At 30.2% G+C, this 72,089-nt stretch overlaps 3 protein-coding genes across 3 annotated transcripts; 1 reads left to right on the top strand and 2 right to left on the bottom strand.

Annotated features, from left to right (window-relative positions):
- The first annotated feature begins 25,750 nt into the window (after positions 1–25,750).
- On the top strand, positions 25,751–42,509 carry LOC112747247 (lupeol synthase-like). The gene is made up of 18 exons (XM_025795209.1): positions 25,751–25,945; positions 26,091–26,276; positions 33,469–33,558; positions 33,701–33,898; positions 35,145–35,229; positions 35,348–35,514; positions 37,218–37,406; positions 37,528–37,641; positions 38,644–38,763; positions 38,878–39,000; positions 39,914–40,012; positions 40,420–40,476; positions 40,569–40,615; positions 41,008–41,151; positions 41,424–41,601; positions 41,717–41,797; positions 42,216–42,299; positions 42,399–42,509. The coding sequence occupies exons 1-18, from the start codon at positions 25,751–25,753 to the stop codon at positions 42,507–42,509; spliced, it is 2,268 nt and encodes a 755-aa protein (XP_025650994.1).
- A 221-nt stretch (positions 42,510–42,730) lies between these two features.
- LOC112751367 (TORTIFOLIA1-like protein 2) lies at positions 42,731–46,904 on the bottom strand. The gene is made up of 6 exons (XM_025800476.3): positions 46,097–46,904; positions 45,526–45,720; positions 45,321–45,423; positions 44,285–44,949; positions 43,292–44,002; positions 42,731–43,175 (listed from the first exon to the last, which is right to left on the bottom strand). The coding sequence occupies exons 1-6, from the start codon at positions 46,766–46,768 to the stop codon at positions 42,987–42,989; spliced, it is 2,535 nt and encodes an 844-aa protein (XP_025656261.1). The 5' UTR covers positions 46,769–46,904; the 3' UTR covers positions 42,731–42,986.
- A 1,747-nt stretch (positions 46,905–48,651) lies between these two features.
- On the bottom strand, positions 48,652–56,363 carry LOC112751366 (cycloartenol synthase). Its single transcript, XM_025800475.3, has 18 exons — positions 56,124–56,363; positions 54,737–54,922; positions 54,309–54,398; positions 54,038–54,232; positions 53,819–53,903; positions 52,956–53,122; positions 52,075–52,263; positions 51,559–51,672; positions 51,184–51,306; positions 50,984–51,106; positions 50,806–50,904; positions 50,426–50,482; positions 50,259–50,305; positions 50,011–50,154; positions 49,679–49,856; positions 49,266–49,346; positions 48,912–48,995; positions 48,652–48,805 (listed from the first exon to the last, which is right to left on the bottom strand). Exons 1-18 carry the CDS (start codon positions 56,319–56,321, stop codon positions 48,692–48,694), a joined length of 2,274 nt encoding a protein of 757 aa, XP_025656260.1. The 5' UTR covers positions 56,322–56,363; the 3' UTR covers positions 48,652–48,691.
- Between the last annotated feature and the right edge of the window lie 15,726 nt (positions 56,364–72,089).

The following is a 72,089-nucleotide window of genomic DNA, read 5'->3' as shown; positions in this document are numbered from 1 at the left end:
TGACTAGTTTTGATGAATAATTTTAATATACAAATAGCTTTTTTGATTTTATATACTGACCAAAATTGTTTAATTCAGGTTAATAACTCAACATTTCGAGATATATATATATATATATATATATATATATATATATATATATATTCTTGATAAAACTTAAGCTTTACTTTTTATGCATACAAAAACCGTGTGTGTGTGTGGATAGTTAAGATAAGATGTGGAAGTTGAAGATAGTAGAAGGAGGAAAGAACTTGGTTTCAGGGAACAATTTCATAGGAAGACAACATTGGGAGTTTGATCCAAATGCAGGAACACCACAAGAACGTGCCGAGGTTGAAAGGCTGCGCCAAGAATTCACTAAAAATAGATTTTCCATCAAACAAAGCTCTGACCTCTTAATGAGAATGCAGGTATATAAAAGTTGATGCTCTTATTTCTAATTTTTTTTTTATTTCGTTCTTCCAATCAAATTCATGGCCCAGTTACGTACTTTTAGTTATTTGATATTCGGTTTCACTATTAAATTATTGAAGTATTAAATTAATTAACGGGCAGCTCACAAAGGAGAACCAATGTGGAGCAATACCAGAAGCAGTGAAAGTGGGAGAAGAAGAGAAGATAACAAAAGAAGCATTGATTACAACCATGAGAAGATCTCTCACTTTTTTTTCTTCTATTCAAGCACATGATGGTCACTGGCCTGCTGACTTTTCTGGCCCTTTGTTTTTCATTCAACCTTTGGTTAGCTACGATCAATTTCATAATAGTATTTTTATATAATTTGTTAAGATTTTAGTCTTTAAGATTTTTAAGACTAAAATTGTCCATTATTTTTTTTTAAATTACTCATAAAGTTACAATTATTTTTAAGAGTAATATCTCAAATGAATCTCTAAGGATAAAGAGTAGTGATAGGACTGAGTCAAAGTCAGTTAACAAGAGTAAAACTAATAATTCTGATAAAACAAAATTAACTAACTCTATATTACTTGAGCTATAAACGGCAAATCGGCAATGACCTTCACCCATTTTCCTAATCAAGACTAATACATCACAACTGATGCATCACAATTAGATCATTGTTTTTCTTTTGTTCTCTCTCAAAATTTCACATTCTTCTCCTTGCACATCACTCCACATCAATTTCTCTTTTATGGTACCAGAGCTTATAAAAAATTGGGCTAAGAAGAGTTTTGGAGTTTGCAAAAAAGATAGTAACTAGGACTATAAATTCAGAATCTCAACAAATTTGTAGTTGGACACTTTAATTTTGGAGTTTTTTAAGAAATTTTTAGTCGAATATTTTAGTTTTCATCAAATTTTAATTACTAAATCAATCTCTAAACTTTTATTTTATTAGACAAATAAATTCGTACATCATATCATTTATTTTTTTAGAAGGAATAATTTAAAATTCTCACCATTTTAAAAATCTGTTATATCTTTATTAAATAACAACGGAAAATTTTTTTATCTGCTAACTTTTTAACAAAATTTAGTGTAAGGATTGATTTATCTGACAAAACACAAGGATAAAAACTGATTTGGTCATTAAAAATTTGTTGAGAATTAAATTGTCTCACTAAAAATTTTGTAGAGACCAGTTTATAGGATATTACTCTATTTTGATAAAGGATAAAACCAAAAATATTTGAAACCGAAAGGATGATTTTATAATTAATTTTATTAGAGACAATTTAGTCTTAAAATTAAAATTGAAGTAGGAAAAATGATTTAGTCCCAAGGAAAAACAGTTTGAAAATGAAAGGTTGATTTTATAAATAATTTTAAAGTTGAAAAAGATTTTTAAAATAAAAATATTAAAAACAATTAAAATTTTCACCAATGACCTTAAGAATCAAAATAACACTTAACCTTTTTACTATTGGAATTGACTTCGTTTTCTACAAGTTGAATATTTTCACTACATTATATCGAATATGTTTTTAAATATAAAACTAGTTGAATTTAAATATAACTGAGGTCAAAATATTTATTATTTATAATTCATAAAAATTGATATATGTTAACATGTGTAAGAATTAAATTCAAAATCTTTTAGTTAAAATATAATTAGCATATTGAATAATTTTATATTTAATTTATTATTATTATATATTTACTTTATAAAAAGATGTATTAATAATTAAACACATTAGTATAAATAAAATAATTATAATTATAATTTTTTTGGTGACTAATTATAATTATAATTTGAAAGTAGTTACAAATTTACAATAACTGACTATATAATAAAATGATAAATACAGAACTTGAAACATTAATTCTAAAATTAAAAAATAAAAAGTCCAAACAACCTAAAAAATTTAAATAATAACACATTTAATTTATTTAGAGAAAATTCCACTCCCCTCTCCTTCGAGATGCTAAAATGACATTCCCCTTTCCTCTATTTATAAAATGTACATTCTCTTCCTTTATAACTTTTAAAAAACCTCCTCTTTAATCCATTTTAGTTTTTTTGTGTTAATTAATTTTAACCTTATCCATTTTTCAAGAAAAAATAATTTTTTTTACAAAAATACCCTTTAACAAAAATTTTATTTTTTGTGATTAATTTTACTTACCAAAATACCCTTTAATAAATTATTTTTTATTGATTAAATTGTATTTTTATCAAAATATTTTTTAAAAAATTTAATAATTAATTTTTTTCTAAGATACCCTTCAATAATTTTTTAATTATTAATTATAATTTTACCAAAATTTTTGTTAACAATTTTTTATATTTTATTATTAATTTTCTGACATCAATATATATTATTTTAATATTAAAAAAATCTTAATAAGATTATTTTTCAATATCAATATATATTAATTGTTATACATATTAACAATGGTAAGACTTTTTTATTTAATGTTAAAATAATATATATTGATATCAAAAAATTAATAGTAAAATATAAAAAATTATTAACAAAAATTTTGGTAAAATCATAATTTAATAATTAAAAAATTATTGAAGGGTATCTTAAAAAAAAATAATTTAATTATTAAATTTTTTAAAAAATATTTTGGTAAAAATACAATTTAATAAATAAAAACTAATTTATTAAATGGTATTTTAGTAAGCAAAATTTAATGATAAAAAAATAAAATTTTTGCTAAAGAGTATTTTTGTAAAAAAAATTTTTTTTTCGAAAAATAGATAAAGGTAACATTAATTAATACAAAAAATTTAAAATAGATTAAAGAAAAAAATTTTAAAAATTATAAAAGAGAAGAATGTACATTTTATAAATAGATGGGAGGGAGTGAAATTTTCTCATTTATTTATTCATTATAAGTGATAATATAATGTCCTCTAATATGTCTGCACTAGTTTATTATTCACTACTCGTTATTTGTTATTTAGATTTATTTTTTATTATAACTCCTAATATTATTTAAAATATTAAATTTTACTCTATTATCAATCTTAGTTCTTAATGTTATTATAATTTGCAAATACGGTAAAAAAATATATTTATATAATATATTTGCTTAAAAACTATTTTGAACAAGATATTAACAAATTAAAAAATGTATTAAAGAAAATTGGAAAATTATAAAAAGAATTTATTATGTCTATTAAAGAAATTCAAATGTTTAAAGATACCAAACAAAATGACTAATGAAAAGGTAGGCCAAGCGAAAAAATGTAGCAAGCCAGAAATGATAATATGCGTTACAAGATTATTAAGTAATATTGTTTTCATCATTTCAATTTTCAAAATGTTTACGAGAAATCTATTAAATTTTATATTCATGTTTTTTAAATTATATATTTCAACATAAAAAAATAGGTGAAGAAAATTTGATTTTCCCCCCAAATATTCTTATTTGTTTTCTTATGCATAAAATCATAAAGTAATATATTTTATAATAAATTATAAAATAAAAAATTTGCATTAACTATAAAATATAATAAATAAGGGATATTTTAGAGAAGTAAATAAAGAGATTCACTGAAAAGGATCGGAGTGTGATTAGTCAAATTAAAAGCGTCATTTAATTGTATTGGAATAATGATCTTGTTTTGCAAATCGGATGTTAATAACTGTCTTTTTTTTTTTTTAATTTACAATCTCACTTCTCTCAAAAACTTAAATTAATTAAAAAAAATACATAAATAATTATATTTTTAATACACTTTTTTATACTTGTTTAAATGAATTTTTTATATAAATTTTTTTATTAGTTTTATGTTAAAATTCTTTTTTTGAAATTAATAAAGTTCAAATTTTAAATTTTTAAGTTATAAAAATTTTAATACCATATTATGATATTATTTTTTTTTAAGTATAAAGTAATATATATGATATTAATTTTTTCAAAAGTATAAAGTGATATATATATATAATTGTATACATTCTTTATTTATTTTATACTAAAATTTTTTATGTAATTTATTTATATATTTATATATTTTTTTAACTTATACTGAAATACTTGTTGCTGTTAAACATTGTTGTTAATTACTGCAGATAATGGCATTATATATTACAGGATCCCTTAAAGAAGTTATAGGACCAGAACACAAGAAAGAAATAATTCGATATTTGTATAATCACCAGGTAGGTACACTTATTAACTTCACAGAGAGTCTATGCATGGGTTAGAGATGCTTTTTTTTTTTTCTAATAAATAAATATATCTGTCCACTTATTAATTTGGTTATAAGTGAAAGGCCAACCAATATATAATTGTTGGCTGCCACATTTTCTCACAATCATGAAATAGAATGAAGATGGAGGATGGGGGTTCCATATAGAAGGCCACAGCACAATGTTTGGGTCAGGATTGAGTTACATTGCATTGAGAATACTTGGAGAAGAACTTGAAGATCATCAAGACATGCCAATGGCCAGAGCCAGAAAGTGGATCCTTGACCATGGTGGATTAGTGACTATTTTGTTTGAAATTTGTCTAAAAATTAATATTTTTATGTTTGAAATTTGTCTGAAATTCGTCTAAAATACATCACAATAGTTAGAAATCTAGCAGATAAATGCCTATTCGAAATCTGTCACAAAATCGTCTGAAAAAAATTTCGGACGAAATTTTAGACAATTTAAATTAGCAACAAGGCTTTTTGGGACAAAAAAAATTCATCCCAATTTTGTTTGAAATAAAAAATTCGTCTCTAATTTGTTCGAAATTTATTTCAATTTCGTCTCAAAATTCGTCCGAAAAAGTCCTATTTCTAGTAGTTTTTAGCATGGCAAATACAGATAGGCACACCCAATTAAAGCACAAGCAAGTAATTCAAGTAATATGCATATGATGCATGCCTGTCCTATGGCTGATGAGGCTCATCTGTCGGTTATCCAGCCAATCCGACAAGTATGAATTGTCCTTAGACTGTCCCCCGACGTGCATCCCCAAGAGTCTATGCATACCTTTATCTCAAATAATCAATATTACTCAATGGAGGTAACATTCCCGGGAGTTTATATAATGCCCGGTCACACTTACGTCGTAGGGTCAACAGAGTATCGAGTTTTCAATCTGGTACACGTGGTGGCAAGCCACGGCACTTAATTAATCCAGGGAATCTTGTATCTCAGATCATTCAAATTCATAAGCCATATAAATAATTCAATTATAATTCATCAACATCCACATCATTCTCAATCACATCTCATTCATCATCATACATCAATCATACTCAATCGTTATCCTTCATTATCACACCTCCCATTCCGTTCATCAATAGTTCCAATTCAAAACACAATTCATTCTTTCCTAAATGAATCAAACTTAAAACATGCTCATTTTCTTAATAACTCAAAATCAAACCATATAACCTTTGAATCTAAATATTTTTAAATAATCATATAAACAAAATCTCTAATTTTTATAAAATTTCGGCAGCATCTCCTCTAAAACTCGGACTTTGCCACCCTTTTCGGGTCCAAACCTGCTTTCTTTTGAATTCAACATACCCTTCCTCATCATCATAACAGTCACCACAATAAATCCACTTCAGATTAATAATTATACTCATACAATAATATTCAAATCCAACAACCAAAATTCAACTAAGGATCATAGTTTACTAATCCTAGGCTTCTAACACAAAATACTTCAAATCAATAATTCAGCAAATCATTAATTAATCAACAAGCACCAAACCAACCATGTTCACCAACAATAACATTCAACCATAATTCTCTCCAAATTAACATAACAACATTCACCATCCAAAATTAATAACTAATTATTCAATAAACTTCAACCAAATATATTCATCGACAAATTACTAAACATTAAACATACACCTGCATTCCAACTTATCCTATGGTCGTCTAGCCTAAGTTTTCACAGAACATTATATATTAAATGCAAGAAACCTAAACCATACCTTAGTCGATTCCCAAGTATTATTCCAAGACAATTTTCCTAAAAGAACGCAGCCCTCAAAACCTCAACTAATCCGCTTCTTCCAAGTTCCAATATTCACAATTTCAAGCTCCAATTATTTATTTTCAACCTAATACACATTCATAACACATATATACCCAATTTAATACTCAAAGTTCAAATTCAATAAAAATAAAATAGAATTATCATATCCTCACCTTACCCAAGCTTCACATAAGCAAGAGTGAACGTTTTCCTCAAGCTAATTGGATCTTAAAACATCAGAAATCAAAGAAATTCAACCTTCCCATTGAAAATTCAAAAATTGGGGAAAAAGAGAGCTGAAAATGATTAAACAAGTTACCAGTGAAATTATTCTAGTAGAAACGTAGAGCTCGACACGGTGAACGCGTGGCCGCAAACGGTGCGGCGATTGGAGCTCGGATCGGAAAGTTACGGTAATTTGAATTTACCGTAAAGGGTCGGAACGTTTTCTCGTTCTCCCATTCCCTTTGCTCGCTGGAACGTGTATATGGAGAAAAAGGGGAAATGTTTGGGTTTCATTTAATGTTCTTTTGGGCTGGTTTGGGCCCACGGGCCCGGTTCGGGTCCGGTTCGACCTGTTCGGTCCAATTTTGGACCGATTTTTTCGAAATTAGTGTCAAAATTATCGTTTCGATGAGTTCTATCCTAATTTGATATAATATTCACGTTTCTAATCTTTCTTATTAAAAATTAATTTATTGACTAATTATCTACTAATTTAACCGGGGTTTACAATATGGCTGAATCATTTAAAAGGATAGCAAGGCTAAATTGGGCCAAGAAATATGTACATAGTCCAAAACCATTTTTTTCTTAGACCAACAATGCCTTGGTCCGAATTGAAGGAAGAGAGAGACTCCACACAAGCCACAGTTACCTACTACATTGTGAAATGGAATTCAAAATTCAAATGAATTAGTTGCTTGCATAGGTAACTGAAACATAAAATTAAATTGAGTTAATTTTATATTGAATGATTTGTCTCTTCTCTCTCTCTTGTTTTTGGTTGTCAATCAATCAGAAGAAGAAAAAGAAAACAAGCTATGAGAGAAAAAAATAAAACAGTGAAGCTAATGGAAGAAGAAAAGGCTAGGATGATGATGGCCTTTGCAAAAGAAAGATCCGAAGCATGGTGTGGCTAGATCTTTGCCATTGAAGGCAAGATTTCATGAAGAGTTTCAAGATCTTCTATGCCAAGAATAGGAAAGAATTTGTCTCGATCAGAGAAGAAGATCTCAGTGGGTAAAGCTCATTTCCATTTTTGTTATTCCAAGATAGAAGGTAGCTACTGGAGCTACAAAGAGGAAGAAGCAAATATGGAAAGGAAGAAGCTGTCAAGGATCAGAGATTCATCAAGGGTCAGAGTTCTTTCTTAGAGCCAAAGTAAAGATCAAGGGCTCAGAGTGAAGGAACTTGATCAGAAGGGTTGAGAGAGGTACATGCATGTTAATTTTCGGTTTTTCTCTCTCTTCTCTCTATCCGAACCGAAACTACATTTAGGTTGGAGAAGATGTTGCTGGCTTGGTTGAACCGGTTTCAACATTGGAAGCTTCCCCTTCTATAATAAGGGTGAATGGCCAAGGGTTGAGACAAGGAGAGAAAGTGAAAGCATAGAGTTATCAAAGCTACCCAAGCTTCCTGAGTTCTTCTCCTTTAAAGATGTTCATTTTGTTTTCTTTTTCTTAGTATTGTCTGTCTGAGTCTCATGGTAAAAGGAAAATATGGTGAAATTTGTAAGAAAAAGCCAATGAGAGGAAAAAGGCTGTGAGCAATATTAGAGAAAAAGCCATAGATGTCTCAGAGTTTTTTTGTACATCTATATGTTGTATTTTATGATCATGTGGGGATTTCCTTGCAAGTTGGGTTAGCACTTTGCGGTTGAAAGCTTGGTAGGAGTCCAAGTCAAGTTCAGATTTGGGGATAGAATCTGGATTTGTCCCAGATAGGATTGGATAGATTCTAGGAAAGAATTGGTATATGTAATCTGATGATTATAATGAAATTCTGTCACAATTGTGATGGAGACTGGATGTAGGCTGCATTGCACTTAGCAGCTGAATCACGATACTTCTGGGTGTAATTCTCTCTTTCTCTTCTACTCCTATTCTGTTTCTGTTGCGTTGGAGACAAAATTGAAAAACATCTCCTAACCGATTACGAGACAAAAAGAAAATGTCTCTTGACTTGTTATGAGACAAAAAGCAGAAATATCTCCTGAAGTTCCTTTAAAAGTCAGAAAGTAATATTAAAAAAAAGGGACTAAGATTCTGTAACACCCTAACTTTTAGCACGTCATGATCGTACCAAAAGCAAAGCGTTACTGACCCGTTTTCCTTATTTACTATTTAATATTGAGCCTTTAGTTCGATTTCGCGTTTCAATTTTTAGAAAAAAGCTGAAATCTTTTGTTTCTGTTAATTAAAATCATATACCAAAGATCTCCAAGAAATACTAGTCACATAGTTATTAATAATAATAAATATCACACAGAAAAATTCAAATAAAATTCAGTTATAACTCCTATCCCTCTGTATAAAATAAAATCTTAAATAACAAGGGCGAGGGAATTCTATAAAAGCAACTCAACACATAAACTTAACTTAAATTAAACTCCTAATCGCCCGCGGCTTCAAACTGAGTCTCCGAACCTGTGTCACTGAAAGGGGTGGAAGATTTTGGGGTGAGAACAAACCACTAGTTCTCAGTAGGGAATGGGAATGTCGTAAAAGTAATGATTAACATGCAAATAATTAACTTTACTTAATAAAAATATTTTCTTCTTTCTAAAACCTTTGGAAATACTTCTTACTCTTACTTCATATACTTAATTACCTTCTTTAACTTTTCGAACTAAAAACAAATCCCAATTCTCAGTCACCTCAATACACCGACTAATAGCACAAGAGACAGATCAACACAAACAAATTGCAATAAGACAAATAAGTCAAGCAGCACAATCACAGAGAAAATATAACAAGCAAAACAAGACCAAATGCAAATGCGCAATCCATATGATGCATGTCTCTCCTAAGCAGGCCATGAGCTCATGCGTCGGTTGTCTACCCGCAACCCGACGTTACTCGGAGCGAACCCCGAATATGGTTTCTTTACTGTGTCAATTAGACACCTTGGCATCACGGTTACCCGTGTCAATTAAGCCTCATCATAATAATGTGTATCACAGTAAGAAACAGTGCTATCAATTAGGCGAACATTCCCGCATTAGCAATCTCAGGCTATCCGTTAGGCGGGCCATTTCGCATTAGCAATTTGGCATAAAGGCCCATTCAACATACAATATGCTATCAGTTAGACGAACATTCCCGCATTAGCAATCTCAAGCTATCAGTTAGGCGGACACTTCCGCATTAGCGCTTTGGCACAAAGGCCCATTCACGTTTCATTTTCATAAATCATAATCTACTTCAGTTGTTTATTCCACTCATGACTTTTCATTATTCCTCCACATCACCAATTCCATACTCATACCTCCGCATCACTGCTTAACTATACATACCCCTGCATCACCTTATTATTATTTACACCTCTGCATCACCACATATTCCTTCACTTATCATACCCCAAAACATTAGTTCCTAGACAGCCAAACTTCTTTAACGTTTAATAAAAATTCCCTTCCTTAATAAATTGGATTCAAGTTATTACTTAAACAAGAAACTTTTCTCAATAGAATAAACTTAAGACATAACTTTTCCTGCTAAATTGAAAACCAAATAGAATGAGTTTTAAATCAAATTATCTTTTGATTAACGTTTTAAGCAAAGCCTCGAAGTTTTATAAAAATTTCTGCAGCATTTGCTCTAAAATTCGGGCTTTGCCACCCTTCAAGGGTCCTAACCAAATCATTTTCGATCCTCAAAGATCATTCCTGATAAATCTGACAATCTAAATCCAATGCCAAATCATTTTATAAATTTGAAAGCTAACCAGGTTCAATTTCAAAATCATTTCCCACAATAAGCGTGTAAATCATATTTTTAATATAAAGTTCGCTTCTTAATGTAAATACATATTTAAATCAGGTTTTCAAAACAAAAACACTTTTTCCCTTAAAATTGGACTTTACTACCCATGTGGGCTCCCTCAGATTCCTAACTTCCCAAACTAATCTCAAATCCAACTCCATTCAACCATTATCAACATAACAATTTCTTTAATAACTAACTCATCATCTTTCAATTTAACAAGAACACTAGTTTAATCACTTTTTCCAGCCACAACTCAACCAGTTCATCAATTAATCATGTAAGACATCTATAAATTATTTGCAATTACTCACTAAATTTCAATGGAATTCATAAATTTAAACGATTAATTTTAAAATAAATCCCCTACCTCCGTACGAAATCAAAGTCAATAAAAATTCTGTAGAAGCTTTTTGACCGAATTGCTGAAGAAGAAAGCGTCAGCAATCGTCTGTGCTTCCTAGAACTCCAGTTAGCCGAACTCAAGGGGAAGAGGAGCTACGTCACCGTCAACTTCTACCGGACAAAAATAACATCAATGTGTAGAGGATGAGAATACAAACACTTTTACCGGATTAGATTTTTAATTGGAGTTACGGATCTCAAGAAATCGAAGTCGAAAATCTTATGGTCATGGAGGTTCTCTCTTCCTCACTCTCGGTTCCTTTCTTTCCTTTCAAGTCCAGTGACAAATGAAGAGAAGTGAATATGGATTCTTGATTAAGTGGCATTAGTTTATTGAAATGAAAGGACATGTGTCATACTTATATATATATATATATATATATATATATATATGCTTATGAACCACACTTCTTATTTCTTTTCTTATGGCTTCGGTGGAAGAAAGAAAAGGGTATTAAAATTATATGATTATTAAGATACATGTGTCATGTTTATATATATAATAGCTAACTTTGGCTTTCCTTATCTTTCCTTTGGTTTCCTTAAGGGTTCGGCCAAAGGAATAATAATAATAATAATAATAATAATAATAATAATAATAATAATAAATTTAATATTTGTCTAATCAAAATATATATTTTTGATAAATAACTTAAATTTAATAAAATAAATAACAATTAAATTAAACTTTAATATTTATAAAATTATATTTAATTATTTTTGTTGAAAATAATTTTTTTTAAATTATATCTTGATATAATATAAAAACTTATAAATAGTTAGTTATTTAATTTTTAAAAATCCGGGGTCTTACAGATTCAACCCCCTTCTCTTAGCCATTGATTACCATCAATCAGTGCTATAATCTTAGTCGAAAAGTTCTAACTAGTTCCATGATCACAATATCACATGTAATTACCTAAAGAGTCTAAGCTACTGAACCATCTGTAAGCTCTTACTTAAGGTACAAAACTCGTGCATGAAATATACTTATTCATCTCATAAATGATGTATATCAAGTTTAAAATAAGAATCAGCACCAATAAAGACAACAATTATTAAGCAATACAGCTTTAAAATTTAGGAGCTATAATAATACAAGTTAGGATAATATCCTCACTAATGTAGCATATCAATATATGATAAAATTCAAATATTCATTTAGAAAGAGAAATATCACCCTGATGCTAATATCAATATATTACAAGAAGTAAAACATAAACCCTATAGTCAACAGTAAATGCATTTCAACTCTAAACCACATTATCACTAACACAAAATTGAAAAATTGAAACAGAAATCAATCAAATAATCCTATGTAACTACTAAAAAAAAAAATAAAATAACAAGATTTACCACAAACAGAACATCTTCTATGGCTAGAGAAATTCCTTTTGCTTATCTCTGTTAGAGAAATCCTTTTTTGAAAACACTCTCACAAACGACAACAAAAAAGCCAATTGTGGAGACCAGTCGAGTTTTGAAGGAAGACGTTGTAGCAATGTCACTCAGAACAGCGCCATTGAAGACAAGTTTTGAAGGAAGACATTCGTGTTTCTATTTTGGAAGGGAGAGAAAACGATGAGTTATGTTTCTGCCCATGAAAACGACGTCGTTTGGCCCAAATTAGGTGCCAAACCAACACAGTGTCGTTTTGGGCTTGCTAACATGTCAAAAGAGAGTCCACCTCATCTTTCCGGTGAAGCCTAGTTGATAGAAAATGCTTGAAGGACGACTCTAAGTTCCGGAGTGTAACGTCAGGGATGCATATGAGTAACTATTAATTTCAGGGACTACTATGAGGCTCGAGTATAACTTGAGGGACCACTTTGAGTCTTAACTCTTAATTTTACAGATAACACGTTTCATTAATTATCAATTATATTTAGACTAAACTAATATTTAAGCAAAAGTCAATATAATTGTTTAAAATAAATATAAGACCAAAATGTCAATTAAAATGTTATTACTTGAAATTGGTAATTTATTTGGTTTTAGAAAAAAAACTTAGAATAGTAAAGTTGTATTTAATTTAAACATAGTTTCTTAATGCAACAATAGACTTCAATTTTTCTTAAAAACTAAAAAGATTTTTGCTTAGTTATTCATTTCTTTAACTTTGTTCTAGCTTTTCTCAAAACCAAAGAAACCAAGAAATTCAAATGATAACATTTAAAGTTTTAATTCATACTTTGATATCAAATTTAGTTTAAATATAAATATTGATGAGTTTATATTAAATAGTTTTGATTCTAAATTATAATTTGTTATATTTTATAAGAATATTAAATAATTAATTATTAATACAATGTACAAACTGTAAAATTAATTAAATTATCTTAAACTAACTTGTGTTAAGTATAATTTGGTAACATAAGAATTAGTTATACTCTAACAAAGTTATGTGATTTAAAAATAAATAAATTATAAAAAAAATACACATTTGGTAATGAAAAAAAAATACTGAAAAGAGAAGGAAAAAACATCGAAGGGTGAAAAGAATAAAATCACAAGTCATCTTGAAATTGTTTATCATATCTACATAAGCATTTGATGAATTTAAGTTTCTTTTTTCATGTGAAAATTTATTAGACATTTTTCTTTTGATAAAGAAACCCAATCTTAGTTTACGTTCATCCTTCCTAGTGCAATAGGAAATTAAAAGTTAAAAAAAGAACCTACATAAAACACAGGCCTACATCTCCAATTATCAAAAAGAACCCAACAATTGTAATCGACTCGACTAACTAATCTTTGGAGTTTTAGCTGCTTCACTTAATTCTCTGCAACGTGCTCCCTTAATAAAGGGGACAAGTTACCCACATGTCATGCCATTGTATGATACCGAAAAATATCTGTATATCGATATGATAATTGATTTATACTGGAGAGGATCTCTTTTTTAAAACCACAGTAAATTAAAACATTTAGCGGCTTTTTTTAAATTTACCACAAAACCGTTGCAAAATTAAAAAATAGTATCTTTGCAAGTTGTAACCACTTCCAATAAAGTGCTGCTATTTACCGTGTCTCTTGTAGTGTAGGTATACACTAAAATTAACCATCAAAATTAACTAATATAAAATATATATTCGAATATAAAATACACATTAAAAATAAATTAAACAACATATGTAACTGATTTTAGTATATACATAACATTTTTATTAGTCTATTTTATTTCGGGGAATGCATTGGTTATTGATATAAAATAGAGAGAATATCTTTAATTATCTCGCAATTATTAATTAATTAATTAATTAATGATGCTTTGGATATATTGTGAGATAGAACGAAGATGGTAGGTGAGGATTTCATATTTTGGATCATAGCACAATGTTTGAATCGGAATTGAATAATTGAGTTACATAACTCTGAGAATACTTGGAGAAGAGCTTGAAGATGATGAAGACATGCCAATGTTCAGAGCCAGAAAGTGGATCCTTGACCATGGTGGATTAATGGCTGTTCCTTCGTGGGAAAGTTTTGGGTTTCGGTAAATAAATACATTAGTTATTAAGTTTTCTGTTACACTCTATTCTTGACATTTGATCATTTTCGTTGTCAAACAAAACCGCTATTTTAAAAAAATAAATCCTATAACATACATTGAAAACAAGGATATTTTCATAGTGGAATTCCTACGTGTCATCTTTCAGGTTCATTCTCATTTTCTGATATGTGTGTTTATCTATTAAAATTTCCATGCTTTCGGTCATCAATATCATGACTTTTATTACATAATAACACTTGCATCAAACTATTTTCATTACACTACATTTTTCATGACTGTATCTGAATTTATTATCCTTCTTTTCCAGTTTGCTTTATATGTACACATAACCTAAAATTTTGAAATTTAAAATCAAAATTAAAAAAATGATTCTCTCCATTCTTTATTTTCAATTTTATCTCTTCCTCCTCTTCTTAGATTCTTCTCCTTCTTTACCTTCTTCACCTTCAGTTCCTCTTCCTTTTTCCTCCTACGTTCATTAATTCTGTTTTTGTATAATCTTCTTCTTCTTCTTCCTAATTTAAGTTGGAGGTGGAGATTATAGAATTCATGTATGCACCAAGGCAAAATTAAGGCGGTGGATAAGGTTGTGACTACTATGGTGGTGGATCATAATATCGCGGTGGTGTTGCAGTGGGTGCGGTTGAGTTTGTGGTGGTCATCGATGATGTGGTGATGGATACGGAGGAGGAATGAAAAGTACTGAGTCGGGCGGCCACCAAGAGCACAACAGCGATATGATATTTTTATATTTTTCTTTATCTTTCTATCCAGGTTATTTCCTATATTCATCTTCATCTTCAATACGTTCCTGATGTATGTTCTTTTACATTTTATTCAAATTTTAATTCCAACTAAATCTGCATGTAATTTGAAATTAAAATTTGAATTTTAAATATGCACAACCTTATCAAGTATTCAATCCATCTCTCGGATAATCAACTTTCGATTTTCTTCTTACCATAACCATCTTTCTTTCTCTATCTTCTCTCATGTCTTTTTCTCCTAGATCTATATATCTCTCTGCATTACTTTTTTTTCTTTTATTTTTGTTCTGTCTGTCTTCTCTTTGTCAAGCGGAGAGTTCTTAATGGTATTATGGCACGATATTTGTTGCAGGAAAGCAGAGAAAAAAAGTGAAAAAAACATTTGTCATCCCTTATATTTATTCTGAGTTTCTATCAAAATATCAATATTTTTATTTTTCACTCATCATAACCCTTATTATCATACCACTCATACATGAAACCATTTTCATTACACTTCACATCATGACCCTTATTACCATACCACTCCTACCTGAAACCATTTTCGTTACACTTCACATTTCATGACCATGTCAAGTTTTTCTTTCCTATTTTTAAACTTGCTTCACATGTATATACTTCCCTAAAATTTTAGTTTTTTTAATTTTGAATTCAAATTCAAAATTAAAAAAGGGGATCTCTCCATTCTCTGTTTTTAATTTTTTCTCTTCCTCCTCAAAATTAAAAAAGGGATTCTCTTCATTATTTTTTTCTCTTCTGTTCACTTATTCTCTTTTTCTTTAGTTCTTATTGGTCTCCTTCGTTCACTTTCTTAAGACACACCCCCACTATGAGGCGGTGGTATAAAGCTATGTAGGGGATCTGCTTCAATCACAGATTCGTAATGCTTTGCGATGACGAGTTATATATATTTCTTATTATTTGATCTAATGTATATCTTCTAATTTTGGTAATATTTGAAATATTATTGTTGTTATGGATATGCGTCTTTGTTTGGCATGTAGTTGTTCATGCAAAAAAGACAGAATCTCATTGTTGTTGTTGGGAATCTATTTTCAATTCGCCAAAAGGTCTTAATCTCTTTTCCTTTTATATTCAATTTGCTTACAATATACAAAATCAAATGAGATTTCTTATGTTAATGTACGTCAAAAGGTTGGACCTTCTTTCACAACGAAACATTGTTGGAGAGGTTCTATATCATTAGAAGTTTTTCTTATTAGGAGAAGGTGCATATTTTATCTTCAACATGGCATAGTCAAAGAGAGCAAGGTCAAATTTGAGTCCTGTTGATGATAAAAATCAATAAATTTAGAAGTTTTAAGTATTTAATATTTATTAGAATTTTCTCTTCCATCAAACACTATAGACCTTTTTTATTATTCATTATGCAGTTAGTTTATTTCTATTTCTCATTATTTTTTTCTATTTATATATGTAATAAATATATTTATTTGACTACAGTAGTCTAATTATCATGCTTATTATTTTCTTCTTTATTAATTTTTTTTTTCAAATGCTTTATACATAGCTTTTATTGTATTCTTACATGGTATCCAAGTTCCTACTACGAAATTGATGTATTCTAATTATCAGATGACTCTGTACAGTGATATAATAATTTTTTAACGGATAAAATTTTAAATTAAATCATACTCATGTAATCAAGTCAGCTTAATCACCACCAGTTTTCAAATTTCTCTTATATCATATGTAACGATAATTTATATACTACTGAAAAATCATATAATCCTCATAATATGTTTCTACCAGATTTCTTCAATAAATATATAACTATTTGTATACATGTATCCTGTATGCCTAAACATAAAGCGAATTATTATAACCCAATGCACCCAAACCATATATCCATTAATATTGAACTGCTATGATAACTCAAATTTTTATTCTTAAACACAATTTAACACTTTCATGTCGTATATAATTTGTGTAGTATTGATCACAATTATATATTTAGTTGTTACTTCAAAGTATTGGAATAGTTTAAGTGACTTCTCATTCATTTTACACATAAAATAGCTCAATCAATATTTTGACACTTATTTTATACTAATATATTTAATGAATTTGTACTCTTCTCGATAGTTTAACCTTTTTTGAATCATACATTTTTGTTCTTTTTTCACTATTCCATAATAGTACATAGTACCCAATTCTTTATCTACTTTACTATTCACATTATTATTTCTTTGTTTTCATATTTGGTTACATGTGTCACTTAATTCATACATTCTACTTGATTTTTTTTGTGTACAATACCATTACTTATAATTCCAATCATCTATTTTGATTTTCTTTCAACCAATCATCTTAATTGTACACCATGATTATCTTTATATTCTTCTTCATTATTATTGATTATTTTGTGAAAGTCACGATGGTTGTTTACATTATAAATATTATCTTTCTTCAATTTGTTTTACCACGCTAAAACAATTTTTCCAGCACCCATCATCAAATTAGCTTGATTATATTTTTTTATTGTCTTTTTTTTTTATTTTAAACAATAACCTCATCTTTTAATTTGCTAAACGATATAAAACTGCCAACAAAAATTAAAATTACAGAATAAAAGTCAGAATCTTAAAATTCTGGTCAATCTTACTAAACAATCCAATTTATTATAGAACCTCATACATATGTTAATATGTTATTATGATAAAAAAAATTTCTTAATGAATAATTTTCATTAAATTTACCATACCCGTTACCATACCCGTGCGATGCACGGGACAATTCACTAGTTCTTAGTATTTGACAGCTAGCCTAGGTTTGTGGAATAATTGGTGCAATATATGAATAAATTAATTTTTTAGGTGACGATAATTAAGAAACTAACACATTAATCAATTAATAAAAGAATGTAATTACTATATATAGTATATGATTAAATAAAACAAGTTCAAGTTCTGTATATATATTATTTTATTACAATAATTTAGTAATTAGTTGTCACCGGTCACCTAGAGAAAAGTCGCACATGAAAATGAGCACATGTATGCATTTTAATATTAATTATATATTTATTATACTTAATTGATTTGGTAAAGGGGAGTGTTAGAAACAATGAAAATTTTGAACAATATGAACAATTACCAATCAAATAAAAATATACTACACCCTAATTTAATAATATTAATTAAATTTACTCTTTTAACCTCATTAATTCACATTATTTACACATTGTTTAAAAATCTTGTTGGTTACCTATACTTTTCCTTTGGTAAAAGGGGCTTGGAGCAGTGGAGCTTATGAGTGGTCAGATTCCAACTTCCAATCCATTTCCACCAGAGTTATGACTTATACCAAAATCTAGCCCTATTCAACCAGGTTCGTTCAAGACAAAAATTTTGAGCTTCTATAATTCCTTTTGCACAACCATAATTATTGCTTGTCTTGTATTCTTGTCCTAATAAGTTCAGTGACTCGTAATATGATAGGACATATAATGTGCTATTGTTGCTTGGTTTACATGCCCTTATCATACGTATATGGCAAGAAATTTGTTGGCTCCCATCACTGACTTAATCAGATCTTTAAGAGAAGAAATGTACATCCAACAGGCTCTGGGAAGTCAAATGTGGGATACTGCATTTGCGGTACAAGCAATAATTGCATGTAATATGAACGAAGAGTATGGACATGTACTTAAGAAAGCACATGACTTTATCAAAGCTTCACAAGTAATAACAAACAATCATTTATGACTTGAATAATATAATATATGTGGCATACAGAAGCAATAACATTATTCATCTTAATCAAAGATTCGTGAGAATCCAAAAGGTGACTTCAAGGCAATGCATAGGCATATATGTAAAGGATCGTGGGCATTTTCAATTCGTGATAATGGTTTACAAGTTTCTGATACTACTGGAGAAGCATTTAGGGTTAGGTCAACCATATTCTATTAAATAAATGTGTCACGACAAGGTTTATCTTTTTTCTGTGTGTTTTTACTTTTGAAAATGTTTTTGTATTAGTTAAAAAAAATTCAGAATTAATATTCAGATAAATCTTTGAAGTTATCTCGTACTTTAATCTGATTTTTAAATTTTAATTTACTTAATTTGATCTCTTTAACTTAATATTCAAAACTCATGTCTAATTTTATTTTTGTTATAGAACTATTAATGACATGTTGAGATAAACTGACGACTATTTTATTAGACTTTCTAATGGCTATATCTGAGTTGGCAACTAAATTTTTTTTATTTGGATTTACTCCCTAAGAATTATGATCTAAAAATCTAATCCTAATTTTACTTAAGAATTTTAAAAACTTCTTAGAAAATAAATTGAGATAAAAAATTCAATTGTCATTATGTCAGATAGTTACTATTAGAGATTCTTGATAGTCATCAATCTATCTCAATACATCATTGATAGTTTTGTGAAGAAATCAGAATTATTAAACACTAACGTAGATCATAAATAATAAGTTGGGGAATCAAATTAAATAAATTAAACTTTAAGAACAATATTAAGGCGTGAATGTAATTTTAGACACTAATTTAAATATTAATTCATTTATTAATTAGTTGAAATTTAGTCGGTTAAAAATACTTATTTTCTAGTATTTCTCAAAAAGATAAATGTAAAATCTTTAGATGCATTATATTTAAAGATACATAATAATAATCTAGTTAGTTTCTTTATCATATGTGATAATAACTAATAAGTCACCAAGAAATCATACGTGATAATAAAGGGAAAATATATAATCTTATCTTATCTCTATAGTATAACATCCTATACAGTCACATACTAAATATATAATATTATAATTTTATCGAGCAACAAAAATATTATCTTATGATCAGTCGAACTTGACAGGTAATAGGTAATTAAGTATATTGATTAAGAAAAAATATATATAAAAAATAAATTTTTCAATAATTAATATTAATCAAATTTTTTTATCATAAGATTATTTTTTAAAAAATATTTAAGATTTAGAATTGAAAATTTAAAATTTAAAATTAATATTTAAAATTTAAAATTTAAGAACTAGAATTTAAAATTTAAAAATATTAATTGAGGTTAGTTGAAAAAAATTAATTTTTTAATTAAATTCATTAATTATATATTGTCACTACGTAGAAGGTGAGGTTTTTTTTTTTTTTTTTATCAAAGATAGGAGATTCGAATCCGTAACCTCTTAATTGATAATGGAGAGACTATATCATTTGAGCTATAATTCATTGGTGAGGGGTTTGGTTTTGCTTTTGTTGTATGTGGATTTTTAACTTCAACTCACATTAAATCATGATAAGTATGAAAATGTAATTACTTAGGATATTACCATGAGATATATAAAAAGGTTTAATTACTCTATTGGTCCTTATAGTTTGGCCGAATTTTTAATTAGGTCCCTATAGTTTTTTTCCTTTTAATTGAGTCCCTATACCATTTTTTTGTTTTAGTTGGGTCCTTACAGTGACAAAAAACGTTTGGGTTAACGGAATATTCCATTCCAAAATTGAATATACCCAATTACAAACATTTTTTGTAATCCTCAATGTATTTACCTATTTTATGTTGATAAAAATGCCCCTACCTTAATAAACGATTAACCCTGGTTTTTCCTCCCTTTTCACTGAGGCAAAAGAAACCCTTCCTCTTCATCCCATCTCAGTTTCTGATTATTAGATGATGCATTCGCATTCCACCACGGTGTGATCGAGGCTTGTTGCTTGCTTTCGTGGCCTCCTTTGTCGAAGGTGCTGCTGTCGTCGTTGTTGCAAAGGTACGAGTTACAGTTTTTTACACCTTTTTCCCTTCTTCATTCTTCCAGAAGTTGGCGAATGCTACGGCGTTAAAGTCATTAGCATTGTTGGTAATGTTTGATTAGGGGATGACTAATCAGTACTTTTCATTTTTTGTTGTGTAGCAATGGGAGAATCGGAGTTCACAATAGAGCTCCATCACGGAGGAAAATTTATTGACAGGGGAGATGGACTACAATATTTAGGTGAGTTGGTTGTGGAAGACTTACATTTTGAACTAGATGAATGGTCTTTGCAAGAGATAGTGAGTTTGCTGAAGGGTCTAGGCTACAAGGGTTATGCGAAGCTATGGTGGAACGAACCTGGGATGGAGTTGAAGTTAGGTCTGAAAGAGTTAAAGTCAGATGGGGATGCTGTTAGAATGGCTAGGGCTTTAGTTACTGATTCTGTGAAGCATGGTATAGTGTACGCTGTTGATGGTTACAGAGAAGGTAATGGGGTTGAAATCACATCAATGGATCCAGATTATGTCCCAGATGAAGGCGAGGATAGTGAACTGATAGAAGTAGAAGTCGATGCTGAGTCAGAACCCTCAACTGAGGAGGATAGGTTTGATGACAGTGCTGATGATGGTGAACATGAGGATTACTTTGGGTTCGATGTAGAGGATGGTATTGATGGTGGACAAGCAAATGCGTTTGGTGGGTTCAATGGCTCGCTAAATCAAGAAGCCACAACAAATAAGGGTGCTGAGGATAATGAAGCTCCTGGAGAGATGGATGAAGAAATTGGAGACATTTCAGATGGTTATGAAACTGAAGACATAGAGAGTTACGAGGGAGATTCTGATGACATGATTAAGAAAAAAAGGTTTCCTAAGTATGATGAGGCAGAAATATGTAGAGAGTATCAGTTTAGGGTTGGGTTGGAGTTCAAAACACTGTCCCAGTTTAAAGAGGCAATTAAGGAGCATGCCTTATTGAATGGGAGAGACGTTAGGTATAAGAAGAACGACAAGTTGAGGTGCAGAGTAGTGTGTAAGGGACAAAAAGGAAAGTGCAAGTGGATTTGCTTTGCAAGTAAGGTAGGAGGATCTGATTGTTTTAGGATAAAAACCTTGAAGGGCAAGCATACCTGTGGGAGAAGTTATACTGGTAGGCTTGCTTTTAGTGAGTGGATAGCAAAAAAGATTGTGAACAACATTAGTCGGGGAGAAGATATGCGGCTGGCCACTATTATTCAAACAATTCAGGACAAGTATATGGCAAATGTTAGTGTTGGAAAGGCTTACTAGGCAAGGAGAAAGGCAAGGGAAGAAGTACATGGAAGGGCCATACTACAATATGCCAAATTGAGGGATTATTGTGCTGAGATTTTAAGGGCAAATCCGGGGTCCAAGCTTAGTATTGTTGTAGATAGGCCATCTTTAACTCACCAACCGTGTTTCATGAGGATGTACATGTGCCTTGATTCAGTGAAGCAGGGCTTTTTGGCTGGTTGTAGGCCGATCATAGGAGTGGACGGGGGTCACTTGAAAGGGGACCACGGTCAGCAGCTACTAGTTGCAGGAGGGAGGGATCCTAATGACAATTATTTTCCAATTGCGGTTGCAGTAGTGGAGGCGGAAACAAAGGATAACTGGGGATGGTTCCTTGATCTGTTGCTGAATGATATCGGTGAATCAAGAAGATGGGTATTCATGTCGGATCAACAAAAGGTAAGGATAAACTGACTTATGATTGTAACTATTTCATTCTACTTGCATTGTTTTTGTTGATTGAATCATGGTATATTGTGGTCTGTTGTTTTTGTTGGTTTAGGGTTTGATGCAAATTTTTGGTGAGATGGAACCTTCTATTGAGCATAGATTATGTTTAAGGCATCTCTATGCGAACTGTAAGAAGGCATATGGTGGAGGGACAGTTCTGAGGGATCTAATCCTATCCATTGCTAAGGCTGCCTATGTGGAAGAGTGGGAATGAAGAATGAATTTGTTGAAGGAGAAAAATAGGGACTGCTATGATAAACTGATGGGAGTGGACCCAAAGTTGTGGACAAAGAACCATTTCACATTTATGGCAAAGAGTGATATGCTAATGAATAACATATCAGAGGCTTTCAATGGCAGAATTCTTGAGCTAGAGACAAGCCCATTCTGACGATGTTTGAGTGGATCAGATGCTACTAGATGTCAAGATTTGCAGAAAAGAAGAAGAAGGCTGAGAAGTATGAAGGATCCATTCTGCCTAAACCAAAAAAGAGGTTGGATCTCATTGCAACAAGAAGTATGGAATGGCAAGCTAGATGGGCAGGTGAGCTGAAGTTTGAGGTTCATCACAAAAATAGGATTATTATGGAAAGGTTTGTGGTGGATCTGTTAGCTGGTACTTGCAGCTGTCGATTTTGGGGTTTGATTGGTATGCCATGCCCACATGCATGCAGTGCCATCTTTGAAAATGGTGATAATCCTGAAGAGTATTGCAGCAATTACTATAGTCCAGCAGCATACCTTGCAACATATGAAAAACCAATTGCTCCAAATAATGGAGAGAACATGTGGCCGAAAGTGAACTGTGATACCATCATACCCCCAGTTTTCAGGGTTAAACCTGGTCGGCCAAGAATGGTACGGATTAGAGAACCAGATGAAAATAGATCTCAAACGAAGTACAGAAGGACGGATACCTCTGTGACTTGCAGTAATTGCGACCAGTATGGACACAATAGGAGGCACTGCCCAAATCCTATTGTCTCAGGTACATCTTATTTTGTTGTTGTTTTATAATTGTTGGTTGCACCAGTAGCTTTTTGTTATTAGGAAATCAGTTAACCATTATACTCTTGTTCCATCAGCCTCTGCACCAACTACTGCTGCTGCTGAATCTGCTTCTACGAATGGGACTGCTGCTGCTAGATCTGCTGCAAGGGGGAGAGGCAGAGGGAGGGGTGTGGGACTTAGTAGAGGAAAAGCAACTAGTATCACAGGTATAACTATAATTTGCTATTTCATAATCCATAGTTGAAAGTATTTACTGGTGTAATGATTTAAAAATTTGGTTATTGTTGCATCAGCCCCTACACCAAATACTCTTGCTGCTGAATTTGGATCTGCAACTGTGTCACCCCTTACTGGATCTGGTTCTGCAAACGACTCACCCCTTGCTGGATCTGGTTCACCTGATACTGGAGCTGCTTCAAATCCTCCTCATACACCAGCAACTCAACCAACTCCCTTCATTGAACCACTCATTCACCAGACTCCACAAGTGGCACCAGTTACACAACCTTTGCCTAAGACTAGGATTTTTGGGATGAGAAGAAGTGAAAGACTGAAGATGGAGATAAGAAAGGGAGCAGCCAAACCTGCTAAACACATAGACCTCACAGATGATTGAAGTTTTTAGGGTTATGTAGCTCCTCCTACTGTGGATTTATGTAGGACTTTTTTGTGTAGTATAGTATACTGTGGATGTATTTTGGTATTGGGAACATCATTTTTTTAGTTTATTTTGATTTGTGGTGGACCACTTTTGGTAGTACATTGTAGGTGGAGCATTTATTTTGTAACTAGTGCAAGTTGGATCCACTGAACTTATCTAATGTGTGGAATATGTTAAGGACCACTAATGTGAATTACATTATTCTAATGATGCATATGTGATAGGCTGATATCAGTTGTTTTTAGTTGTGTGCATTTTCATTCAATATCACAACATTATATTTATAGCAGCAAACAAATAAAACTTTCATCCATTCAATCTAAATAACATAACATACACTTTTTATAGCTCCTCCATTTAAAGCCAACAATGACCACTACATCAATAAACTTTACCACACAGCACTGCAACTATTAGGATTACAAAACAAAAAAACAACATCATCTGCATCTTGCTCTGCTTCTTCATGCTTTCTTCCAACTTTCGAAGTTCTTCCTGGATTGAATTCAGCTCTACACAGATTCTTCCAACACAGTCATCAACTTTTCCAATCTCCACCTTTAACCTCTCCGTGTCAACACTAAGTCTATCAACCCTCCTTTCTTGTGCATTTTCACCCCTAATTTCACCCTCTACTCGACCAGAGTGATACTGTGAAGATAATAAGCAAACATCGCCAACCTTCTTTTCTTCATCAACCCATTCAAAAAATTTGCATCTTCTACTTGGGCAAGACATAAACCTTCTATTTGGATTCTTGGGTGTATTAGAACTTTTCAGAATCAGAGAGTCTCCACAGAAGCAACGACTCCTCCTCTCCTTCTGCTTCAACCACTCACCTTTCACATCATCTTCATTATCAATCCACTCAAAAAAACTGCACCTTGGCACTCGTCCACAAGCTACATACCTCCTTCCATGGCTGGCCACTTCAGAAGAAGACAGAACCACAACTGCCTCCCCACAATAACACAAATGTCTTCTCTTGTTGAGACTTCTTGAATTCGAAATTCTCGAAGAACGTTGGCTGGAATCCATGCAAGGACAGAAAATTTCAGGAACAAATAAGAAGAAAGGGAGAAGAGGAGAACGATGAACAGAATAGGGTTCTGGAGTTTTAGGAGGAGAACAAGGATTATGTAGTGTTATAAACATGGGTATTTTGGTAAATTTAACACTGATCAACGTTTTACTTAACGTTGACTGCCAATAGGGACCCAATTAAAACAAAAAAAATGGTATAAGGACTCAATTAAAAGGAAAAAAACTATAGGGACCTAATTAAAAATTCGGCCAAACTATAGGGACCAACAGAGTAATTAAACCTAAATGTAACTACCTAAGCGTATATATGTTAGGAAAGATACTGGTCGTTTCCTATATAAATACCAATATACATCTCAACCTCATCAATAAGTGAGGTAACCAAAGGGGAAGTTTCTATAAGCAGGAGAGAACTTGATTGAAGTGAAGGATAATGTGGAAGTTGAAGATTGGGGAAGGAGGAAAGGACTTGATTTCAGCCAACAACTTCATAGGAAGACAACATTGGGAGTTTGATCCAAATGCAGGAACACCACAAGAACGTGCCGAGGTTGAAAGGCTGCGCCAAGAATTCACTAAAAATAGATTTTCCATCAAACAAAGCTCTGACCTCTTAATGAGAATGCAGGTATATAAAAGTTGATGCACTTATTTCTAATTTTTTTTTTGTTTCGTTCTTCCAATCAAATTCATGGCCCAGTTACGTACTTTTAGTTATTTGATATTTGGTTTCACTATTAAATTATTGAAGTATTAAATTAATTAACGGGCAGCTCACAAAGGAGAACCAATGTGGAGCAATTCCAGAAGCAGTGAAAGTGGGAGAAGAAGAGAAGATAACACAAGAAGCATTGCTTACAACAATGAGAAGAGCTCTCACTTTTTTTTCTTCTATTCAAGCACATGATGGTCACTGGCCTGCGGACTTTTCTGGCCCTTTGTTTTTCATTCAACCTTTGGTTAGTTACGATCAAATTCATAATAGTGTTTTTATATAATTTGTTAAGATTTTAGTCTTTAAGATTTTTAAGACTAAAATTGTCCATTATTTTTTTTTTTAAATTACTCATAAAGTTACAATTATTTTCAAGAGTAATATCTCAAATGAATCTCTAAGGATAAAGAGTAGTGATAGGACTGAGTCAAAGTAAGTTAACAAGAGTAAAACTAATAATTCTGATAAAATTAACTAACTCTATATTACTTGAGCTATAAAAGGCAATGACCTTCACCCTTTTTACTAGTCAAGACTAATACATCATAACTGATGCATCACAATTAGATCATTGTTTTCCTTTTGTTCTCTATCAAAATTTCACATTCTTGTCCTTGCACATTACTCCACATCAACTTCTCTTTTATGGTACCAGAGCTTATAAAAAATTGGGCTAAGAAGAGTTTTGGAGTTTGCAAAAAAGGTAGTGACTAGGGCTACAGATTCAGAATCTCAACAAATTTTTAGTTGGACACTTTAATTTTGGAGTTTTTTAAGAAATTTTTAGTGAATATTTTAGTTTTTAACAAATTTTAATTATCAAATCAGTCTCTAGATTTTTATTTCATTAGACAAATCAATTCGCATATCATATCGTTTATTTTTTTGAAAGGAATTATTTAAAATTCTAATCATTTTTAGAATTTGTTATGTCTTTATTGAATAACAACAGAAAAAATTTTTTGTCTGCTAACTTTTTAACAAAATTTAGCATGATGATTGATTTATCTAACAAAACACAATAATAAAAACTGATTTGGTCATTGAAATTTGTTGAGAATTAAATTATCTCACTAAAAATTTTTTAAAGACCGGTTTAGGACATTACTCTATTTTGAGTAAAAGATAAAACCAAAAATATTTGAAACCAAAAGGATGATTTTATAATTAATTTTATTAGAGACAATTTAGTCTTAAAATTAAAATTGAAGTAGGAAAAATGATTTAGTCCCTAGGAAAAATAGTTTGAAAATGAAAGATTGATTTTATAAATAATTTTAAAGTTGAGAAAGATTTTAAAAATAAAAAATGTTAAAAACAATTAAAATTTTCACCTATAACCTTAAGAATCAAATTAGCACCTAACCTTTTTACTATTGGAATTGACTTCGTTTTCTACAAGTTGAATATTTTCACTACATTATAATCGAATATGTTTTCAAATATAAAACTGGTTGAATTTAAATATAAGTGAGGTCAAAATATTTATTATTTATAATTCATAAAAATTGATATATGTTCACATGTGTAAGAATTAAATTCAAAACCTTTTGGTTAAAATATAAAATAATTACATATTGAATAATTTTATATTTATATTTATTATTATATATTAAATTTATAAAAAGATGTATTAGTAATTAAACACATTAGTATAAATAAAATAATTATAATTATAATTCGAAAGTAGTTACAAATTTACAATAACTGAATGTATAATAAAATGATAAATACAGAACTTGAAAGATTAATTCTAAAATTAAAAAATAAAAAGTCCAAACAACCTAAATTTAAATAATAACACATTTAATTTATTTATTCATTATAATGTCCTCTAATATGTCTGCACTAGTTTATTATTCACTACTCGTTATTTGTTATTTAGATTTATTTTTTATTATAACTCCTAATATTATTTAAAATATTACATTTTACTCTATCATCAATTTTAGTTCTTAATGTTATTATAATTTGCAAATACGGTAAAAAATATATTTATATAATATATTTGCTTAAATTATTTTGAACAAAAATGTATCATGGTGACATGGTGTACAAGAAAATTGGAAAATTATAAAAAGAATTTATTTTATTTATTAAAGAAATTCAAATGTTTAAAGATACTAATAAACAAAATGACTAATGAAAAGGTAGGCCAAGCGAAAAAATGTAGCAAGCTAGAAATGATAATCTGCTGTACAAGATTATTAAATAATATTGTTTTCAATTTTCAAAATGTTAACGAGAAAATACAACTTTGTTTTTCATTTTACTCCTCATCTAGTGTCTTATGGGTTTGTCCACGCTCTACTAAAATTTTAGAGAAAAAGACAAATAGGTCCCTGACTTTTTGTCCCGTGGACATTTTCGTCTCTGACCATTAAAAAATACTTTTAAGTCCCTGACCTTCACAAAACTTGGACGGATCAGTCCCTCCGTCCAAATGCCTCCGTCAGGGACTGATCCGTCCAAGTTTTGTGAAGGTCAAAGATTTAAAAGTATTTTTCAATAGTCAGGAACGAAAATGTCCACGGGACAAAAGGTCAGAGACCTATTTGTCCTTTTCTCAAAATTTTATTGTGTTGCCGCTTTCATGATTACACCTTTCTTTATCTTTTCTTCGTCAAAGTCTTTTTCATCTTCTTCTATTTTCTTCTCTTAATTTATTTTTTGTTTCTAATTCACCCTCACTTTATTCCCTAATTTTTGCTTCCTCTCCCAATTTATTCTTAAGCTGGATTTCTTTTTTAATTCACTCCTTTTTCTAATTCCCTAATTCCATATATCTTATTTCTCTCTGGAACCATCAAATGCCAATTTTGATTTTTTCTACCCCATGAATAATAAATCAAAGACTCAAAACCCCCGTATAATTGACAGTAATATTGTCTCTGATGCTACGATGGTGGAGGGTGCCAGCATTCAAGTGGTACCCAAAGAAATATGAAACTGCTCTCATGGAATTGTCGGGGTTTGGTGAGACCCCTGACAATTCACAATCTTAAAAGGATTTGCAAATCCTACTCCCCCGAGATTGGTTTTATCTGTGAAACAAAAAAATCAATCTCGACAAGTTGAAGGAAAACTAAGATCTTGTGGTTTCAAGGAATGGTTTATTGTGGATCCGGATGGATTATCTGGGGGTTTGGCAATGGCATGGAGGGATGGTTGCACTGTTCAGATTTTACAACATGGAAGATTCTTCATTGCAGCATCAGTTCTGACAGCTGGTTATAATGATCCCTATAGTGTTATGGATTTTTATCTCAATTCAAATGATCAACATAGAATGACTCAGTTTGCTGAATTAACTTCAGTCACCTAACAGTTCGATGGTAAGGTTGTGTTAATGGGTAATTTTAATGTTATTTCTAATCAATTGGAGAAATCAAGTGGGGGTATTAAATCTCTTTCTTCTATTGAAACTTTTAACAGTTTTATTGGTGATAATTCCCTGATTGATATTGGTATGGTCGGAAGACCATTCACTTGGTCAAATAGGCGGAGTGGTGATAAGTTGATACAGTAGGAAAGACTGGACCGATTCTTGGTAGGAGTTGATTGGCAGCAACTCTATCCCAATGCATTGGTTCTTAGACTATCAGAATCAGGGTCGGATCACTCCCCTCTTCTCTTAGACTCTAATCCGAGAACTGAGAGATCTAAACGGCGATTCAAATTCCAAGAAATATGGTGTTTTAATGATGAAATAAGGTAGATTGTTAGAGAGGTTTGGCAATAATAGATTGATGGTTCAACCATGTACATCACAGCTCAAAAAATAAAGCGTTGTCGGCATCAGATTGTCAGATGGCAGCAAGAACACAGATCTAATTCGAAGGTGGAGATTGATTTACTACAGTCTGAATTAGAGGAACTTTGTTTAGCAGGGATTTATGGAGGTGACATCATTTCAGAAATAGAAGACAAACTTGAAAAAGCATTGCAAAATGAGAAATCTTATTGGAAAGATAAGTCTAGAGTCAAATGACTCAAATTCGGTGATCAAAATACAACTTTTTTCCATCAGAAATTTAGAAATCAAACCCGAAGGAATAAAATTTGGCAACTAACTGGCAGTGATGGTGAAGTGGCTATTTCAAATGCTAGTATTGCTTCTGTGGCTGAATCTTATTTTAAGGACATCTTCTCCTTCTTGTCATGAGAACCCTGAACCTCTATTTACTGAATTTGAACCTAAGGTTACAGCTCACATGAACCGTAGTCTTCAAAGATCAGTGACTATGGAAGAAGTGAAACATGCAACATTTAGCATTCATCCTCAAAGTGCTCCAGGAGATGATGGTATGACAGCAAATTTTTTTCAAAGCTTCTGAAACATACTTAGTGGTGATGTGTTTTGAGCAGTTAAGAACTTCTTTTTAGGGGGCAGAATTTTAAAGGGTTTTAACCACACTCAAATTTGTCTTATTTCCAAGATTTCTGATGCTAAAGATATGACTCAGGTAAGACCAATAAACCTATCCTCATTCTTTTACAAGATTATCTTTAAAGTACTTGTACATAGACTTCAGGGTATGATAAATAGACTAATTAGCCCTACGCAGAGTACTTTTATTAAAGACAGATTAATCTCTGATAATATCCTAATTGCTCATGAGTTTATGCATTACTTGAAGAACAAAAAAAGGGAACTCGAAAATAAAATGGCGCTAAAATTAGATATGAGTAAGGCATATGATAGGGTGGAATGGCACTTTCTTTGGTTTATATTGGAAAAGTTTGGTTTTAACTCCCAGTGGATCATGTGGATTCGAGAATTAGTGACAACTGTTTCTTATTCTGTCATTGTGGAAGGACAACCCTATGGTTTCTTCAAACCAAATAGAGGTATTCGACAAGGATATCCTCTATCTCCCTATCTTTTTTTCTGTGCAAAAGATCTCTCCTTCTTGCTACATAAGGCAGAATAAAACAAACTAACTCAGGGTCTTCAGATACATAGGCGATGTCCTAAGGTCAACCACCTCCTCTTTGCTGACGATTCCATCTTATTCTGTAAGGCTAATCCTGAAGCATATTCAAACATCTTGAATTTATTGAATTCTTATGAAAGCATCAGTGGCCAGAGGGTAAATCTTAATAAATCTGTTGTATTCTTTAGCCACAACACTCCCTCCACTACTCATACACTACTGGCTAATTCTATGAATATTAATCATATTGGGGCTCAGGATAGATACCTTGGTTTGTCTTCTACAGTCTCTAAATCAAAAAAGGCTTCTTTTAGTATGATCAAAGAGAAGGTTCGGAAAAAAAATCCAAGGGTGGAAGCACAATCTTCTATCGTCAGGTGGTAGACAGGTATTGCTTAAGGCAGCGTGGGAGAAGCTATTCCTATTTATACATTGTCTTGCTTCAAGTTTCCTGATGGTTTCATTTCGGAAATTCACTCTCTACTTTCTTAGTTCTGGTGGCGACAAAAAGGTTCTGAAAGGCGGATGACTTGGATTAGCTGGGACACTATGACTCGCTCACGAAGAGAAGGAGGCCTCGGATTTAAAGATCTCAGAATCCAAAATCTGGCGCTTTTAGGCAAATAGTTTTGGCGACTCGTAACACAACCTACTTCCCTACTATCCAAAATCCTAAGAGGTAAATACTTTAGCAATGGTAATGCTATAACGTCGGAAATTGGAGTCTTGCCTTCTTGGGGATGAAGGAGCATATTGAAAGGCTAAAAGATTGTTGAAAAAGGTCTTAACTAGGTTGTGGGTACTATAGAGAATATCCGAACCTTTGAGAATCCTTGGCTGCTTCCTCTATATCCTTTAATGATTTTTGACATGCCAAATAGACAGGATATTTCTGAGTTGGTTCCAAGAGTTAAAGAGCTAATTACTGAAGATAGGAATTGGAATCAGAATCTCATTCAAGAATTATTTCCCCAAAATGTTGCAAACATGATTTTGTAAGTTAAAATTCAGCAAAGTAGGGATAAATTGCAATGGAATTTTGACAAATCCAAACAATATGATACAACTTCAGGTTACAAAATTGGCTATTTATTTTACCATTCACCTCTGGAGCTTTGCCCTAATTATATGCAGTAGAAAAAGCCGTAGATTGATCTATGGAAGTTGAACTTGCCTCACAAAATTAAGCTATTTATCTGGAAAGCTCTTCATGGCCGGCTTCCGATGCTTGCTCAGATTCATCACCGCATCCCATCTATATCGCCAATATGCCCCTGCTGTCATGAAGCAACAGAAACAATCACTCATTGTTTGATCGATTGTTCTAGAATTAAAGAAGTATGGTCTCAGAGTTATCGTCGTGGCTGTCTTCCCTCTCAGAGTCCTAACGACTTTGGACATGGTGGACTGCATCAATAGGGATGCTTAACTCGTTGAACAATGCTGACCGTAATCCTCAATTGCTTGCCATCATTTGCTGGAACTGCTGGAAAGCTCGCAACCAGTTAATTTTTGAAGGTTCTACTTCAATGCCGTCTGCCATTCTAGCAAGCTCTATCAAGTTGCTTCGTGAAATCCAAAGAACTCCCAGTTTAGATCGTCATCTCCATGAGACAAACTCTTAGTTTCATTCAATTTGATTTATCATTCTTTATTCTTTAAGATTTTTTTTCGTTTTTCAACTATGCGTTGAATGAATACCTTCAGTATATTGTTTTGAGAAATCTCCACCTTTTATTATACTATCCTGCTTTTAGACATCTTTGTATTTCATTTTTCAATATTAATGAAATATAACCTAATATCTTTAGAAAAAAAAATGTTAACCAGAAATCTATTAAATTTTATATTCATGTTTTTTAAATTATATATTTCAACATAAAGAAAATTTGATTTTTTCCCTCCAAATATTCCTATTTATTTTCTTATGCATAAAATCATAAAGTAATATATTTTATAATAAATTATAAAATTAAAAATTTGCATTAACTATGAAATATAATAAATAAGGGGTATCTTAGAGAAGTAAACAAAGAGATTCACCGAAAAGAAGCAAGTGTGATTAGTCAAATTAAAAGCGTCATTTAATTGTTTTGGAATAATATCTTGTTTTGCAAATTGGATGTTGATAACTGTCTTTTTCTTTATTTACAATCTCACTTCTCTCAAAAATTTAAATAATTTATATTTCTAATACATCTTTTTACACATTTTTTTTGGTTTATATGAATTTTTTATATAGGTTTTTTTATTAATTTTATGTTAAAATTTTTTTTTTAAATCAATAAAGATCAAACTTTAAATCTTTAAGTTATAAAAACTCTAATACCATGATATTACTTTTTTCAAAAGTATAAAGTGATATAATATATATATATATATAATTTTATACATTTTTATTTATTTTATACTAAATTTTTTTATGTAATTTATTTATATATTTTTTTAACTTATACTGAAATACTTGTTGATGTTAAACATTGTTGTTAATTACTGCAGATAATGGCATTATACATTACTGGATCCCTTGAAGAAGTTATAGGACCAGAACACAAGAAAGAAATCATTCGATATTTGTATAATCATCAGGTAGGACACTTATTAACTTCATAGAGAATCCATGCATGGGTTAGAGATTTTTTTTTTCTAATAAATAAATATATCTGCCTACTTAATTTGGTTATATCTGCCAACCAATATATAATTGTTGGTTGCCACAATCATGAAACAGAACGAAGATGGAGGATGGGGGTTCCATATAGAAGGCCACAGCACAATGTTTGGATCCGGATTGAGTTACATTGCATTGAGAATACTTGGAGAAGAACTTGAAGATCATGAAGACATGCCAATGGCCAAAGCCAGAAAGTGGATTCTTGACCATGGTGGTTTAGTGGCTATTCCATCCTGGGGAAAGTTCTGGGTTTCGGTAAATACATTATACTTGTTATTATTTATTTATTTATTTATTGTTATTTGGATTATACTTGATTGATTTTTAACTTTTGTTGTGGTTCCGAGAGAATAAAATTTTAGAAACATCAAACTACAAATAATAATTCATGAGTAAATGTTTATACTTTTTTTTAGTCTTAACATTTTAAAATTGGCACCATTCTATTCTTGAAAGAAATTATTGATGGCAATTTAACTTAATGGCTTTGTCATAATTTCAAGTTAATGATAGTACAACGTAAAATTATTTTACTTTAACTAGTTAAAAAGATAACTAAAAAAAGATAAGTACTATTATGATCCTTAAAATTTGGAGTTTTTTTTTGTTGGTCACCGTAGGGAGTTTTTTACCTCAAAAAAATTTCAAAAAGAAACTCAAGTGAGAGAATATAAGATAAGAAGACACTACATCTTATTCAAAATCTTAATATCTTAAATTAATAGGTTTTTTATTTTATAAATTTTTCACTCTTTCTTATTTTTTTCAATATGAAACTAATTTATTATACTCCTCACACTTGTCACTAAACACTTTTTTTTTCTCTCTCTGTCACTTCATCTTTCTTGTCTCTCTCTATCCTAATTTTTTCTTTTTAAAAAAAAAAAAAAACAAAAGTTGTTGTTGAATTTAAAAGAATAAGTTGCAATGAATAATGTTATTGTTGTTCTTGAATTTAAATAGTGTATTGTTGTTGTTGAATTCTGTGTTCTTAAATTTAAATACTAGTATTTAGTAGGAATAAGAAAGTGGTGGTGGATAATGAAATTGGAGTTACAACAAAGAGCAACATTTTTGTCCAAAAAATTTTAAAAAGATGATTTTAATTTAAAATACAACGTCGAGGACCATTTTAAATTAAAAAAAAAAAAGCTAAGGGTTAAAAATGATTTTATTTTTAATTCCAAACTTTAAAAATCAAAACCATACTTATCCAAAAAATTATATAGCCAATATGTCAGCTAATCAATAAGATGCCAAATAAATTACAATTAGTTTTGACAGAAAAATATAAGTGATGTCAAAATTAGTATTACGATTAAACTGGTGTCAATGATTTTAGGACTAGATTATTTCATCCTTAAATGTTAGGGATAAGAAAGGTATATAGTACATATTTGCTCAAAATAGTTTTGTTATATCTCAGCTGTATAGGCAAGCAATAAGTGCATATGAAAATGAGTACACATGTATAACATAGTACTTAATTAATCTGTTGAAGGTGCTTGGAGTTTATGAATGGTCAGGTTGCAATCCATTTCCACCAGAGTTATGGCTTCAACCCAAATTAAGTCCTTTTAATCCAGGTCATTATTTTTTCCCTAATCAACAATTTCTTTGTACAACCAAATTTTATTTCTTTTTCTTGTTATTTTTGCTCTAATTATGTCCATTATCCAATTTATTGATTATATGCTAAAATAGGAAAAATCATGTCCTATTGTCGGATGCTTTACATGTCCATATCATACGTATATGGGAAGAGATTTGTAGGTTCTATTACTGGCTTAATCAAGTCTCTTAGAAAAGAAATGTACAACCAACCTTATGATCAAATTAACTGGAACAAAGCCAGAAATACTATTGCTAAGGTAAGCACAAATTTGTTGTTATTTTTTCTTATGGAATCTTCATATCTTTACATAATTAAAGGCGTATTTGATTTGTTTTGTTTTTTTGTTACGGTATCTGATAATATAATTTTAAGAGAAAATGATACTTTTTTTTTTTTATAAAATTATTAAAATAGTCTATTTTTTAGTATGTTAGTCTAATTTAACGCGCATCATTTAATAATGTTAACTAAAAATGTTATTTGGATCGAATCAAATCGGATATGGTCAAAATCTCATTCGATTTACATTAAAATCATTGGATTGGATCCAATATCCGCAGTTTTAAAGATTGGATCCGATTCGATTCGCACATTTGCGGATCGGATCGGATATCTGATATATCTACAAAATATAAAAATATTTTAAAAAGCTTATTTTTATTAAAAATATCAATAAAATCATTTTTTTCACTTCTTTAAACATGTTTATTTTTAAAATATTATTAAACATATTTTTTTTAAATAATAAAAATAAAATAAAATAATACAACATATATGATAATTATTAGTTGAAATAAAATATAAAAAATTATTTATTTATTTATTTATTTTTGCGAATCTGCGAATGTGCGGATCGAATATGTGGATACCTATCTAAACTCTGTAATCCGATTCTATTAATGTGCGAATAGGAACTTATCCGATCCGCATAGCCTTATAGATTGGATCAATATCCGCAATTTTCGAATCGGATTCGAATAAACACCGCGGATATGTGAATCGAATCCGATCCATGAACACTCCTACTTAAATAAGCCATCATATATTTATGTACGAATATATGTGTTGTTTAGCTCATTTTTAATATATATTTTATATTCTTGTATGTATTTAAATTAGTAGCTAATTTTAGTATACACGTAATATGGTTGAATATTAATAGTTATTATAATTATGTATATAAATTAATAATAATAATAGTTATAAATTTTATTTATTTTTAATATTTTATCAAGTAATATAAAATATTTTAATTTATTATAAAAATACTTAATTTAATTGTTTATATATTTTATGATTAATATTAAAATATTAAAAATAACAAAAATTATTATATCAATAATAAATATATATTTTATATTATTATTATTATTATTTAAATTAATCAAACAATTATTATTGAAGGGTATTTTGTTTAAATAGACTAAAGAGTAAGTTATTTTAATCTTATATCGAATATGAGTGTACATTATAAATAAAGAGAAAGAAAATATTATTTAGACATTTTGTAAGAGTGAAGAATATCATTTTATCTAATTTTAAACATATGATTTACTTCATATATACCTAAACATTCTTTTGGATAAATTTAGTGTGACATGCTGAACTAGATGAAAATGCGTAAATTAAATATTTTGAAAATTTAAATATATATGAGTGTCATAAAATTATTTTTTTTAAAAATTTAAACTAATAAAAAAAGATATGTGAATAATGATTATAAGAATTTTTTTGGGTATGTATGAATTTTGGCGTAAATTTTTTTTATTAGTCTTATATTAAAATTCTTTTTTTAGAGTTCAACAAGAATTAAATTCTAAAGTCTTTTGTTATAAAAATTTTGATATTATATTATAAAATTATTTTTTTTAAAATTTAAACCGATAAAAGAAGGTCCATGAATAATATATTTATATCTATATCAGTGAGATTCAATGTCATGGATGTAAATAATTTCAGGAAGATCTATATTACCCACATCCTTTAATACAAGATGTGTTATGGGGATTTCTCTATCACATTGGAGAGCCCTTACTAAATCGGTGGCCCTTTTCAATGCTTAGACAAAAGTCACTTCAAATTACAATGAATCATATACGATATGAGGATGAGATTAGTAACTATCTTTGCATTGGAGTTGTAGAGAAGGTATACATCATAATTAAAAGTATATATTATTAGTTATCACTAAATTTCTGTGTTTATATATATTTATAGTTTCAACATCCATAACAAGCACAATTAATCACATACTTAACTGAAATGGAAGGTGTTATCTTTGATCGCGTGTTGGATTGAAGATCCCAACTCAGAGGCATACAAACTTCATTTAGCTCGAATTCCAGATTATTTTTGGGTTGCTGAAGATGGTTTAAAAATTGTGGTTAGTATTATCTTTTTTATTATTCTTTGTAACTTCCAAAGTAAATTGAGTTCTATATATATACCACATACATTTTATAAATTTAAATATTTATTATTAATTAGAAGAGTGATTTTATACAAGAGTGAGAAGATCATATATATGTTGTATAAGTACATAAATACTCAATATTAAAAAATGTCACAACAAAGCAACTCTTCTTTTTGATAAATAATAATTTGTTTCAAGACATATATAAGTACAGTTGAACACATTAAAATAAAAACATAAAAAAATTGAATATTTTCTGCAACTACTAAACTTTTTATTAAAGTATTTTTTTTTTAAAAAAAATAAAATAATAACTTCTTCCGTCGCAAATTGGCAAAAGGAGTGTTTCGAAACATTTTTAGAAGTTAATAATTATGTCAATAATTATTAATTAATCGTCAAAAAGAGTAAAAGAATATATTGATGGATAATATTATTATTGATGTATAATTATTAATTAGGGTTTAGGATATAGAAGTTCAAAGAGTGAAAGAATATTATTGATGGATAATATTAATTAATCATCAAAAAGACAAAAACAAATTTTTGGAGTATTCTGTATTGTCCCTTATTTTTTTTTATTAATAACCATCGAGTATCAATAATAAAAAATATATTTCATTTTATCCAAGTATTGACCATCATCAGAACACTATCACATACATACACATGCAAAATATATATATATATATATATATATATATATATATATATATATATATATATCTCAGTGCATAGGTTTTACACGTATATTTTAATTATATAATGTCACATTAAAATGGTCATCTAAAAAAATGGATGTCATTATACAATTGTATAAAATATTTTACACTGTTAATAGATTAAAATTAATATATATATATATATATTTTCTTTACAAATAATGACGGTAAAAATTACTCACTTCTCTTATAGTCAATATATAAAAATGTTTCTTAATGGTATTGATTGTAGCAATTGATTTTAATGTAGGGTATCGGTAGTCAAATGTGGGATGTAGCTTTTGGTATAGAAGCAATACTTGCTTGTGATCTTAATGAAGAATTTGGACCTACACTTAGGAAAGCATATGACTTCTTAAAGGCTTCACAGGTAACAACAAAGTAAATTATTACTTATCACTTAATATATGCCTTATATAGATGCTCTATAGTTACTAATGAAAGTAAGAGACTTAATTAATTATATGGTGATATCATATTAAAGGTTCTTGAAAATCCATATGGTGACTTCATGGCAATGCATAGACATATTTCAAAAGGGGCGTGGACATTCTCAATACATGATCAGGCTTTACAAGTTTCTGATAGCACTGGAGAAGGGTTAAAGGTTCAACTCACCCAAATTTTACTAACTGAATATGGTGATACTGTTTAATTTTTTTTTTTTTAATCCTTTTTCAAATATCAAAACAATCATCCAATTATAATCATACATATAAATTAAGAATTGATTAATGTTAAAAAATCAATCATAGTACGTGTATATTAAAAATCATATGTCGATCAACTATTGCATATTAAATTAGGTTTAATTATTCTACCATAATGGATTTGATCATTCTTATAGCCAATTATTTTAGTTAGAAAAATATATGAATTAATATATATAAATATATATAATTATACAAATATATAGTAGCTAATTTGATAGTATATTTTTTATATGCACGTAAAATTATCTAAGTTTAATTATTCTGTTAATTTTTATAATTTTATTAATTTTTTAATTAAATATTATGCTTTAAAAATTTGTAATTAAATCTTTATATCAAATAAAAATTTATAATTAGATCCTTAATAGTTATTACTTTTTATAAAAAAACACTAATCCAAAAATATTTTGCTTATAGAATTAATCATAATTCATCATATATCAAATACCAAAATAAATATTTCAAAAAATTGCATTTTTTTAACTAAAATTATGTAAAAAAGACCTAATCCAAAATTTTTATCTAATATAAGAACAGCTCAATTACAGACTATTAAACCACAAAAACTTGATTGAAAAAATGGATGAAATTATAAGAACTAATAAAGTAATTAAAGATATTTTTTATTAAAAGAAGATGATTAAAGATATACATCTTAATTTTGAGAAACTTAACCGATGGTATATATTATCTTTGTAATTTAATCTTTAATTTGGTGCAATCTTTTCTTGTACTCTTTATACCTACTCAATTATTCTCTCTTTTTTCAACACTAACTATAATGGTTGCTACTAAATTTTTCCATAGCTGTCGATCCTGTTGTCAAGAATGCCAATTGAAATTGTTGGGGACAAAGTTGAAACACAAAGACTATACGATGCTGTGAATGTTATTCTCTCCATACAAGTATAGTATTCTATATATCCTTCATGCCGTTTTATTGTAACTATACCTTGATTAAGACATCCTGTAATATTTTAAGAGTCTTGGTAAAATTTATTTTGATAAGCAAAAATATTTGAAAGACAGTAAAAAATTAGATTAAGCAGTTTAAAATTTTTTATTTTATATTTTTTAAACATTATTAGATTATTTAAATAATATTAGATATAATAAATATGTAATTATAGATGTTATATACATAAAATTATAAATATTAAGTTAAATAAAGTAATTTGTGTTATTGTCTCTCTAAGTTTCTTAAGAGTATTTCTTAGTAAAGCTCTAGTTAAACAACAACAACACCAAAGTCTTGTCCTACTACAGATGAAAAAAAAATGTGATTCTCACATGTTCATTGATTTCAACTACAGAGTAGTAATGGCGGTTTCCCTGCTTGGGAGCCTCAAAGAGGCTATCAATGGTTAGAGGTAACAACATTCAATTAGAAGGCATTTAATTTGGAGGCAAGATTAATTATGCACTTTGTTTTAATTTAGTAACACCATTTTAATTATTGCAGAAATTCAATCCAACCGAATTCTTTGAAAGCGTTATTGTTGAGATGGAGTAAGATTTACATTAAGAATTAAATGTATTTATGTATAATACACATTGAGTTTGTTAGATACATAATCATTTATATATGTCTACTTAAAATTTTAAAATTTTGGTACAAGTAATTTTATAATAGGACAACAGTATTTCTATTATTAGAAAAATCTATAATTAGATTTTTGTTGTCCCAAAAATAAATTTATCTATAATTCATATTTCAAACATAAAAAAAAAAAAAAACTTTTGTACAAGAGAATAGATATATAATTATTTATATATTTTTATTTCACAACTAATTAAACTTTTAGCAGAAATAATTTCATGACATTATATAAGATCTTTTATATTATGGAATTAGTTCATTATTGCAGCTAATAATTTGAGTTGCATGTTGTGAAAAACAGTTACGTAGAGTGCACATCATCGGCATTGCAGGGCTTGCTTATATTTAGAGAGCAATACCCAATGCATAGAAGACAAGAAATAGATCACTCTATTTCCAAGGCAATCCATTTCATTGAAAACTCACAAAATTCAGATGGCTCATGGTATTGTATTTTTTTTTCTTTTTTTTTTGCCCTTCCAATAATGACTTGGGATGCATAATTATCATTCTGATCAAAATAAACATGGCACGCCAAAAGTATCTAAAAATTATTCCTTATGCTATCTTATTTGTAAGGATCGGATTTAAATTGTTTGCTAGATCCAATATAATACAAAGGTTCCTAGTACTTAACTATTATTATTATTATTATTATTATTATTATTATTATTATTATTATTATTATTATTATTATTGATGAGCACATTTACACAGGTATGGTTGTTGGAGTATTTGTTATACCTATGGCACATGGTTTGCTGTGGAAGGACTAAAAGCTTGCGGAAGGAATTACCATAATAGTCCTTCGTTGCGCAAAGCATGTGAATTTTTGTTGTCAAAACAACTTCCTAATGGTGGTTGGGGTGAAAGTTACTTGTCAAGTCAAAACAAGGTCAGCTCTATAATAAATTTCATTTTGCTCTGAATTGTGCACCATGCTAAGAAATTATTATAGAATTACATGACATACATGCATGCATGTTTAACACTTTAACTTCCTCATTCAGGTATATACAAATCTAGAAGGTAACCGTGCAAACTTAATTCAAACTTCATGGGCTTTATTGTCACTTATTGGAGCAGGACAGGTTAGAATTCTCAAATTTCATAATTTTTTATATAGTGATATTATATAATTAAAAGAAAGATTTCTAATAACATATTAGCCCTTCAAAGATACATACAACTAATAAGTTAATACATTCCTACAAATTATTGGGAAATTTATAAAAGACCCTTGTCAAATTAGAAATGACTACTATTACCTAACATCTTACAATTTTCAGATAATTAATTGTTTCTCCAGAAAAAAAAATAATTGAAGAAAACAATATATAATATATGGTATGGTGAGATATATTTATAAATGATAAGTGTGGATGTATGTGATTGTGAGAGAATGAAGATCTTATTTTTTCTGTATTTATTTTTTTCTGAAAGAAGTTTTTAGATGCAAAGAATGTAGATTGTGCTAATCATTGGAATTTTGCTGTAAAAACTAAAAAGGGTGAGATAGATGCTACACCCATACACAAAGGAATAAAGTTAATAATCAATTCACAAATGGAAGATGGAGATTTTCCACAGCCGGTAATTCGTCCATATTTAATCATATCTTAGCATTTAGCAAAAGTGGTTCTATAATCAACATATATATAACTTTTAATAATTTCTAATCCAATTTTCCAGGACGCAACAGGAGTGTTTTTCAGAAACTGTGTCATAAACTATGCATCACATCGTAACATATTTCCTATATGGGCTCTTGGAGAGTATCGGCGCAGAGTGTTGCATGCATGATAGTGTAAGCATAATTCATAAGAATATTTTCAACTTTCTCTTATTGATTCCATAGTCAATTTACAAATGATAATGTATCAGTTATAATGTAAACCTTGTATTTGATTATTTCCAATGTCCAATGTAATATTAGTTCTTAGTCATGCTTTACTTATCCTACATTACAGTGATGATAATACATTTATTGCTTAACACTTTATATAAATAAATGGAAAATGAGCAAGGTTAAGATAGTTATGTTGATTTAAAAAGTGAAATGAAACATGATTCACAATCAATATCTTGACATAGGTAGCCAAAGATGCATATTGCTGAAACAAAGAAAACACAATCTTTGCAATATACATTGCTATCAAACATCATGAACAAACTTCCGAAGTTACTTAATTTCAGAATGACTAGCAACGAACCATTGACTAAACCCAACACTAGATAAAGAAAATGGCATGAACATTTTTCCCCTCAAATATACAAAGATTATGAAGTTTCATTAATCTTACCCCATATATGATGCAACTTCATTGCTAACTCAGTGGCACACCTTCTTTCTGCGTGACTGATAATATTCAAGTCCCCAGCTTCCTGAACTGCAGATAGAAGCTGTTCCTTGACTTCAATGGAGAGAGCAATGCAATTTGGTCCATGGATGGTGCTCATTTCAACAATCTAAAATAAGAAAATACCATAAATTGTTTGAAGTTAATACATGACACTCCATACTGTTAAAAACTACCAATTCAAGCGTAAAATTTTACTCTGAATAACAATAGTAAGCAACTCACCTGCTGCAACCAGGGGATTATCGTATTAAAGAATCTTCCTTCAAGAATATATGATGCTAAAGTACTAATAAGAACGTTGACTGTCTTCACTGATAAACTCTCTATGACCGGACCGGTTTTATTCAGAAGCTCAACAAGTATAAGTTCATCACCAGAGCATAGAGATTCCATGTATGCAGAGTTTAGATCCCCTTCACTCACAAGCCGTTTCACACATTTCCAGTAGTTGGTATTACTCACACGACAACCAATTCTGGGTTTGGCTCTGGTAGCACAGGAAAAGATATCATCATTCTTTCTCACTTGAGTAGAAATCATGCTGCGTGTATCATTCGCAGAACTGTTCAACATATCCTTCTCTGTAAAATTCCTTGCATTCTTTGGCTTGTAGCTTTTCCATGAATCTGCGGTATCTCCAGCAAAGTTCCTTGGTTGGCTCCTTGAAAATGTTTTCTTCTCCCAACTTTCGGATTTTTTATTTGATGACAAGCCAGACGGCTTACCATTAATATCTACAGATGGCCTTGGAGTGCATGTGGAGAACCTAGGAGAAGCTGTATTTTGACTCGGCCTAAAAAATTTGGAGTTTTCTGAATAAGAATGTCTTCCTCCTTGTACGGATTCTTGAGTTAATCTATCAATTACGTTTTCTAAGCCTACCATTTTTGATTGGATTGTAGAAAGGGCATCCATTATGCCAGTTGTAAACATCTGAAAAAGATTTAGAAGCATATCAAGTAAAAGGTATATCATATGGCATGTGATGCACAATGAGAAACACCCAAGTCCAGCATTGAAATTAAAAGTGTACCATAAGTTACAGAACTAACATTTTTCTATACTCCCTCGTGATAAACACATGGATATTTTCTACATTATGTTGTCGTTAGCCAAGTGAGAGAATCATGAAAAGGCAACAACTCTTATTGATAACACTTAAGGACAAAACTTATATTCAAGAAATTGTGCATATAAGCACTGGTGTATGAATACCTGTAACTGATGCATCATGTTTGCCTGTTTGATTTCCATATCCGAAAGCTGATTCTGAATACAGATCATATCATTTGCAAGTTGAACACAGCAACATTCATGTGGAGCATGGGGATTTTGCTCTGTTATTGTAGAACCGGAACTTCTAGGATTCTGAGACTTTATGGAGTACATTTGTTCATTACAACTTCCTTCTTCACCAAACTGTTCACTTGCAAGTGGCTTCTGAAATCCATTCTTTATAAAGCATTCATGAGAAGCAGCTAAAAACTTGGTCTCAAAGTTATCATTGGTAAGATTAGAGACAGAAGAGCACTCCTGCTTGTCATCCATAGGAACATATTCATAACCAATGTCGCGCATGCTTGTAACTTCTACACTAATTGTTTCTAATGGCTTGGTGACAGAACTACTCTCAGAATCTTCATTCAAGCTATGGAATTCCACTATAGAATGAGTTCTAGGAACTGCAATTTCAACATGCCAATCGTCTTTGAGATGCTGATTATTTCCGGCATAATTTTGACCTCCCTTTCTAGCAGACAGAGGAACTCTTCCCATTGTTGATTTTGTGTTAACCTTTTGGGCCTTGAGATCTCTCTGTCCAGATTCGGTTGTACTACTAAGATCAGCCGAGTCACCTCTGCATGTGTTTTCTGTGGATGCTATAAGTGGCAGCAAGACACAAAAACAAGAAATCGAAATCAAAAGCATGGAAAAAAAATAAAAAAAAGGCTGACAATCATAAGCATGAAGAACATTTTCACATTACCAGAGGATGATGTGCTCAAGATTAGTTCATTTTTTTTTTTTGTGGGAATAAAAAAGAAAAAGATTCTTCCGAATAAACTCTGCCTATGTTTAAGTAATTTTCAAAGTTTTATATAGCTGATCCCAATGTCGGATAAAAGAAGGTTGTATACTTGTATTAGGCCATCAACAGCGGATAGCCACCATTAAAACTTTGTTGAATCTTTATGGCATGGAGTGAATATTACTACCTGAGATAAAATTTCTAGTAAAAGTGAAAGAAGACCTTTTATGGAGGATCCTGTTTCAGAAGGCTCAGGAGTATTAGGGCCTGGAAGAATTCTCCAATACTTAAGTGCTTGCAAAACAGCATCCCTCACTGGTTTCACCTACAACCAATTACAACAAGTACTTAATCAGTTCACAAGAAACAAACATGTGGTTCATTTCATTAATTTATGTGAATAATAATATATCAGATTGACAAAGACCTTGTCAAATCTACATGACTCAAGAGAACGAATACAGGAAGCCCTTAAACATGCCAAGAAAGAAGCACCACTCAAACCAATCTCTCCTAGTGCCACGGCAGCCGCTTTGCGTGTCGCCCAATCACTGTCCTTTAGGGCCTCTTGGATGCTAGCAATAGCAGTGGACAGCACATTCTCGGACGGAGCGCCCCCACCCTGAAATAAAAAATAAAATAAAATAAAAAACAACACACAGTTAGTCACACACTGCAACTAATATTAGCCAGATGAAAGCTCTTGAAACTTGCACTCAAATGTTTTGTTCAATTGATCACATAATTTCATAACTACAGCTCAAAATCCACCTCCACTGCAATTGAATTCGAATTGCAAGACTTAAACCATCTCAGATATAAATCATTTTGGTCTAAGCAATTGAGTTTAATGTATATACATTGTCATCTAATTCAAGCGCAGATGCACGAGTAATAGGTTAATAGCATGGTATCTCATGAAACTTTCTATTACTATCAATTTGGAACATAAACCAAACGAATAGAGCTGAAAATCAAATCAAATTACAAAACTGAACCTGGATAATGCTCTTGTTCAACTCAACAAGTGCCGGTTTCGCCATGAAGTGCGGATTCTTAAGCAACTTGAGAGTTCTTACAAGCATCTTCTGCAAAACCGCCACTGGAGGATCACTAGTATTATCCACAATCCTCGCCAGGCACATCGCCGACCCGCTCTGCACGTGCTTGTTTTGCTCCCCTAACGCCTCGAATATCGGCCTCACCACCGCCACAAACGCCCTGTCTCCGCCGCAGCCATTAACAATCTTGGACGCCAAAACCCCAACCGCGTCCACGCACGTGTCCCTAACCACCGAATCCGCATCCCTCAACCGCCTCACGATGCTGGACACCATCTTCGGAAGGTACGGGAGAACGAGGTCGCCGTGGACGGCGGCGACGGTGGCCATAAGGCGGACGCATTCTTTCCGTATGGAGGCCTTCTGGTCGGAATCGGTGTCGAGGAGGCAGGAGAGGAACGGCGAGACGGAATCGGCGGTTAGCGAGCGCGCAGTCCTGTCGAGCTCCTCGACGCCGATCTGGTGCGTGTCGCGGTCGGAAAGTTTGTTGAGAGCTGTAACTACCTTTTGCTTCAGCTCGAAGAGCGTTTTCGCTTGCGATTGGTGGTTGTTATGTTGCTGCGAGTGTGGCTTCTTCATCTTCGTTGAAAGCAACGAATGATAACTCATATGTGAAAATTTAACTTATATCCAAATCCGAATACATTAATATAATGATAAGAATAGACCAAGTTTTCAAAAGATAACAGAGGAATAGTTTACAGTATACTTGAAACTGAAATTTGAATGAAAGGAAACAAGAATGAGAATCTCGAAGCTATTACATATGTTACATTGGGGAGGGGAAAATGTGACTGAACCAACAGGGTACTGCACGCAAATTGAGGAATGAGAGAAAGTGTGAGACAGGTTCATGGGTTTGTTTTTTGTTTGCTATCTGGGAAACTATGTCTGACTCCGTTTGCTTTAAATTTTCGCGCCGTAAGCTATAGAATTTGAATTTGGGGAGCGTGTCTCGGGCCCAGTTTGGATTTGGGCTTTGTTGGGCTTCAGAGTTAAATAAGCTGATGAAGATTAATCGTTCTCTCAGACCAAAAACGAAAACATGTTATCTCTTTCTAGTTTCTACGACGAAAGCAAGCGATCATTAAAAAAAAGTAGGTATTATTGAGTCTATTGACCCAAGAATGAAAATTCAAAATATATGGGTAGGGGTGGCAACACTACCCGAACCCGCGGGTACCCACCCCGCTCCTACCCGTTCGGGGCGGGTAATTACCTGCTCCCACACCGGGCGGGTTTTAATGGGGCGGGTTCTTGGGAGGGGCGGGGCGGGGTCGGATTTAGGTTAAATCCGCCCCTACCCGCCCCGGTATATAATATATATAATATATATAACATATATAAAATAATTAGTAAATGATTAATAATATTATATCATATATAAATTTTTACTTTAATTTATGTTATGTATGTAGATGGTGGTTATATAATTTTAAAAATTTTATTTTATTTGTTGGATTTAATAATTATAGGGGCGGGGCGGGTATCCACAGGGGCGGGTTAGGGTTTAACATTTTACTACCCAAAGGTAGGGCGGGGCGGGTTTCATGCGGGTTTTTTGTCGGGCGAAACGGAGTCGGGTAGAGCAAAAACCCGCCCTTACCCGCCCCGTTGCCACCCCTATATATGGGGCACAACTTTTTAATGTCTGATCTCCAAACAAAAATTTTACTTTTTAGTTTTTACTGAAAAAGTAAAAATTATACATTCCAATGAAAAAGTTAAATTTGTCCATGAGTTATAACTCAAATCACATAGTCTTCTCATACTCACTTAAGAGGTCGCAGATTCAAATCTCTCTATCTTTAATAAGAAAAAAAAAATGAAAAGGTTAAATTTCAATACGACAATACCGAATCATTATAATATTAAAAATATTTGTTACAAGTAGACTCAAACAAAAATGCACACATTGGCTTAAAATCTTTAAAGGAAAACAGTTGTAAATATTAATCATGTTTTATTGGTAACATAACATTTTCAATATATTTTTGCAAATTTTATTATGCACTACTGTGACTCATGCATATTGTAATTAAGCAACTTTTAACATGTTATCACGAGAGTAGTCGGAAGAGATGAATGTGTCTTGTTTGATGTTATCAAAGTATGACTTGATTCATCCAGAAAGTAGATAAAATGTTAAAATGTAGCCAAGAACAAAAAAAAAATGTCAAAATGTAGCTCTACATAGTTTTATTCTACCACAAACATGTTAAAAATGAGCGGAAGCGCAGTTTGCAAACAAAAACATCTTTCACGCTAACGGGTGGAAGAACACACATTCAACCAAGATTTTAGTCAAATTTTTCGTTGTATCATTATTGTTCTAACATCTGAACTATGGCAAAACGTTCTTATCCTATATTTAGTTAACTCTATTTATTTAACATTGCAATCCTCCACAAGTCAGCTCTTTGTTTAGCTCACTATTAAACTAATTTAGTCATGAAGTGTTCAAGAAGTGAATTATGGAACAAGTAAGATCTAAGACTGAAATAGTTCAGACAGCTTCCAGATAGAGCAAGATTAACGAGCCTGCAACACATTACATCGGTATTCGCCCAATGCCCAGATAGGGAATATGTTTCTATATGCAGCATAAGTGATCATGCAATTCCTGTTGAACACCCCCATGATTTCCTAACAGGAGAGAAAAGAAATATTGATTTAGTAGTTGATTTCTTTTGCTATTTTAACAATTTAAATTATATACAGAATGCAAGATATGGGGTTTTGAAGTCAATACCTCTTGTGGAAAGTCACCATTGTCCATCTGAAAATTTATCAAATATGCGGCTGCACGGTGCAATGGTTTTGGATCTCTTTTGGCCTATTCACACATTTACATTCCACGTGAAATATAAAATTATATGATAAGACAAATGCAAGATAACATGAATTTGCAAAGCATTGCCATGGTTTTTATATAATACATGCATCAACGCAGGTGGGATATATATAAGTTATGTAAGTTTTTTAAAAACTTTCGAAGTGATAAATTATCCTACCTCAATGAAGAATAGATTTGGTGCAATAATAAATTTATCAGTTCAAAACCATGGCAACAGCACAAAAGTAGCAAATATTTTGCTGTATATACCTGTCCAGCAGCAATGAGAGCCAGCAAGGCCCATGATGTGTTTACGAGATGAGCCCTATTGTTTTCAAGATTTGAATACACCTGAAAAACAGACATTGGGAGAAAAATAACTATAACTCTCAGCCTTTAGATTCCTGAAAGTAATGAAGTATTCTAACTGAATGTTACTTATAAACAAAATGCAATACGTTATATGAAAATTGTATCAGTTTCATAAAATTCATCGTCTTATACTCTCTCATTTCCTTCCTACACACTTCCCAGGAAGTTATAATCTCAGCAACTTCTTTATCATGTTTATGCATGCACTACTCGGAAAAGACTCTCCCACAAGCAAATGCTTCGTAGTTTTAGGAATTTCTAAATTCTAAGAAAAATAAATGATATTAGCATTTAGAAACAGTAAAATTAACCTTGTTTTGACAAGACAAATAACTCTCTCCCCATCCACCATTTGAAAGCTGCTTAGACAGCAGAAATTCACAAGCTTTGCGGATGGCTGGGCAATCACTGTAACTCTTTCCAGCAGCAATCAACCCATTTATCCCAAACCATGTGGCATAGGTGAAGCAAACTCCCCATGAACCATACCTGTTAAGCAGATTTGAGTGGTTTAGAGGTCTACTAAACTAACAGTTCCATTCATGCTAAAGCAAGAGGTCGAAACCACAACATGCATAAATCAACTATCAAATCAATAGATAAAAACTTGAAAATAGTGGTTTCCAAAAAGGGAGTAGCAAACCATGAACCATCTGAAGCTTGAACGCTTTCAATATATGCAGTGGCTTTTTTAATACAGCGGCTTATTTCTTCTGGGCGATGCATGGGATATAATTTCCGAAATGATGCCAATGCTTGCAAAGAGGCTGATGTACATTCCACATAACTATAGCATATAGCAAATAGAAATATTAAAAGATTCAAATGATGGGTTAAGGGATAGGAAGAGGAATGCGAAAATTTATACTGAACAAGCATTTGATAGCTTACCAATAATCAATAACTATATCACCAAAAGTTTCCGCTGGATTTATTATCTGCAAGAGAAAGCATTCATCTAAGTGTGTATCTAATCTTAATCCAAAATCAACTTCCTAAATTTTCAGGATCAACTCGTCAAGTAGGCTAATTTCTAATTATTCATAAAATAAAGTTACCTCCAGCCATCTATATGATCGTGTGAGTTCATATGTTGCAAAGCCACCATCTTTGTTCTGAAGAGTTGGGAAAAGAAAATTAATAAATACATCTCTAGATAATAACATTGATTCTTCAAACAGATTCAACAAATTTTAAGGAAACTATTTGCTCATGCACCGTGGATCACAGTCAGACAAACAAGATATTTAAAATAAATAAATATTAATAGAAAAAATGAAGAAATTAATGAGAAAGAAAATGTTAAATAGAGAGAGGATACGGTATCTTTACAAGAAAGAAAAAAGATAAAATGAAGATCTTCTTCCACCAATCTATCAATGATTTATTTGCTCAAACTATTCAGATAATCTAGCTTCAGCCAAGACGAGTCTATTACCTGCAATGAGAGCACGACATTAACAGCATCATATAGCCTCTCTGCTTTGATTGGCTCACCAGCAATCTTCGGTGAAATTTTGGAAAGTAATAGAGCAGCCTGAAAGTAGCATATTTAGCAATGTGGCAGCATAAATTAAACAAGTACAATTTCTCTACTTTTTTCAATCAATAATTACTTTTAGTCCTTCAGATGTGCAGTCAGATATCGGCCATCCATGATCTCTAGTTGAAAAAGGCCAAGCACCTTTGGAAATGTGACGGTACCAATAATTAAGATCACCTGGACAATCTTCTAAAACCTTTTGCAAGAAAAAGAGAAATGTTGATCAACAAGGGTGAACCGATGCAACAATAGTAATAAAAGTGTAAAAGTTACCTGTGATTTCTTAATAAACAAATGAACTTTTTTAATAGTTTGACCATATTCTTCAATGAGGTTGGATGAAATAATTGCTTGGACCGCAAATGCAGCATCCCATAGTTGACTTCCATTGTATCCCTGCAACAAAAATTGGTTACAAGTAAATTTCGTGATGTAAGCTTTAACAAAAATTGGTTACAGGTAAATTATATGACCTTAAGAAAAGCTCAATAATGCTGCAACAATAGTTTCACATATTACTTGTTTTGCACCATATAATATCAATTTTAGGCCCATATCATTCCTAATCATCTGTGAATATGTCCAATTAAATCAAAAACATCTTCTGATCACTCTGATAAGAGAGAATAGGTTGACTAATATGTGGACCTGCATTTTCATGCCATCTTCAGCAATCCACAAATAATCATTAAGCCTTGGAAGATGCAACTTGAAGGCTTCTGAATTTGGATCTTCTATCCAACAGCAGAGCATATTCAACACCTGATTGAGAATCGTGCAGAATAACATTAACAAGATAATTAGTATTTCATTTTTATCTCAAAAAATAAATGAACAAAAACTATCAGTATTTTTGCTAATCAAGTCCCCAGTTATATATATATATATATATATATATATATATATATATATATATATATATATATGGTGCTCAGACATCCACAAAAAATATAATCAACAGTTCAACACTAAACGAAAATAACACAGTAAAAGTAAATCAATATGTAACCAAAGCCTAACAATTATTTTGGTCATCAGATAAGCAAGTTATACAAAGATGAAAAGAAGGAGATTTCTAATACCCCAATGCAAAGGGTGGGAAGTTAAGAAACAATGAATAGTTGAAGGGAAACCTCATGACTCCTGTTCCCTCTCAACAATTACCTTGTTTACAGGACCTATGCAAATATACCGAGTATTCTCATCTTCATAGTGTATATGCTTCATTACAGTCGTTAGAGCCCTTTCTCTCAACTTTTTTCCAGGCCAATGCATCATAATGGGCTCAACGACCTTGTGTAGAGTGGCCCAAAGAACATCTTGAATGAATGGATGAGGATAGTACAAGTCTTCCTGCATGAAAACAAAGATAATCCTCTTGTAACGTTATATTTAGCACAATTAAATTGGTAGTTAACAATTCTAGAGAAATCAAATGCTGATTTGCAATGCTCCATTGACGGAGTTTCTAACCGCCTGACACTTCCCACCTACATTCTTCCACACAAGTTTAATTTCATCACAAAAGGAATGAGCCTCTGCATTACTCAAGCTTCAAGCCAAGGGGAATTTCAAAATTCAAACAACAGAGGACATTAAATATATAAAAACCATTCTTGCATTATCACTTATCAGGTAAAGCTTTTTTGGGAGAATCAGTGCTTTAAAATGGAGATAATATGCTATAATGGTGGTTTACAATGGCATTATTCTAAGGAGAAGGATAAGCATATAAGAAGTATCCTAGTAATTACTTGGTTGATAAGGGGTGGCAAACAAAGTAGCCAGTAATAATAGTGACATGATGGTTGCCACTGTAGTTTGTAGATGGGTATTATGTGGGCATAAACAATAGTAATCGATTTTTCTTTGATATAAGTTCTGGTATCAATTCAACAGGATAATCAACATATGATTTTGATGAGAAAAAGAAGCCAATACGAGGAACAAAGTGCAGATTCTATTTCCATGCAATTGTTAACTACAAGAGAAAATTCTAAGTGTGGAGGCTCAAAATGTTTTCACAACTTACAAGCATCACTAACCTTAGCACACAAATTGCGAGCTTTATCCCAGTCTATATCATGATATGGTATGTTATAGAGCTCTTTTCTCAAAGACAACACTGTTGGTGTGATTGGACCAACAAACCTCTTGCCATATAAGTAGGACATGGGCAAATAGACCATCCGGCAATGACACCACATCCTTCCTGTACAGCACAAAAAATATAACTCAGTGAAAAATACATATAACAAAGATAATTCACCAAAAAAAAAATTACAATAAACATAGACAACTAATTTTAAAATGATTCTTTGTATAAGTAATCAACAATAGAAGTCATTCTTAAGGAATAAGGACTGCATATACTGCATGAAGTCATGACACAACCTACTATACCAGCCTTTTATTCAGCAACCAGGATATACACTACTTAATCACGACACAAAAGTTTTCAGATTGAACAACAAATAAATTCCAGCACAAACTTTACATCGGAAGTCTTTTGTAAAACTTTAAGTCATCTTGTTCAACCCAAAATGATATATGTATCTCTCCAGCAACAAGATCAGGTTTCGTGTTTAAGTTGAAAGGAGTTATCACTATCATCTTGTAATTTGCTCTACTCCTGGGGTAAAAAGTCCAACTAATATACAAAAGCTGATCATATCAGAAACTTTATCCATTTGTAAACATCCTAATGAGAAACATTCAACTGTAAAGCATGGAAGAAAAATGAACTCTTGGAGACAATCTATCATTTAAGTAACATCTCATTAACATTGATAACCACTTAAGTGGCCAGTTGTTCCTAAACTGGAAATATTTTTACCCATCCATTAGTTCATGTATTCTCTCTGAGCAGATTGATGGATAAACAAATAGAATAAAAAAGCACAATAACCTGGATGAAATGGGAGCAAGTACGGAAGTAGCCATATCTCAGGGGGCATGGGATTATTTCCTGACCATTCATGTGCCCCAAGCACCTATAATCAAGAAGTAGAAAATAAACAAGTATACCATATACATTAGTAAAATCATTAAAAATGTCTTAATATTCATATGATAAAAATTTAAAAATAAAAAATAAAAAGACTCAAAGGTAGGCTAAGATTTTAACTGAAAGCCACATCTTCCCCCATGATGTTATGTAAGTAGCACCACCATGTGATTGAATCCAGTTACGTGCCTTCTCCATGTCCCCTCCTCCATCATTAGGTCCCTCACCAAGCAATCTCAGAACAACATAATTCAAGACAGAGCCAAACATGGTGCTTGGACCTTCAATATGCAAACCCCATCCACCATCCTTGTTCTGTAGTTACAGTTAACTAATGAGAATTCTCGGACAAGCCCAAATATTACAGGGAAGGATGGCACGAAGCTCTTACCTGTTGATTATAGAGATATCGACATATTTCCTTTTTATGTTCTTCTGTTAAGACTGCATTCAGTGCCCCAGTGACAGAAAGTGTAATTATCTGTTTGATTGGATATCCCAAACAGTATTAGATATCCACAATTATCAGGTCAGAGGGAAGACAATGTCAAACATAATTTTGAAGGCAAAAGTTGCAGGATTTCAAAAACAATGTGTTTCAAGGCCAGAATATGCATAATATAGCAATTAACCCAAACATTATTTGAGTTCCATAGTTTCAGTTGGAAGGGAAGACAATTTCAAACACAATTTTGAAGTCTGAAGTTTCAGTATTGTTAAAAAGCATGTGTTTCAAGGTCAGAATATGTGGAATATAGCAATTAATAGAGAAAAAATTTCACACAGGAAAAAAGATCAAGTGTTCAAAACAAAACTTACTAAGCCAGGCATAAGAAACATGGGACCCCCATAATCTCCAGGCCAGTGTCCATCGTCACTCTGGAGAGTTGAATGGAAAGTAATGGCCCTTTTTAATGTTCTTGTCACAGTTTCTTCAGTAACATCTTCAATATCTTTCACTCTGACTTTGGGTAAGACTTCACTAATTGGGTTCTCTTTTGCAAACTGCAATGTTTTGTAAGAAACATCATTGAACTTAAAAGGATTGAATTTCTGATATCAGAAACTTATAGCTTTGATACCATAAAGCACAAAATATAATGTACAACCTCCCAGTATAACAATATGATAAAATGATTATCTAAAATGTACTCATTTTAAAGATTTAAAAATCACTTCTGAATTAATTTCCACGTTCAAAGAAGGAATAAGTATCAAACAAGTACACAGTATAGTAATATCTGCTGCAATTTTCTAAGAAATTAATGAACTAGTTCAGTGTCTGACTGATTAATAGCGAATAAAACCACAAATAAAAGCAGAATTTATATAAGAGGGGATTATTATGCCAATAGCAACCAACTTTGTAGACAAGGTTAAGAACTGCCCAAGGATTAGTTCCGCACCCAAATGTAGCAAAGAAAACAACTCATGATCTTACCGCTCTAGACCCACCTATTCAAACTTAACATATGTTGTCACTTCTCCTCTACATAAAGTATGAATCATTGATAAGTCTAATCCTTAAATTTTTTTCAAACAGGAACCACTAATCTAATCAAATGCTCTTACAACTTTTGATACTTTATTTAAAAATAAAAAAATAAAAAAATTATAAAGTATAAATTATAAATAAATAAAACAAATTTATTTCAATATGATCATTCCAAAAGAATTGAGTGATACATAAAACATGAAAGAGACAAACAATGCAAAGTCACTAGCAGTGTATTCATCGAAAAAGCATAAAAATATATCACTCGACTCATCACCACATTTAAAATAAAAATAAAATTTAACAAATGGCCAGTGACCAGCAGAATCAAATTTGTCATGGAACCTCGAAGAAGAACAAAGATGTACAGTTTCATACAAAAACGACTCAACTTACAAATTAAATTAAGATACCGATAAAATACCGCCTAAACAACGCCAAACAAAAAAATGTTACAAAAATGCACGGTACCATTGTAATTATGACTATAAGCACAATTATAATCACTATTATAAGTTTTACCAAGCATCATCATCATTATTATAATCACTAATCCTTTCTTCGACAATGACATCAGAAAATGAGGAAAACAAAAACTCAAACACGCAACGATAGACTCCAAAAACAAAAATAGAAAGAAACTAAACTCAAAAGAAAAAGAAAAATTATCAAAACTAGAATGGAAATTAACATAAAATAGAAAAAGAGTACCTGAATGCGCATGAGGAGATCAGCGCTATGCTTGTGTTCGAAGCGATTCTCGCGGAAACTCTTGCGAGCGGCTTCAATCTGAGCGAGCTCTTCCGGCGATCCGAGATTAGGATCGAACTCCCAAATCTGGCGGCCAACGTGATCGTTAAGTGTCCGAAGCCATGGGCTTCCGCCGTCGGAAACCTTGAGCCTCCACATTCTCTTCGGTCTAAACAAAATGAGAACGGAAAGAAGTTTAAAAGTGACAGAAATGAAACGCAAATGCAAATGCAAATGCAAATCCAAAAATGAAAATGGAAATGGAAATGGAAATGGATGTGAAGAAAAGTATGTAGGAATAAGAATAAGTACAGGCCACGGGGTTAAGAAGAAGCCACACGAGGCTGTAGAAGCTGACTTGGTTCTGATGGAGGTTATTTGTTGTTGATACCTCTTATGCAATAATTACCGTTTTTAATGTATTTATTATATATTTAATGAAAAATTAAAAACTTTTAATAATAATAATATTTAGCTAAACGCCTAAACCTTTAAATATTTATGAATAAATACATAAATTGGCCTAATAAACTTTGGATTACATATTTTAATCTTCAATATATTTTTATTATTTTAAAAAATTAAAATTATTTTTATACATATATGATATATCAATAAATAAATTACTAACAAATTTTATTATAAGATAATTAAATCTTAAAAATTTATTATTATAAGATAAATTAATTTTTTTATAAATGAACTAATATGTCTCGAATATCTTTAAAATAACAAAAATATTTTAAGGATTATTGGATCAATTTATTTGTATATTTATTCAATATTTGTTATAATCCGAATTAGGTTATATATATAAAAAAAAATTAGTTATTAGATAAACTACTTATATAAAATATATCCTGTCAGGCTGTAAGTGCCCACACACACAATAATTTATTTGGCAGTTGGTTTTTTTTTATATATAATATTTTTAATGTGGTATTTGGAAAATATTTTTACTATTTTAGCTTTTAGGTAACGTTTGTTTTGAGGTACTGAGACAGAGATTGAGAGACTGAGATTCAGTATCGTGTTTGTTAGTTCAGAGACTGGTACTAAAATTTCTGTCTCTGTCTCTAAAATTTCAGTATTTTAGTACCTCCAAAAAATAGGGACACAGGGGACTGAAATTTTCAGAGATGGAGACTGAAACTTTAATAACATTTTATACCTAAAATACTTTCATTTCAATTAATTAATTCCAATTTTACCCTTTGTGCAAATTAAATTAGAGTTTCATTCTTGTCTCAATTCCTGTCTCTCATTTTGCGCCAAACAGAATACTGATATTTATTTCAATCCCTGTCTCTTAGTCTCTGTCTCTCAGTCTCAGTCTTTCTGTCTCTGTCTCTCCACCAAACGCTACCTTAGGGACCATGTAATATAGGGGTGGGGACTGGATCGACCGATGGAGCGTGCAGATGAATCGCCGCCATAAATGATGGGCCAGTCAGTGCGTGTCTCGGAACCAAAAGTGGTTTTGGGTACATTTAGGTAGTGATTGATTGATGTCCTGTCTACAGTGACACATATAAGTTGTTTGATTTGGTGAGATATATATTTTTGAGGGATAAAAAAAAGATATGGAGATATTAAATTTATGTATTTGAAATACTGAGACTTAACTTGTGACATACTAATTTTTTATTTTTTTATTTTTATTCAATTTTTAAATTTTATTTTTTTATTTCTCTAATTTTTTCTTTTTTTTTTTCTCCCTCTTTTAGATTTTATAATCAAATTTATCCTCTTAATTTCTTCAAAATAAAAATTGTACATTTAATTTTTTTATTTATTTAAATTTTGATTAATTTTTTATAAATTCTGAGTTTTAGTTTTTTATTTTTTTTAAAAAAAATATATTTAATATTTGAATGATAATTTAAGATGATATTAGAAGAAATAAAAATTTAATAATAATGATATGCATAATTTGAAATAATAGATGTACAATGATAGTAATAAAATTTGTGATTAAATGAAGGATAATTTAATTTTTTCTAAATATTTATGTCTTATTTATTGTTTTTCTCAAATACAATTATAGATACAAATATTTTATATCTATGTCTTTAATGTCTGTATTTTTGTACCTATGTCTCATTGTATTTCTGTCTTTATTGTGGACTCCACCATTAAATCGGGAGGCTTACACGGCAAGAAATAGCAAATTGTTATTAGTATGGGTTTTGATAACCTAAGATCATCTTCAACTGCAGTCCGGGACGAATCTAGAAATATTATTCTGGAGGGGCCAATAACATATATAATATTAAAAAATTATCCAAAAAATTATATAATAAAAAATGTATTATAAAAATATATCGATAGAGAATATATTTTAAAGTATAAAAAATATGTATATACTTTTTATTAACGAAGTTGTCGATTCTTCGTATCATAAAATTTATGGATAATAGAATGTGTCAAATTTTTCAACAATTTTTTTTCAATATAATTAAAAGACAATTAGCAAGAAATTAACCTTTCATTTTGTTTATGAGTTATTCTTCACAATATTCATCGCTGAAAAATATCTCTCAGTTGTAATAGTTGAAACAAAAAGAATTAATACCAAATGAATCAAGAAGGACCCTCACAAGAAGAAAAAAAATCCACTTTATAAGATTTAAAATATTTTATTTAATTAAAAAATATTAATAATAATATCTTTTTAGATTTTTTTAATATTGTTACTTACTTTTTTAGATATTAGAAATCATTAATATTTATATTAGGTTGGACTTTTATTTATATTAGACTAAATACTAAATAAATTTAAAAAAAATAAATTATACTTAATAACTTAATACTATTAATCTTTTTTTAAAAAAATTGGGGACCGAAGCCTCCATTCGCCCCCGTATGTCCGTCCTATCTATAGTTTTAATTTTAATTTTATTCTGGATGATATAAGATAATATATAAATATTTATGAGATTATTTATTATAAATAATTATTTAAAATTATAAATAAAATTTGACCATTTAATATTTAATTTTAATTTAATTAAAATTTTATATTATTTTTAATTATTTTATTAATATAATTATATGAATGACAAAATTTTATTAGTTCTCTATTATATTAAAGTAATATCGATTTTATTTTATCAATTAACTCCGATTTAATTATACCGTAAGTTTCTATAATTTCACCGAATTTTTAAGTAAATTCTTATATTTTTTTTAAATTAAATCTCTATACCATAATTTTTTTAATTTAATCCATATTATCGTTAAATATTAAAAAAATATTAATAAAATGTGAAATTACTTGTACCCCTTATTTCGCCTATAATAAATTCATATTTTTATAAGATTTCTCTTCTTTCCCGTTTTCTCTTCTTTCGGTTGTCCTCTTCGACGATGTCCTCTTCGACGAACCTATAGATTAAAAAGAAGCAAGATTTTTAATGCTATAAACATAATTAGTGCTGAAAAAAATCTCCAAACGTTAATCTTATTACCTGAATTTCTAGCTGGAGGTGGGAAAAAGCAAAATTTTCAAGAGAAGAACAAGTTATGCTTTGAACTCTTGAGTGTAATTGGCAAAAAATGTGTACTTTCCTCGGTGAATTGTAATTAGAAACTGGAGGTCCACCTTATTGTACAGATCCTGCAACGTTTGATGCTGAATTCTCAAGCCTCTGGACCAATTTAGTGCTTCCTCTCCATGCGTTTCCCAAAGCAGTCTATGCTCCAGAAGCAAATGTCTCAACAAAATTTTCAAATCTATCAAAAGCCTTCAAGCTCTGGCTAAATAATGAATCTTCACTAGCTTTCTCCAATTTATCCAGTGCAGATTTTATCAATTTGTCATCTTCATCATCACTTTCCTTTTCAGTAGGAGATTCTCCAACGGCATTTTTCTCTAACCCTGAATCCTTAGCACCGTCCTTTAACTCCGCAAAGTTCTTTGAAGCTGTCTCTGCACCTGCAACAGCCTGCATTTTGAAACCAGGATCAATTCCAAGTAAATAACTCTGAATCCTCGTACCAAATCACAACAGTAATCATCCTAAACACTTTTAAGTATCAAAATATATTGTAGCATTCTACATATTATAAATGCATATAATTTTTCATTTCACATTATATCTTTTACCAACTGAAAAATGTAGGATTATGAACATATAGCATTAGTCACTGACAAATACCAATTTAGTCACACTTATATTTTTGCCCTGTTACCAAAGACACCGCAATTTAATTTTCTTCACTTCAATTCTCACGTTCTCATTTTACATTGACACCTATAAACCCTAATATAGTGTTCCGCTGAAGCATTGAAATGCTATGCAAACTGGGAAAGACTTCAACAATTACATACTCTACTAGTACCTAAATCAAAATATATTAGAATCCCCATTTGCATAATAAATAACAAAAGTTCTACTAACTAGTTATGCTCTATGGATCTAAACAACGAACACTTCTTAAATGTTAAATATAAAAATCGTAGCTTATAATTGGAATTAAACCATAACTAAAACAACAAATCCAAAACAAAATCACAGATTGAAAGAAAATGCATTGGAGGCGCAAGCAAAAACGACATTTGATTTCGATACGCACATTGCGAGAGATCTCTTCGGCAGCAACGGCAGCGGCCTTCTGAAGATCGGAGAGAAAGGAGAAGGACGAAAATCCCCGGCCTCCAGTGTTGGAAATGGTAGCGGTGAGTATGTTATGTTGGTTTCGTTTTGGATTGGGATCAGAGGATGAAGAAAGAAGGCATACTGTGTCGTTTTCAAGTGTTTCGGCGCATGAGAAAAGCCACGCACCAAGCGACGGACGACGACCACGCCACGGACGACGACACCAGAACACCACGGAGGAGAAATGCGGCTAGACGGGAGCTCCCTCCGAGAATAACTTAGGGTCAGATTCTCTGACTTTGGAATAAAATGCTAAGATTTTTTTGGTATTTTAAAAATATTGAGATATTTTTAATTAGGTATTTTATTTTAATGGTGAGAATATTTTTTTAATAAAATATTCTCTTATTTTAAATATTTTTATTATAGTAGGGGTTAAATTGAAACAAAATTTACAGTACAAAGATTCAATTAAATATATATATATATATATATATATATATATATAAAGACTTAATTAAAAATTGAGTAAAATTAGAAAGGTATACATAAACTATTAACTTTAATACAGATTTTAATTTTAAATTAATTTATTTTTTAAAATATTAAAAATAATATTCTAAAAATATTTTATTGAAAATGCTCTAAAAATCAAGGTTGCGAAAACTGGACCGGTAAAGTGACTGGTTCATTGGTTCAAAGGTTCGACCGGGGTTCAACCGGGGTTCAACCGGTTTAATTAAATTTTAAATAAAATTATTAAAAATTAAACATACCCTTTTTTTTGTTACCTTAACAATATCTGGTAAGTAAACTAAAATCTGATCTCTTATTCTTTTCAAAATTAAAATAAGGAAAATCCAAACTAACGTTTAATTTCCTAAATTTAGGGTAAAAGGAGAAATTAAAGAAAGAAATCATTGTAGAATTAACAATTCTGGGCATATCTTTGCAACCTTTCTGCTGGGTCTAACAAATTTGTATAAAGAAGCTGCAACACATGTATGTTCTCATATGCAGATCAATGTAAAACACCATCACAAAATTAATCATACCACCACCAACTCTAATTCAGAAGTCAGAATACAACAAAAAAAAAATATCAACTCACCCCAATTCAGATTCAGAACACAACAAATAGAAACAAAAACAGCAACAAAAAAAATATCAACTCACCCCAATTCAGATCCAAAAAACAACAATAAAAACAGAAACAACAACTCAGTAAAATTAACAGAATACAGAACCATAAATTGAAGCAAACAGAGTTGAATCTTAACAAAATAGAAAGTCAAAATCATAGAAATTAACAAAAGAAAAAAACTGAAGCAGAGCTATCGACAGAGGAACCAAACTGATGTGACGGAGGAACGAAACAGGCAGCAAGGGAGGAACGGCGAGACAGACGGGATCGAGCAAACTGACCAACAATGGAGGAATCCAGCCGACCGCGCTTCGATCTGCAAGTCCACACGACGAAGACGAAGACGATGTAGAAAAGAGAAAGATGGACGGCCAAAGGCGACGACGTGGAGACAAGGATGGACGGCCAAGAGCTCCAAGCACCCTCTATCTGTCACTGCCGGCGGCGAGGCACCCTCTGGCTGACTAGAAGCGTTCGGCGACGGCGGAGGCGGTGACTGCTGTTGCCGCTGGCTGAGAGAGACAGGGGCTGCTGGCTGAGAGAGCGAGAGGAGTAGCGCCGTAGAGGTTAGGGATTTTTGGGGGTTAGGGCTGCAAGCAGTATACTATTTATATTATCCATTTTCTTTTTTTTTTTAATTCTAAAAACCGTTAAAAAACCGGTCGGTTTGACTGGTTCGTCGGTTTACCGCCGGTTTGACCGGTTTTTATGCCGGTTTTTTGCCAAGCGGTTTTGTACATCAACCGAACTGGCCAAAGGACCGGTTCCCGGTTAATCCGGTTGAACCGGCCGGTCCGGTTCGGTTTTCAGAACAATGCTAAAAATACTGATTTATGTATAATTAAATTTACGTTTTTTTTTACAATAAGATCAAATATAATCGGGTTAAGAAATTTAGTATGTAGTCTAATAAGTAGAGTTATAAAATTAGAATTAGTGTTATAAGAATCGGATCGAACCGATAAGTTCGACTGAAAACCAATGAACCAGATTTTCAACCGGTACGGTCCAATGATATAATCGTTTAAGGATTAAAATCGGTGATAATCGCTCAAAACAAGTGAGAATCGGTCAAAATCAGTAGAAACTGGTAGAAAACTTGTCCAATCGAATCGCTCTAGAAAAAATTTTAAAATTGTTGAAGATATGGTTTAAACCTCGATCTTCCATATTATTGCATACTTCCATTGCCACTAAGTCATGTTATTTCTTGTTCCTTTATATGCTAATTGATCCGTCACCTTATAACTCAGTCTTTATTGTGTATTATGAGTTATAACTCGGTGTTAATTATCATTTATTCTTTGCTTGTAACCGACACCATCATTACCGACTTAATGACCATCATTTCAATCTTAATGACCAAACGGTCATAACATGAATATCATTCATCAATTCTATGCCTATAAAAGGAACCTTCTATATATAATCTCAGGGAGCAACATGATAAGTTCTATAGGTTCTATATCATGTCTTACATTCTATATTCATAGAATTATTCTTATACCTCTTAAATACTTACTGACTTGAGTGTCGGAGTGTCTTTTGCAGGTACCTACCTCCTTGTTCTCTCATTGCCGACGTATAACTCATCCCGATGAGAAGCTTGAAGACATTCATCGACGGACGAGCTATACACCGGCCAAACTCAGCAAGAACAATTTGCGCCATCTGTGGGGACGAGTAAAATAATTCCTACTCCCCTCAGTTTCATAAAACTTGAATTACATTCAAATTTTTGAACCAATTTCAACAATCTTGTTTAAGATTTTATTTGATACATTTTATCAAATTTTAATCTAACGTATCATAATATTTCACATGTCATAATCAATCAAGGAATCAATCCGAGAATAAACTCGGCTTTCAACCAATCCGAAAAAAAAAAACTCGATTTTCAATCAATCAAAGTATAAACTCACCTATCAATTTTGCTAACTTTTTCAAAGTTCTCTACTTACACAAATAACATTATTTATTTTATTCACACATATTTTTGCATTTATATTTTGTGTAACTAATATTTACTGATTTATTAGTTATATTCAAATCTCAATATATGTTTTATACAATAATGACATATAACAACTATGTCAATTGAATTTTTATTTCATTATGTGCTATATTCTTATTGCTTAATGATTTCATTTATACAATTAAATGACAGTAATGATGAGTTCAAATCTTAAAATTAGATTCCATCAAAAATTAATTATATATCAATTGCATATAACTGTTACACTATTCACTTTATGCTATTAAATTTTATGTTACTATTTGTTTAATGTAAAAAATTAAACAGGCAATTTACTATTATTGCACGAAGAATATCCCTCATCATATTGTAACTGCTAGAAACATTATACTAAATGTATAATTCAATAACTGTTATGTTATTGCTTTATTATCAAATTAAAGCATGTCCTACAAAACAAAATTCAAATATTCACATTTGGCATGTACGACATTCATATATGTCGTCTTCTTCTCTACAATTATCAACTTTCAAGGTATATTTTTCTACTTTGAACTCTTTTACTTTTACAATATATATTATTCAATATATGTTGCGATTTTAGACATATTCATTTTCTCAATTTATCTTATTCATGTCGTATGACCTTCACTATAAATTGTAAATATTCAATAACTAATAATTGCTTTGAGCGAGAAATTTATCAATAAGTTGTTGTGGGTCGGAAAAATTTCCAAGACAATTAATCATTATATCCTCGGATCATACAATCGATTCCGTCAATGGATATCTATCTCTGAACTTTTCAGTTCACATACAATCAAATGCTAAAATTGTTCTTAAGCGGAAAAGTATCCCCCACTCAACTATCTTGATTGAATGACTCTTATCACTCAATTATTTTTTGAATAAGTGCCGACATAATAACCCGACTAAGCTTGGGGGCTCACCATATCATTATTCACTTATCTTTTAACAGAGTTATAGCTCATTTTATTTTCTAAGCTTAGCCTGGATCATATGATCGGCAGATAAAGCTTGGGGGATGTGATCTGTCACCTTATAACTCAGTCTTTATTGTGCATTATGAGTTATAACTCGGTGTTAATTATCATTTATTCTTTGCTTGTAACCGACACCTTCATTACCGACTTAATGACCATCATTTCAATCTTAATGACCAAACGGTCATAACATGAATATCATTCATCAATTCTATGCCTATAAAAGGAACCTTCTATATCTAATCTTAGGGAGCAACATGATAAGTTCTATAAGTTCTATATCATGTCTTACATTCTATATTCATAGAATTATTCTTATACCTCTTAAACACTTACTGACTTGAGCGTCGGAGTGTCTTTTGCAGGTACCCACCCCCTTGTTCTCTCATTGCCGACGTATACCTCATCTTGACGGAGAGCTTACAAGTATTCACCAGCGGACGAGTTATACACCAGTCAATCTCAGCAAGAACACTAATTATTAATTATATAATAAAAATATACAATAATTTTGTTAATATTATTTTAATTTTATACTCATTTATATTTAAATTAAGGGTTAAGTACGATTTTGGTCCCTAAGGTAGGGGTTGAAAATTTATTTCGTCTCCAACCTTTTTTTCGCTACAAAATGGTCCCAAAGATTTAACTTAATTTTAAAATCATCATTTTTACTAAATTTTTTATTTTTATTCTAAAAATACCCTTAATTACAAAAATATAAAAAAAAACACGGGTTAAGACTTAAGGGGGAAGGGGGAGGGTATCAGCTGGAGGGGAGGGGTGGGGTTTTGGTCCAGGGAGAAGAAGGGGAAAAGAAGGAGAAGGGAAGGGTCACCGCCGCTGCTCTTTGCCGCCGCCGCTCCTATTCCTCGTCATTCGGTCCTCACCACTGGATCTCACCGTGAGGGTGGACATCATGCACCGCGAGCCGTTTCTGCTCCTCCTCCTCGCCCTCGCCGATGTCGTCGCCTCGCCCTCGTCTTGCTGCACTTCCTTCTCGCTGTCGCACTTCGTCTCGTCGTTTGTTTTGGTAATTATATTTATGAAGTTTTGGTTCTTGTAATTGAAGATGAATTTGAGAAATTTCAGATTATTGTAATTGCATCTGAGTTTTGTTAATGAAAGAGGAAGAATTTTAGTTTTGAGTTTTGTTAATGGTTCTGATGATAATTTTCTTGTTTGTCTGAGTTCTGGGTTCTTGTTTTCCTGAGTTATAGGTTCTGGGTTCTGAGTTTTGATGATGCTGATGATGATGATTTTCTGAGTTCTGAGTTTTGTTGTTCTGATTTTCTGAGTTCTGGGTAGGTGTAGTGGTAGTGAGTTCTGAGTTTTGTTGTTCTTCTTATGATTCCATTATTATTGTTGTTGTTTTTCTTCTTCTTATGTTTCTTCTTATAATTTTATTATCCATTGTTCTTCTGATGATGACCATGATGATAATGGTGATGATGGTGGTGGGTTCTTGTTCAGCTTCAGCTTCTAATCTGCTTCTGGTTGATTTTGAGGAAGAAGGGAGAAGGGTATTTTCGTTCGAAGGACAATTTTAAAACTAAGTTAAACCTTCGGATCCATTTTGTAGCAAAAAAAAAAAAGCTGGAGATGAAATAAATTTTCAACCCCTACCTTAGGGACCAAAATCATACTTAACCCTTTAAATTAATTATATTTTTTATTATTCATAATTATTAATATAAATGGTATTAAACATATATAAATAAATAAAAATATCATATATTTTTATTAATTATAATATCATTATTCTTTTTATGATTATATGATATTTATTAAATATTATTTTTTAATAAAAATAATATAATAAATATAAACTAATTAGTTAGTTATTGAAATAAAAAATAGTTATTTTAGTATGAAAATAAAATTAAAAAAATTTTATTATGAAAAAATTCTAGAATTTTATATACTTATTTAATGATAATTGAATTATAACTTGTTGATTATAATTCGTTAAAATTTGATTGTTTTTAAAATATTAGTGAAGATATCTATTTTAAATTTTAATTTTAGACTTTTGACTATTTTATATTTTTTATTTATGTAAGAACGGTACTATCGATTCAATCAATAACTTATCAGTTAAACCAATAAACAATAAACCAATAATATGACTGGTTCGATCACCGATTCGATTTTTACAACTATGTTTTATAATTCTACCTAACGAATGTGGTCCTACCCTAACCTAGTAGGCTTCCACTTGGATAATTAGATTTTGTAAACTTGGGGCAAGATGGTATGAATTGGCTCTCTTCATTTCACATTTAGAGTTTATTTGGAAATTTATGAATTAGAGGTCACTCAAGAATTAGAATTTTTTTTTATTTTGGAATAAATAAAAAGGAATAATTTAAACTCTTTTGAAAATTTTAATTCTCATTTTTCTCTCATTTACAAATCAGACAAAAAAAAAATATGATTTTAAAATTAATTCTCACACTAATTTAATTTAACATATTAAATGTCAAAAATATCCCTATTTAAATAATTAATAAGTAGATGTTTAATAAAATAATTTTATTAAGAAAAAATTATATAAAAAAAATTTAATTCATATAAAAATTATTCCAAACCAAAGAATTAAAATATTGAATTCTATTTTATTAGTATATTAAAGTCATTTTAAATTGTGGAATTGAATTTCAAATAGAAATAAATCCTTTTCTTAAAAAAATAAAATTCTCTTTTTTACGCTCAAATACTTTTCAAACAATCTGTTATTTTTAAGAATTAAAAAAAAATGTTACATAAACTATGCTACAAATACATACTTTTCCTAGACTTCTATTAGGTCAGATTATACATGTATTAAGATGTCAATCTTTTTATAAAAACAAATAATTATTGTTAGGTTTTGTTGACAAAAGATTTTAAAAGTAGTTTCTTAAGATACTATAAAAGTAAGAGGAATTTATTGAAATTGTAATTTTTTTTAGTAATATTAAAAGTAACTAGAAAAAGAAATTTAAAAAGTTCACTATTATTATATATTCTTAGGTAGCAATTGATAGTAAAAAAAAATCAAAATAAAGGTATAAATGAGATAATAAAAATAGGGTAATTAAGTGATTTATTTATTATAATATACTATTAAGGGTAGTAATGTCAATGGATAATAAGTGTAGTTAGAGTTTATTATAGAATCTGTTATATTTGTTGGATATGTCTAAAATGAGCATAACAATTATGTGTTTATTATTGGACGTGCCACATTCATGTAGATTATTAAATTTTATTAGAGAAAAATTAAAGGCTAATATAAAAGAAGATCATTGATGGACTCTAACAAATATAGAATATCCTAGTATATAAATAAATATTTTAAATAATAATACTTTAATAATTCACAATTCTTTAAATGACAACAGAATTTTTTATTCTTAATAATTAAATATAAAGCATATAAATACAAAAAATTAAGAATATTTTTTATTCATTAATATTAATTATTATGCAAGAATTTTTTTTATAATATTAAAAAATTATATTAAAATAATATTTTAAATTATAATATAAAAATATAAAATAATTAAAATTTTATTTTATATTACTTGATGAATAATTAGATTATTATAAATCAATTTTATTAACAAACTATTTATGTTAAAAATATAATTTATTTAAAATATTGTATATAATACATGAAAATATTAATTTTATTATTTTTTAAATTAAAAAAAAAGAATAAATAATATAATTCTAAATACACGCCTATCACATTATATATTTACTTATATTAGTAAGACCTAAACTAATCAAATTTATGCAATTAAAAATATTAAAATTTTATACAAAACCAGACTATTGGAAAAATATAATCACATAATAAATATACTATTTTTTTTATACTTTTCCCAAAATAACATATATACTATATACTATCTGAATTAAAATGTAGATTAGTTATTATATGTAATTACACCTATATATACATATATTTGTCTAAAAAAATTGAAAAAAATAAATTATATTATTTATTTAGTTTTTCCAAAAAAATAAAAAAATAAAAAATAAAAATTTTCATATATTATATATAATTTATTAAATAAATTTTATTTTTATAAATATTTTGATATTTAACAAAATAATTAGTTAATAAATTCTAAATATAATAATCTAATTATTTGTCAATTAATACAAAATTAATTGTAATTATTTTATATTTTTATATTATAATTTAAGATATCATTTTAATATAATTTTTGAATATTATAAAATTTTTTTACATAATAATTAATCTTAATAAATAAAAAAATACTTATACTTTTTGTATTTATCTATTTTATATTTTTTGAAACAAAATATTTCTACCTTTATATAATAAAATATGTGATAGTTTTTTTGATATATATATATATATATATATAATATCTATTAATTTTTTTACATATTAAATAATTATAATAATATAATAACATTAATAAAATCAGATAACATATTAAATTTACTAAAACTAAAAAATTATATATTTTACTCTTGAATTTAACAAAATATATTTTTAATAAATTATGTATGATGAAAAATATTTTGTGAAAGACATTTGTACACCAATTTCTCATATATATATATATATATATATATATATATATATATATAAAAGTTTGGTCGAGTTAGAGAATAAAAAATTTAACTAGAAAAATAAAAAAAAATATTTGAAAATAATAAAATAAAAAATCATATTGTTATAAATATATAATTATAAATATTATATATATGAAACTATAAATGTTAAATTTAAAAAATAATTTTAAATTATTATCTACTTAATATTACCACAAAATAAATATGACTAAAAAAAACTATAGGAGAGAGTCATGTGGTGGCATATATATTAGAAAGTCTAAAGAATAAAAGAATATATACCAATTCTATATTAATCACTATTACATACACACATATGATACATATATGTAGTTAATACATATTATTTATTGAGTTTTTAAAAAAAATTAAAAAAAAAAATTTTATATATAATATTTTAAATAAACTATATTTTAACAAAAGTAGTTAGTTAATAAGTATTGAATATAATAACCTAATTATTTATCAAGTAATATAAAATAAAATTTAATTCTTTTATATTTTTACGTTGCAGTTTAAAATATCATTTTAATATAATTTTTTAATTTTATAGAAAGTTTTTTGCATAATAATTAATTTTAATTAATAAAAGACATTTATATTTATATATATATGTTTTATATTTTTAATTATGTAAGTTTGATTAGTTTAGATCTTACTAATATAAGTAAATATATAATAGGCATGTATTTAGAATTATATTATTTATTCCGTCACCAAAAAAGAATTATTTATTCCGTTTTCTTAAATAAAATTGAAAAAGTGAAAGTTAATATTTTTATATATTATATATAATGTTTTAACTAAATTATATTTTTAAAATATTTTGATGAAAATTATATTATATAATAATATCTTTAACAAAAATAGTTATTTAATAAATTTTGAATATAATAATTTAATTATTTGTCAAGTAATATAAAAAAATTAATTATTTTATATTTTTATTTTTTTCTAAAATTAGAAATGAGACTCAAATCCGAGACGTTTAGATGAGAATGAAAAGACTATGTCATTTGAGTACAATAAGCTTTAGTCTTTTTACTTAATTGAAGTCTTACAAGTTGAAAAAAAAACTAATATATTGGACTATAATAGACTTTGATAATTAATTAGCTTTTGACAACAATTTAATTTAATGTTATTTTAATTTCTATTAATTTTTTAAATTAATTTTTAGATATAATAAAATATTCAATAAATATTGGTGTTATAATATTCAAAAAGTTTCGATCTTTTAAGTTCTAAACTAAATTCCAAATAATTATAATTTCATGTAATATCTTTGAAAGATTAGATAATTTTTTTATCAATTTAATTTAATATTATTTTATATTTTTTTAGTTTCTTAACAAATTTATTTATTTATTATAATGAATTCGTGTGTATATGATTTTAAATTATGTTTGGTTACATTGAGATATGATTGTGGACTTATGGTAGGGTAGAATAATTAGAATTAAGTGTAGATTTAGTATGTTATAATTTAAAATATTATTTTAATATAATTTTTAATATTATAAAAAATTTTTGCATAATAATTAATCTTAATGAATAAAAAATATTCATATATTTTGTATTTATATATTTTATATTTAATTATTTAAGAATAAAAGATTCTTTTGTCATTTAAAGTATTATGTATTAAAATATTATCCTTTAAAACATTTATTTATATACTAAGATATTCTTTATTTATTAGAATCTATCAATGTTCTTTTTTTTATATTAGTCTTTAATTTTTATCTAATAAAAAAAATTTAATAATCTATATATAAATATGACATATCCAATAAACATATTGTTTCGTCCTGGCACTGGGGTGGTCGAGTTTTAGCTACTCCGAACAGGCGGTCATCGGAGAGGGAGAGCTACACATCGGCCTGAATAAAACACCGCGGCGGGAATACCTGCAAAAGATACTCCGATGCTCAAGTCAATAAGGATCTTAAGTGAATTAGTCAAAGTAAAGAATAGAAGACTGAGAGTGAAAAACCTGACTCTTAGCTGAGGATATTAGCTCGGCTTTATATGAGTTATTTTACCGTTTATTGTGGATAAGTCCTGATTTGTAGGTTGGTTATGATATTTCTGTTTTAGGTTTGTTGAGCACCTTTCTTATTTTCAAATGAGTGAGACCGAGCTTATCTGCATGCGTGCCGAACTTATCGAGTAGTTGGCGTGAGGCCGATCTTAACTGCTCACGTGCCGAGTTTCTCGGGCGGCCGAAGTTTGAGGTAACGTATCACATATAATTATTCTATTTATTTTAGAGATACTCATATTTGTTGATTCATTGCTACTACATAATCTGTTATATATATATATATATAAAGAGCACTTAGAGAGATTAGATTTTGCATGTATAAACTCTTTTTTTGCGAGTAATTCAGTTTTCTCTTCTCTGCCTTGTGTGTTGTTCTTGCACATATGGTTGGAAGTAAGTTAAAGTTAATCCGTGAGTTAGTTCGATCTCAACTTATTAACCGTAGTTTCTAACTTTTTGCTGTAGATTCAATATTGAAAATTTAAAATCGATACAAGGAGGATAGAAAATGTGGTCCAATGATACTAAATTGGAATAAAATAAAAAAGTTTTGCCCC

This window comes from Arachis hypogaea, chromosome 15 (genome assembly GCF_003086295.3).
Source record: "Arachis hypogaea cultivar Tifrunner chromosome 15, arahy.Tifrunner.gnm2.J5K5, whole genome shotgun sequence".
In the NCBI taxonomy this organism is placed as follows: Eukaryota; Viridiplantae; Streptophyta; class Magnoliopsida; order Fabales; family Fabaceae; genus Arachis; species Arachis hypogaea.
The sequence above is the reverse complement of the archived record's forward strand: the minus strand, read 5'-3'. Positions and strand labels throughout refer to the sequence as shown.

Coding starts and splice junctions, on each gene's coding strand:
- LOC112747247 (XM_025795209.1), top strand. CDS start 25,751: ATGTGGAAGTTGAAGATTGGGGAAGGAGGAAAGGACTTGATTTCAGCC. Junction 33,899..35,144: donor GGGGAAAGTTCTGGGTTTCG/GTAAATACATTA, acceptor AATCTGTTGAAG/GTGCTTGGAGTTTATGAATG. Junction 40,013..40,419: donor ATGTTATTCTCTCCATACAA/GTATAGTATTCT, acceptor TTTCAACTACAG/AGTAGTAATGGCGGTTTCCC.
- LOC112751367 (XM_025800476.3), bottom strand. CDS start 46,768: ATGAGTTATCATTCGTTGCTTTCAACGAAGATGAAGAAGCCACACTCG. Junction 45,721..46,096: donor TGAACAAGAGCATTATCCAG/GTTCAGTTTTGT, acceptor TTTTTATTTCAG/GGTGGGGGCGCTCCGTCCGA. Junction 44,003..44,284: donor ACATGATGCATCAGTTACAG/GTATTCATACAC, acceptor AATCTTTTTCAG/ATGTTTACAACTGGCATAAT.
- LOC112751366 (XM_025800475.3), bottom strand. CDS start 56,321: ATGTGGAGGCTCAAGGTTTCCGACGGCGGAAGCCCATGGCTTCGGACA. Junction 54,399..54,736: donor TGTTTCTTATGCCTGGCTTA/GTAAGTTTTGTT, acceptor CCAATCAAACAG/ATAATTACACTTTCTGTCAC. Junction 50,483..50,805: donor ATGTCGTGCTCTCATTGCAG/GTAATAGACTCG, acceptor CCAACTCTTCAG/AACAAAGATGGTGGCTTTGC.